Below are 55,922 nucleotides of genomic sequence, written 5' to 3' on the forward strand. Positions count from 1 at the left end.
CAGATGATACTGAAATAGGTATTTGGGTAGCATAAAACTGAGGGAGTACATGCCATCGAAGGGAGTATGGAGTAGAAGATGGTTTAGGCCATCGGGTATTCTCCCTCATAGGGGTCCACGACCCCCATAGAGGGAGAATAGAATAGGTGGCAAGCGCAGCGAGCCACTGAGCCCGCAAGGGGCTTTGTTGCGCTGGCCACGCTGTCTGAGTCCGGCCAGTCGGGATTCCGATGTTGGGCTAATGACTGTCGGGATCCCAACTGTCGGAACCGCATACCACACCCGCGGCTGATGTCCTGTGACGTCACTATTCTGCCCCAAGCAGGCTTCGGCCCACATGCATTCACATGGGGAGTCCCAGTGTTTTTCTGGGTGCACCCACCATTTTTGTGGGAACACCTAGGAAACGCTGGGCTCCCCATGCCCCAGTTCCCTGTCTGCCCCTTGTCCGCCCCTTGTCTGCATTGCTGGGTACGAATGGTTTGGCGAGTGTGATACTCACCAAATGCATTCGCACTGTGGTTCGGCACATTCGTACTTTCAGGACTGAATTCAGCTCTTTATGCCAATCTGAATCACCCCCTTAGTGAGCAAGCATGGAACAGAGGGTTAGGATGAGAGACAGTGGGGTGTGATGAAGACATGGGTCTTGTTTAAAGTGTTGTAGGGAGGCGGAGAGTCTGATAGGGAGAGGTAGAGAATTCAAGAGATAGGGAGCACCATGGCCAAAATCTTGGCGGTAGGATTGGGAAGAAGTGATAAACCTGTGATTTCTACTTTAATAATTCATGTATTTATTTAGAACTGTGACATTGTTGACCAGCGTAATTCAGGGAGCACGTTTTATCATTATGATTTCAGGTGACTAATCAGATTTAAAATTTTCAAAAGCTGCAATCTTTAATTTAAAAGCGGACTTCACGGCATCATTCTTTAAGCTGTATATAATGGGGTTTAGCACAGGGACAGCAACTGTGTTGAAAAGAGAGAAAATTTTATTGGATTCTAAACTGTCCGCTGAGGGTGGTCTCAGATACTGGCAGAAAAGTGTCCCGTAAAGAAGGACAACCACCGTGAGGTGCGAGGAACAGGTGTAGAAAGTCTTACGCCTCCCGGAGCTCGAATGAATCCTCATTATTGAGTTGATGATGAAAACATAGGACATGAAGGTGAGAAGAAATGGGGTGGCACTTAGAAGGAACAACCCTTCCGTAAAGATCAGCAGCTCAAGGGCAGAGGTGTCACTACAAGATAGTTTCATGACCGGCGCTATGTCACAGAAGAAGTGATTGATCACATTGGATCTATAACAGGATAATCGTAATAATAACACCATATAGGGCACAAGTTCTAGTAACCCAACTAGCCAACACAGCACGGCCAACAAAGAACAAGCTCTTCGGTTCATGACCATCTGATAATGCAACGGGTTACAAATGGCCACGTATCGATCGTAGCTCATGGCCGTCAATATTAATAGCTCGTTAGAAGTAAAACTAGAAAAAAAGTACAACTGCGTCATACATGCAGAATAAGAGATAAATGTATTCCCCGTTACAAACATAGCGAGGACTTTGTGCAAGGTAATAGTAGAACAAAACATGTCTAGGGTGGACAGGTTGCCCAGGAAGAAGTACATGGGAGTGTGGAGCTTACGGTCCAAGCAGATCAGGAGAAGAATGGTGAGGTTACCACTGAGAGTGAGAAGATAAATGAGAAGAACCAGGAGGAAGATTGGAAGCTGCAGGTTTGGCACATCCGAAATACCCATGATAATAAAATACCTCACAGAGGTCCCATTTATCTGATCCATCACTTTCCATACGGTCAGGGAACCCTATGATAAAGTAACCACATCAGATCGTTAGTTGATTTGGAACATATATAATTCTCATAAGTAAACATTATGCAAAATTTTCACATCAGGCTAAAGCAAAAAAAAGTTTATAAAAAGTTTTTTTTTTAATCCCCTTTATTGCGTAATTAGGAGGTGCTATCACTAACAATTTACATTAATAATCCAAAAAAAAGGAGGAAAGAGAAAAAGAATTGTTATGGACAATGTAAATGATTGTGTTTAAAATAAAATAAAAATGTTAATGTGCAAAATATAAAACACCATCAAGATACAATAATTAACCAGTAATTCACTGTAGTAGTAATCACAACAATACATAAATAATAAATGGTTATGTATATTTATGGTTATTTATGCAAACCAATTTTTTATGGGTTCTGGCATCTTTAGAAATAAATACAAATCTGCAGGGCAGTGGAGAGTCTGGCCGGACCAGGTACTTTTCCAGTGGGCGTGGCCTAATTGTGGGAGGCGTGCACCCTTACAATAAAATACAGAAAAAAATAGCACTTTAAGCTCCTCCCTGACCTCACTGCAGCCCAGCACACTGAGCTAAGAAGAGCCACTGCATCTGTTCCTGCCAGGTAACAGGGGTCCCACTGGGCCACACCATCAGACCTGGTTGCGGCCCCCTCTGAGTTTCACAGTTCCTCAACACCCTACCTGGAGCAGCCAACATAAAGGAGAAGCTGATGATCCTGACAGATAATACTGTATGCAGGGGAACGTACTGCTGAGTGGTTACTGGCGCTGTCCTCTCCCCTAATGTAAACATGCCCTGCCATGGGAAGGAAACTATGGTGCTCATCATGTTTTAGGCAGCGTGATCAATAATTTCACTATGCTACATGCATTTAAAAAATTATATATATATATATATAAACAAGGGGGGGGGTACCCCAATATGCGCCTTGATATCCTGGAGCAGCAACCCTGTTGGATCCCCTGTTAGACGGGACCCGAAATTTAGAGATGAACAAAGAGAGGGTACAGAGTGCGCTTATGATATACTAATATTTATATCATATAAAACATATTTATTTATAACAGGTTTTACCTTTATAATAATTTGTAAACAAAAGATAAAAACAAACAAATACAATTTAGTTCGTATCCTGTATGTGGTTCATTCACAGCATGTGATCAAAACATATGAATCTGGCCCAAGGCGTTTAGTCAACTAGGTGACTTCATCAGGGGCGAATAGTAGTTTCAAAATGAATGATACTAGTAAGATGTCAATATGGATATAACCATCAGGGAAGGTGGAAGCTTCTCCTTCTTAGGAGTTAGTTAAACAAGAATCTGATATGAAATTCAAAACAGATCGATGATCATCAAAACAGTGAATTCCTTTATACAATCAGGAACAGATTAAACAGCCCAGCAGTAGGTTCTTAAAGGTTCAGGCAACCACAAGGGAAAAATGAAGTCCAAAGCTGATTTCCAGATGGATTAAATGCACCATTCTTACTTTTACCCACTGAAAGTCTCTGAGTGCCATCTGTTATAATGGAGAGTGCATTGGCAGAACTTTTTGCCCGCAGGAGGGCACCGGAGCAGGACATCCCCACAGGGGGGGGGCAGGAGTGCCGGGAGGACATTGGAGAGTATATATATATATATATATATATATATATATATATATATATATATATGTTGGAAATAGAAAAACAGAGGGGCGCTCCATAGTGCATAAAACAGTTTATTTACATAAAAGCACACAGCATGGGTTAACAAGCCAATGGTTGCTCGTACCAAGTATTACATCAGTGTGGGCTGGATACCACAAGGTTCAATATTTTTTACCAAGCCAGGCAACTCCAACCTCAGTCCGGGGCACCGACAGGAACGCGCAGCCCACGCTGCTCTCCCTTCCAGGGGTTACACAGCGTGCCGGGAACCTAATACGGGAACAGACAGTCGCTGGACAGCGTGCAGCGAGTGTTTCCGTAGCCACGCCCCAATGCGTTTCGTGGAACACTTCGTCAGAGGGCGTGGCCTACGGACGCTCGCTGTCAGATTAAGACACTCAGAGTGTCCAATAGTTTTGGCTGTGTCTTTGTTTTGGCCCCGCTCTGATTGGTCGAAGCATCTGCTTGTTAAAGACACAGCCAAAACTATTGGACACTCTGAATTGCGCACTTGGGCACCATCTAGTGGCTGCTGGTGGGCAAAACACTTGAATAGAGTGAGGGGAGGTCCAGCGCCAGCCTTTAATTATATGGGTGAGAGAGGACTAGAACTGCATACTATTTTAAAAATAATCATTTCATATTGCGCATCATTTTTTTAAACCCTTTCTTTTGGTGTAAATGAAAGAGACACTTATTTAATATGATGTGAGATTCAGAAAGTGAGAGATTTGGTAAGAAATCTCCAGTTTTATCCAGCAATGGAGAGGACGGCTTTCCATAGCGTCTTGCTGTGAATACCCATCCACCCAGGGAAAATAGCTAAGTGTGTAATGAGCCTTTTTCAGCCCAGCAATTTCCCCATCATCGTTATCCATACACGCTGGGAAAAACGCTCAGTGTGTATGGACCTTTAGACCTTTAGACAGTCTGCACTGCTTAAGTGTTAAATATATCTTACAACCTTTAAAAAATCCATAGCTATCTACCTATATAATAAGTATTGAAAATGATTAAATTATTGCTATTTTTCTTGTTACGACTTAAACACAAAATATTTTTAAATGCAAAAGTAGATCTGTAAATGAACAATTGCTGGTATGGGGGAGGGGAGCAGGTTCTGGCAAGGAATTAATTACAATAATAAAAATGACGTCTATGTATCTTATCTAACATATACATATAAAATAGGAATAAATCAGTGGTATAATCAGGCTGGTTACAGGAACCATACAGCACCTTCCACTTAGACCCAATCCCTGCAGCCACTCACCGATACTAATGTCATTGCCGTTGATTAATACCTGCTGGCTGAGATGTTACTGCACCCTGGTTAGTGAATACGGAGGAGGATATAACTCACTGTCACGGTTCCTTACTCATCTTTCTGTGTCTCTCTCTCTCTCTCCTCGGGTGTAGAATAAATACTTTTTGGGTGAGACTGGGAACATGTCCCCAGTGGGAGATTACTACTCAGAAGACCTGCAGTTCATCAAGCCTGTTATTAATTGTGTTATTCTTAGAATAAAAAACATCAGTATTAATCATAACATAGTAAATTAGTAGTTGAGGATGAAAAAAATGGATGTCCATCTGGTTCAACCTTTGACCTACATTTATCATCCCCACTTGGAAATATATACTCAGTATTAACATTGACTAAATAGTGGTTATCGGTTGTACCCCTGGATGTTTTTTCCTAATGAATATTTTTCCATCCTTATTTTATATGTGCGCAATGTGTCTGCTGACACCACCTCTTCTTGAAGAGAGTTCCTTACCTTAACTGCCCTGACCTTGAAAAGCTATTCCTTGAAAGGTACCAAACCTTCTCTCCTCTAGTCTGAACACATGCCCATGTGTCCTAGTCTCCGACCTCAAAGCAAAGAATTTGCCCAATAGTTCAGAGTATTGTCCTCTGATATATTTGCACATGTTAAGCATGTCTCCTCTTAAACGTCACTTTTCCAGTGTAAAGATACCTAATTTGGCTAGTCATAATAAAGGGCTAATGGTCTAATAGCGAAGTTCTGCAGAACCTTTTTCTGTCTTGTAGTTGTGATGAGTAGGTTGAAACCCATCCACAAGCTCCTTGCGACCCTGGTGCTAGTCACTGAAAGGAAATTTTTGTATTTTTGAGATTTGTATGTCACTTCACATGTGATGTTTCTATGGGCAACTGATCAGACCCTGTCTACTATCTTCTAGAGGGTGCTAAATAAATAAGTAGATTCTGATTGGTGGCCCATAGCAACATCACATTTGAAGTAGAATACACATCTTAGTAATTTTCCCCCACTGTCTATAATCTCTAAAGGTTTTCCATTTTTGGCCTTTGATATAGTCTGCCGCCTCTAAGTCTATAACAATCTGTCCAGTTGCCACTAAATGATTCCAGACAGAATTCTAGATTCATGGGCTCATGGAGTCACCCGGCTGCCAGCTTAGATACCACCTACAGCTCCAAGATTAGTCATCGCCATTCATTCATCATAAATCTGGATAAACACTGGGCGGTCCCATGGGCGCATCCATCTGCCGCCTCCCCACACCAAGGACAATGGCGGCGCCAATCATGATGCCCTTCTACTTTTGGGCCATGTGGCTACTCACGTATTCAAGAGACACGCGGACTAAGGGTACAGTCCCCTTTAAGGCGTTTAATGATCGAATAGACTCAACATTCAACCTGTACCAACTGAATGAAGAACAAAAAAAAAAAATACTATTAGCGCAGTTAAAAGGCTCCGCCCTGAGAGAAGTGAAGGCATGGCCAGAAAGCAACAAGACAAAGGCAAACAAGATACTCAAGAAATTGGCACAGATCTTCAAGGCCAAGACAGTACCAGTCTTAAAGAGTAGGCTATACGCCAGAAAACAAAAACAAGGAGAATCACTGCATGATTTCACGCTAGGCTTACAAGAAACCATGAAAGCAGTACAAGCCACGGACCCCAGAGAAGTACAACAGGCAGATGAGATGCTGAGAAACCTCTTTGTTGAAGGGGCATGGGAAGAAACCACCCGCGCCCAACTCCAGATGCTGAAACGACAAGAAAAAGGCTGCACGTTTGCCGAACTTAAAGAATCAGCACTACAAATCGTGGGGCAAGACCCACATGATGATACTGAAGAAGGTGCAACAGAAGAGGATACGGAAGGCCGTTACGAGACCAGACACCATGGGGCGAGCGGGAAGAGTGGAGCGGTTCTCCAAAAGACACAAACTCCAATAGGCCCAGACCTATTGGCCGCCATTAACAGTAAACTCACAGAACTGGCCTTAGACCTCGCCCGAATGGGGCAAAGACTGGAACAGAGTGAAGCCAGATGCAACGAATGGCATCCATGAAGGGAGAGGGGAGGCCGATCTCGAAGGAGTACGCCCAGAGAATCGGGAAGACGCTCAACCGATGGGTTTGATGAAGACGGTAGGCCGATATGCCAAAAATGCAACCAAAGCGGACACATCAAAAGAAACTGCCCTCAGGGTGATTTAGACGAAGAGTCCCCGAGGAGGACTGACCCTCGGGAGGAGACCCGCTATTAGGTCCGCCAAAACAAGACTGGTGGCCTCGCTTCGTAGGGAAATGCCTGCACACAACTATTGAAATCAATGGGGTGGCGATAGAAGCGCTGATAGATACTGGTTCTCAAGTTTCCACCATCAAGCTGGAAGAATTTGACCGCCATTGGGCTAGAGAAAACATTGTCATGCCCCCACCACTTGGCTACACCTGTTAGCGAGTAATCGCCAACCCATTGATTACCAAGGTTACTGGGCAACAGATATCAAAATCACTAGAACCATCCTGAAGAGGCAAGGTTGCTTATTCACCACTGCACCATGTGGACAGCTTCCCCCAGTGATCCTGGGGATGGACATTCTCAAACATTGTCCCAAAGAAATGGTAGAGGCCCTTAGGAAGGGAATGAAGATAAAAAATTGGTAGTACTCATCTCTGCGGTAGGCCAAAAAGCCATTTTACAACAATGGATACAGACCTCCCTCCCCCATTAGACATGGCAACCTCACGCCTCCTTTTCTTGTTCACTATGGACTGGTTGGAGACTTCGCTCCATAAGGAACTCCTAACCCCTAAGCTTTTTACTTGCTGGAACAAATTTATTCAGACTCTTCCCTCCCGCACCAAACAAGCAATCCAAGGCTGTTTTCAAAACACATCGTGGTATTCCCTTCAACTTCTGCAGAATGCCCCACCTATTACCCTATGATCAAGCTCCTACATACTACCTTATCTACACTTCACTTTCTATTCTTTCCCCCCATTCCTCCCCTCATTCCTTACTTTTTGTCTTCCTTATCCTTAATATCCGCATACTGACTGGATCTCTCCGTGATGGGTCGGTGGCCCGGGCTAACTGTTGGGCAGGTACTTTGATTCATCACTTGGTCATCTACCATGTTGGCGTAGGACCAAGTTGTTTCTTTTTATTATTTTATCTATTTTGATCACTTTACAGTACTGATTAAATACTCAGGTCAAGTTAAATGTTTAGAGGTAATTTCTCATATTCATTTATCAAAACATAGATAGAGTTACTTAGATTTTCTTGACTGTATTAGGAGATAACTCTCCACTATACGTACATAGTGAGTTTTGTTAAGGAAAATATTGAAAATGTTTTTTGAACCTCATCACCACCACTTGTATGTACTGTTATCTTTTTTTTTGAGGCTCAATAAAAATATTTTGGAAGGAAGGGAATGAAGTCGGCAGACCCCCGAGAAAGAAGTACGATGCAGATGCTGCTGGTTCTGGAAGGACAGCTAAAATTTGCGGATGACCGAGGCAAAGTTGGCAAAGCTCGAGTCGCAGATCGGCGACCTGTCCTACTACTGCCTAATTCTGAACACATCATCTGGTGTCTTGAAACGCGTTGACGTCAGCAAAACCTAGTGTGAGGTCTCCTGTTTGCGTGACCTAGTTGGACCATGCTACACGCTATCTGCCGCGGCTTGCATCGGAAGTGCTGCCGGCTCACCAAGCCCTCCAGCACGAACACCGTGCATTGTCCGCCTACACCGTTACCTGCATTGGAAGTGCCGTCGGCTCACCAAGCCCTTCAGCACGGACACCGTGCATTACCCGCTCAACATCACGGGTAACTCCAGAACCGGCACAGCTTTAACAAACCACCGGCTTCCTTCCATCATAGCCGCCCTGGCTGCTTAATAACCGGCGCATCAACCCAACTGGATATCACATCTACTAGGTGAGCCAACTACCACCTTTATTGCTCCCTAACTTCACTTTATAAGGAAAATGATGTACAGCTAATGCGTACAGTGCCAACAGACTGCCTACGAAATTTATTTGCGTGTTATATTCACATGCTAAAAGGACTGGCTCTTTTCATTATAAGTGGTCCACTATTTCCTATTATCTATTAACCGTGCAAAGTACGAACTCTATCAAAAGGCATTGAATTGTCAGTACCAATAACATTATTTCCCCACCTAAATTACTGGAGACCTCATACTCAGAATACCACTATTTATCTTTATTTAATAATATATTTTTTATTATTATTATTATCATCATGTACTGTTTTTGATTATTTTTTATCTATTACTGTACTGTATTGATTATTATTATGTATGTGACTGTATAATTCATCTCTTTTTTACTTTTATAAAAATTGATACAATGTATGCAGTGTGTCCAATCTTATTCACTCAGCAGATACAATTTATCTAAACCAGCAGCACATAGTATCACTCTGTTGCAATCATCTGGTGTAAGGCCAGAATTGGCCCAGGAGGAGGAGCGTATGACGCCATCCTAGAACCTTACGAACACGATGGTCAGCCACCATTTGCAGTCGCCAGAATGCTGGCTCGAATCCAGAATGGTAGGGTGCTGGTCTGGATTGTCAATCCTCCCAATAATCCAATCAAGTTATTTCGACATTCCAGGATGTCGTTGGGCATAACGTGACCTCCGTGACGAATGACGAAGAGAGACCACTAAATACGGGCAATGAGAAGGCGTGGTGGGTGGAAATTCAAATAGGAGGCCTCGAGACCACCGAACAAGAGCGCCAAGGCATCCTCAGAATAGTTCGAAGAAATGCGGTGGCGTTAAGCCAAAGCCCGTTCGACTTCGGAAGAGCTAAGGACGTGTGCCACTACATCTTGACTGGGACCAACCCTCTCATCAAGGAGAGACATAGGCCTATCCCTCCTGCGATGTACCAACCATTGAGAAAAATGATTGACAAAATGAAGGAGGCAGGAGTTGTGCCTGAAAGCCATAGCCTGTGGACTTCTCCGATAGTCATGGTGAAAAAGAAAGACTGCAGTCTGCAGTTTTGCATTGATTATCGCAAGCTCAACGCAGTGACACACAAGGATACCTATCCTCTGCCCCGCATAGAGGAGTCTTTGACGGCACTGAAGACTGTGGCCTTCTTCTCCATGCTGGACCTCATGAGCGGGTATTGGCAGGTCCCAATGGCTCCCGAAGACATGCACAAGACTGCGTCCCAATGGGACTCTTTGAATTCGAAAGAATGCCTTTAGGGTTGTGCAACGCACCTGCAACATTCCAAAGGCTAATGGAGCATTATCTCTGTCACCTTAATTTCGAAATTATATTATTATACCTTGACGACGTCATCATTTTCTCAAGAACTTACGAAGAACATCTCCAACACCTGGAGGAGGTGTTCAGGCTACTAGCCAGATCAGGATTAAAGCTCAAGCTGGCATCTCCTCAAACCACCAGAGGTGGCATACCTGGGACATATCGTCTGTGCACAGGGTGTGAGCCCAGACCCCGATAAAATCCAGGTCATCCGAGACTGGCCGGTACCCCGTTCAGTGCGGGAGGTGAGAAGCTTCTTGGGCTTTGCCGGCTACAACCGCCGATTTGTGGAAGGATTCGCTGGCCTCTCCACCCCACTCCATGAACTGCTGAGAGGAAAATCCGGCCAAGAGAGAAAGGGGTCCGCCCCAGTTTAATGGGGGCCAGAACAACAACAGACATTTGACCAGTTGAAAGCCTCATTGACGAATACACCCTTATTGGCCTACCCGGATTATGAAAAGCCCTTCCAGGTATACACAGACATGAGCCACAAGGGGCTGGGGGCAGTCCTGTCTCAGATACAAGATGGAAAAGAGAGAGTGATTGCGTATGCCAGCAGGGGACTCCGCAAAACCGAGCTCAATTGCGAGAACTATAGCACCTTTAAACTTGAATTGCTTGCCCTGATCTGGGCCGTCACAGAAAAATTTAAAAATTACCTGGCCGCAACACCCTTCGTGATCAAGACAGACAACAACCCCTTAGCACATCTGACCAGGGCACAGTTAGGGGCCATGGAGCAATGCTGGGTATCCCGCCTCACGAACTTCCGATATACAGTGTCTTACAGAAGTGGCAAAGAAATGGGAACTCCGGTGCTCTATCCCGCCTCCCAGTAGGCGATGTGGCCAAAGAGAGCGTTGACGTGGCAGAAGAGCTGGAGACTCCGTTGTTCCAGGCCGAAGAGAAGACTATGGTATACTCAGAGCCTCTGTTGGTCACCGTGAACATGTCCAATGATACCCTGATATTTGGTATGCCCAAAATGGACTGGACCGAAATATAGCAGAAGAGCCCTGTAATCCAAGATCTCGCCCATCTCCTCTGACGACGCCGTGGGCTGACAAAGGAACGACGACCGATCAAGAAGTGGTGAAACTGTTGAGGCACCGAGGACGGTTACAGATACGACAAGGTTTTCTTGTGCTTGTTAGTCATCACCCAGGAACTCCCCAGACCACCACGCAAGTAACGGACCCACGACAACAGGCCACAAGGCTTCTACAAGCTTACCACAACAAATCAGGCCACTTCGGCACCCAGAAAACTGAAGCAGTATTGAGGACCAGATTCTTCTGGATCAGCATGAGGGAAGACATTGGGGTTTATTCTAGTTCATTCTTTCTGACAAAATCCTTCTTAGATGGACAAAACCATGTGCACTGCAGGGGGGCAGATGTAACATGTGCAGAGAGAATTAGATTTGGGTGAGTTATTTTGTTTCTGTGCAGGGAAAATACTGACTGCATGATTTTACACTTCAATATAGATCTCACTTTGAAGAAAAACCCCACCCAAATCTAATTCTCTCTGCACAAGTTACATCTGCCCCACCCGCAGTGCACATGGTTTTGTCCATCTAAGAAGGATTTTGTCAGAAAGAATGGACTAGAATAACCCCCATTGAGCGGTGGTGCCAAGAGTGCGTACTCTATAGCCTCAAGAAGCATCCAGAAGCTGGCAAAAAATATCCCCTGCATCTGATCAAGAGTACTTATCCCCTGGCACATAACCACATAAAACTGGAACCCAGCTCAAGAGGATACACCTATGCCTTAACCATTACCAACCATTACACCAAGTTTCTGGTAGTGGTACCAGACCACGATTTGACTGCCAAGATGACGGCTGAGCTGTTCTGGAAGAACTTCGTGAAGCCATATGGGTTCCCAGACAGGGTGTTGACCGATCAAGGGCCCGCTTTTAACTCCCAACTGTTCCACAAATTATGATCCACTTATGGCTGCAAAAAGGTCCAAACCACAGCATACGATCCCCAGGGGAACGGCCAGTGCGAGAGGGCCAACAGAACCATCTTAGGGATGCTCCAGGGCATATCCACCGAACAGCGCACCCACTGGCCGACTCTTCTACCCAAGCTCACATATATGTATAACAATGTCAAACTTTGCGCCATGGGGTTTACCCCTTACTACCTCCTGTTTGGCCGACATGGGAAGTTGCTGAAAGACATGGAGCTGTCGCCGGATGTAGTCAATCAACTTCGTTCACAGCAAGATTGGGTACGAGAACACCAGCGAATGAAGTCGGCACATACTAGGCAAGAGAACAACTACAACGCTAATGTGCGACCCACACCGCTCCAGATAGGTGACATGGTCTGGAAAAGGAAGCATCATTACTCAAGCAAATTGGATACGATGTGGGAAACTACCCCATATACAGTGCTTCGCATCCCTGCTGGTGACGTCTATACCTACCAGATTCAGAGTGACCTTGAAGAACCCGTTCTCACCGTATCCAGAAATCAGTTGAAGCTGTGTGTTGGAAGAGTCCCGACAGATAAAGGAAATGCTCCTGCCGAGGAACCCAGTGAACCTATTCCTCTTCATGTTCCATTTGAACTGTTGCTATTCATGGGTGGCACCATCTCAGGAAATCCAGTACAGACCGCACATCCTAAGAGTCCTGCAAGGCCAGTAAAAGATCAAGTGGATCCTGTCGACATTCCTGTTACCCACCATACTCCTGCCTGTGAAGTTAGGAGATCTGAACGATGCACGAAAGGGGTGTTACCAGTCCGATATAGAATGTAAATCAATACTATATATATATATATATAATATATATATAGTATAATATATGTAAATCATTTGCAAATTGTGTATATGTAAATTTGTGTACAGTATTAAGACTTGTAAATATGTGATGTTGCATATGGTCCATTTCTGAAAAGACATTCAGGGCCTTACGTTCATGTTCAGGACTTTATACAGGACTTTTGCTAAACCTTAAATTGATGCCCGGGGACTAGCATCATTCAAGCAGGGAGACATGTGACACCCCAAAGGTGAGCACAATTATTTTCTCTACCTAACCTGTACATTACACAGGGGATTTCTAGGCAACCACCGTGCAGCAGCACGGGACTTAATAGGAGACACTAGGACCCAGCACTTACCCATGGCGCTGGGAGACAGACAGGAAAGGGTGCCCGGTGATTGGAGGAGGAAGGGCATGATGAGGAGAAGGAGTAGTCCAGAGTGACGATGGAGAGACTGGGGGGGCGCCATAAGTGTAAGGAGTAAGCACAGGATGTGTGCGGAGAGCCGCTGAGAGAGGCTGAGTACGTAGTGGTGCATTGCACAGCACAGCCGTGACCGCCGATACAAGAGTCAGGCGGTGATTGACAGCGAGGGGCTGGGACACAAGCGGCTCTAAAGACAGGGGCAAACAGTGGCAGCAGAGGAGTGCGGTGGCTTGTGGAGAGATGGGCCTGACCTGGAGAGACCATGTGCAGCAGAAGGGAGCAGTGACGCCGGGAGAGGAAGCAGCAGGTGGCTGGAAGAGACCCGGTGCAGCAGACTGACGTCCCGGGTTGGAGAGAAGTACTAGGTAGCAGCGCTACAGGGAAGAGTGACGCAGCCCCCGCAGCATACCCCAGCTGGAGACAGGAGAAGCCAGGGTGACGGAGCAGAGCCACGGGCGACGCCATATTGAGTCCTGCGGTGAACCCCGAATGCCAGGCACCACACCAACCAGAGTAAGTGCCCCGCCACTATCCTGACCCCGCAACACCCTTGAATAGAGACCCTACCACCGCTTATCAGCCACCCACCAGTGGAGAGGGCCCCTGCTGACACCGTCAGGTCCCCGCTCTGAGCATCACCACTGCACAGGGTTCAGTGAAAGATCCCCTTTATAATACTGAAGAGTACCCTACCCCCTGAAGGGGATCAGTACAAGAGCCCAACTAGCTCACCCACTTGTGAAGGGGATCAGCCTGCCCTTCTCCCCACAGAACTGAACAGAGGCACCCCTATCTGCAGGCCCTGAGGAGTTCATTGAGGTACAACTGCCACCCAGATTGTACAGTGCTAGGCACTGATTGCCAGCCACAGAACCCCACGACCTGGCCCTCCTAGCTCCTTTAATAGGGACAAGAGAATGATTTCATCACCACTAAGGCCTGTTTGCTCTTTGGCCCACTACATCTCCGCCCCTGTGCTGCAGAGTAGAAGTACTTTTAAATCAGGAAAGTAAGCAGCAGCACCATCCTTATAGACCAGTAGGTCTATAGCACCATCTTGTAGCAAAAGTTAGAAAGTGCCATTATCTTACCAATGTTTAAAGGACATTACAGCATTCATCTCCTTTATTCGGGACATTGTCCAACCATGTTGTACCCTTTCCTACTTGGACTGTTATTCTAAGTTGCACAAGCACTGCGCAGTGACTACAAGAGGCCTCCAGCGAACTCTAAATTCCTGTGCACAGATCTGTCTTAGAGACAGTGGTTTATCATAGAAAGCTGGGTACCCAGTAGAATAGTTTTACAGTAATCGTTTACAGTAAAGTACTATTGTGTTGTGTTATTTTACACTACGTATTAGACAGTTTAATAATTCAGTATAGTTTAATGTGATTGCTAATTACTTTACATTGCTGCGGAGTGATGATTGAATTGCCATTAGAATTGATTAGGCCATAAAGAATTTATATTTTTCTTCTTTGATTATACGCACCTTGGGTGACATTGCTGGCTTCCCCACTAACGTGGAAATTACTGAATCTAACTTACCCGGTGACCACCCCTCGGTTGGACACCATGGATTGGGGTGAACCAGCTGTGCCAGTGAAAGGAGATAGTCAGTGCAGTTTTACTATTGAATTGTGCCACTGTTTATGATAGAGTGATCTGACTGTGTTATAGAATAAGTCGATACACACACTGTCAAACGTGCCTTATTTTATTGCTGTGGTATTACTGTATTACGGTGCACCCTTTTCAGTGTAATCTATGCAATAGGTAGCCTTGCCTGCTACCCGATCTCAAGTATCCCATTTAATCATGAATAAAATCCACTGCACCGTTTCTTTGGTCTGGTTCTTGTCCTGTTTCCAAGAGGACGAGACGAAGAAGGGAAGACGGCGATCCTCCCAGAGTGCAAGGCAAAGGGGTTACTGGCCTGTCCATTCCAGTTCACCACACATACATATTAAGCAGCGCTTTACAGAATATAGTTGAACATTCACATCAGTCCCTGCCCCAGTGAAGCTATATTCCCTGGTTAACCCCTCCCTCATGCACCTGGGAAATGCTACTGAACTAATTGAGCATCTACCACTATCTGTATAAATCTATATTCCCTACCACATGTATACGCACACACAGACATTCTAGGGTTAATTTTGTGGGAGACAGTTAACCTTCCTGTATATTTTTATATTGTGGGAGGAAAACGGAGTACCCGGAGGAAACACAGTTAGGGTCATGGTGGGGATCGGTCCCATCACCTCAGTGCTGTGAGGCAGTAACGCTAACCATTACACCATCCATGCTGCTCTACCACAGCCATTCTTAACTGGGCATGTCCACACCATCCCTATTTTTGGTGAAAAAGATCTCCACTCTGCTTAAAAACTAACATTTTAGCATTTACTTTTTGAGTAATGTCTGTGAAATATAAGAGGATTGGACTGATTACACATGTGTATTGCATTTAACAATGTTTTTTTTCCTTAAATGGATATATAATAAATACTGATTTTATTTTGGTTTCCCTTTATTGTCAGGACAGAAGCACACTGTACAGTATAATATCCAGGATGTCCGGGACAGGGCAGAATCTCTGTTTTCAGGGTTTGTTAATCTTCTCTCCCGATAGTTGCCGCAGTCACTGGGGGCTACAGCAATGATGTCATTTATCAAGATAAAAAAGCATTCTTCAGAACTACTGAGTGTTATGTGCACCCTTAGATGGGAGGGGTCTGGTTCCTCAGTGGTGGGATTGGAAAGGATGGGGAGGAAAAACAGTGACTGAGGTTCAGAGCAGGGGGTTATAGACAGTGGCAGCAGAGTCAGTGTCTATGTGTGTGTGTATTTGGGGGGGGGGGGGCAGACAGTGACTGCAGCTCTGAGTGGGGGGACTATCCCAGTTCCCAGACTTGCTCACTCTTCCCGGCTGTCCTGTGCAAAAGTATCACACTTCTATGTATTCTCTGTTGTCCTATAAATGTCTGCGTCTTATTCCAAGTCATCAGCAGCGATGCTTAATCCATTTACATCTGAATTACCCCTAATATAAAAGAACTCTGGAGCACTCATTAGCACTTGTGGGCAGTGGCAGATTTTACCTATGGGCTGCAGCCCCCCCCCCCCCCCAGGTAAAATCCGCCATCTCTCTGCCTAAGTGAAGCCAGATGCAGTCTGTGAAACTGCTCTGGCTTTAATGTGACCTGCCAGTCACTCAAGGCAGTCCCATTGGGAGGTGTGTCCCCCCCTCCGGCACGCCTCTCTATGCAAATGCGGAACAGCCCTAAAAATGGGTTCTGCACATAAGCAGTACCGCGGATGATACTGCGCATGCACCAGATCCGGCTGCCCATGGAGGCTTGGGCCAGTGCAGGGGACCAGCGGCTGGGACCGGCAGCAGCGGGGAGCACAGTGGTGTCAGCGGAAGGTAGGGGGGTGCATTTGCACAAGAAGCAGGAAATGTATCATGAGCCACTTAAACCATGAACTTGCTAGCAGGGAGCATTTTGCAATTTGCATCTCTTAAGATCGGTGTCAGTTGAAAACGAAAAATGTTGCTTACAACTTATATCGAGGATCTAGCATGGTTGTTATAATATACAAATCCAATTGCAAGCTGCTTCAGAGCCTTGGGTACTGGTAAAGCAAAAAAAGATCTTCAACTACAGGTCCAACATACTGAAGGTGCGTACACACTGACCAAAATATCGACTGATATATCGAAGCACCATCCACCAGTGTGTACGAGCAATATAGATGTGAACTTCGTCATTCACAGATATATCCCGTCAGCCGTGCAACACAGCCGATGCCCAATATATCTAAAGAATATATCCAACTACCTCCCGTACACCCGCTGCAGGAGCCGGCGGTGATTGACAGCTCAATAGGCTGTAGATATATCGGCAGATTGATTTATCTGCAGATACATCTACCAGTGTGTACCCAGCTTTAATGGAATCCTTTTGTTTAATCTCCTCCTCAGGTTCTCTAGCTGCTTTTCCAGTAGACAAATTAAGGGTATGACCTGACTCAGGCTGAACTGAGTTCATGGATTACAATTTCAGATGGTTTCAGTGGCTTGCATAAAACCAAGAGTATGCTCCACTGTGCTGTACTAAGGTAACATGCCCACCTCTCCATATCTCATGGCTTGTTGTGTAGGTTTGGGATGGCTTGCTGCTCTTCCTCCAGTTGCAGAAGCATATCAATTGGAATTTCACCAGGGTACTGGCTCTTGCTTCAGTTGGTGGGATGGCATATTGAACTTTTCTTGCAGCTGCTGCCAGAATTTTTTGGGTCACCAACACAGGTCATGCTGAGTCTCTCCCCATGATGTGATTGCACCCTCCCAGTGCTGCACCACCAACCACCAAACAAGGGCCCAAATTCCTTCTCAAATGGACAAAACCACGTGCACTGCAGGGAAGGGGGGGGGTGGCAGATGTAACATGTGCAGAGTGAATTAGATGTGGGTGTTATTTTGTTTCCGTGCAGGGAAAATACTGACGGCTTTATTTTTACACCGCAATTCAGAACTCGTTTTGAAGTAAATCCCCACCCAAATCTAATTCTCTCTGCACGTTACATCTGCTCAATTGCACATGGTTTTGTCCATTTGAGAAGGAATTTGCCTCTGCGAGTGAACCAGAATGAGGGCCAATGTGTCACCATTCTCCTCCCCGCTCTCAGACTGCACTCATATTTTTTGGAATACCACCGCCGTTAAAGGGCTTGCGCATGCTGCAGCACATAGATTTGCTGAAATCACCAATTAGCAAATCTGTAACCCATTCTGAATTCCCCCCACAGTTAGAACAGTAACGAACGCGGGATATCAAAACACAAATTTCTTGCAAATTGAAATTTAATTATAAAAGACTGCAGTATGTAGGCAACAGCACACATTTTTATTTATTATTTTCACAAATAATTTTGCAATCCTTCGCTGTCACTGCCGTCCTACACAAGAGACAAAGGCCCTGATTCTAATTGGCTCAGGAAGCTGCAAAGCTCGCAGCTTACGAGTCCTTATGATGGCAAATACAGGGCCCCCCTGCTGCCATATCCCCTCGCAACCATATGAGGGGATGTGTTTCGAAGGTCAAGGCCCACACTCCGCAATGGGCCTTGACCACGATGGAGGGAGCCTGATATGAATTCTGGGAATATGAAATTTTGCCATGTGTATAGATATGAAGTTGCTGGAAGAGTTGAGTTGCGACTTGGTTCTCCTTAGGAAACCCAAATATGGGCATGTTCCGAACGAACAGAACTCACTCATCTCTAGTGTCTGTGTAATCTTTTCTTTAGGAATATTGTATCCACATTAGAGACAGAGATAAGATGCTGAAGCTGTGAAGATAAAATTACAATAACACTTTTCAAAATACAATGGTCCCATAACAGTGTAGTAGAAGTAGCCATTGGGTATATGATGCACCCCAAGTACGTGTATGAGTATGCACATCTGTGTATCTGATATTCAGGTACCATTACAGGAGATCCCAGATACACCGGAACTATACCTGCACTGGTCATAATTGCGTCCGTCTGCTACACAGAGGATGACGACTATGTCGGAACTTCCAGAAGGATTTTTCAAAAACTTTCAAAACATTGGAAGACAGACTCGAAGCAGAGAGTTGATACTTGGTAGGGAAACTGACCTTATGCAAATAATTATTGGTTAATAGAATCTCCCGTGGAGGCTAATTACAGCTCTTGCATTTACCAAGGATCTTAAATTGACAGAATATTGGAATAACGGTCCGGATTATTTTTCCTAGTTGCTGAAGAAAACTCTGGTTGAATATAGAAGATATAAAGTAAACATCATATATCAGAGAAATTCATACTGAAAACAGTGCAACCCTGTAACTATTTCCATCTCCAAAAAAAGGAAAGAACGGGTTGCTAATAAGAGCCTGGAAGCATCTAAGGCAGGCATGGCCAAACTAGGCCCCTCTAGCTGTTGTGGAACTACAAGTCCCATCATGCCTTGCCACAGTTTTGCTATTAGGGAATGCTAAAACTTTGGCAAGGCATGCTGGGATTTGAAGTTTCACAACAGCTGGAGGGCCACAGTTGACCAGGTCTGATTTAGAACAGAGGACAATTCATGTTTTAGAATAGAGAAGAATAGGATCTGCGGATAACTACTTATCGGTTGCTCAACTGGACACGATGTGAAACCCAACCAAACAGCCGGACCTCTCAGTCTCAGCTAGTATGGAGAGAACAGAGGGAAGTTTTCAGGAAATCAGGACCCAAATAATAAAATGAGCTCACTCCTATAGTTCTCTATATGCAGACTACAAGTCCCAGCAAGTCAGCCCCGGCACTTACTAAAGTTTTAGCCTGTTGGCTCTTGTTGGGGCTGGTTACTGATAGTGGGTGGGGCTGGTTACTTATAATGGGTGGGGCTGGTTACTGATAATGGGTGGGGCTGGTTACTGATAATGGGTGGGGCTGGTTACTGATAGTGGCTGGGGCTGGATACTTATAGCGGGGATGAAAACAAGACCTGATAAGACCATAATGTCAAGGTTTATAATTCCTGTGTGTAATATACAAATAGCAAGTAAATTTAATTTTCAACAATCACACCCTGCTCAACTCACCCATAAACAAGTGAAAAGGATCATCTTAGGAAAGGTTTAAGAACTCAAATTCCTAAGAAATTAAGGGTGAAATGTTATGCTGCCCGAGATCGGTGGCAGTGCGGGAGGGAGGAAACACCTCTCAGACAGTAAGGGGCCGCCTTACTGTGGGTGATCGGCAGGTTGGACTTCCAATAGGACCACACTCATTTTCAGCAACAAAAGGAGTTGCATGGGACCTGGGACAGGTCCCATGCAAATCCTTTTTTTTGCTGAAAATGAGTGTGGTCCTATTGGAAGTCCAACCTGCGATCATAAGATCCAGCCCAGTCCCGCCAAACATTTCCTGCTGTGTGGCATACGTGGCTGGGTGTATTAAGACAATGATTGGCTGGTTGTTTAGAACTCTCCCCTTTATCACTTTTTGAAGGTTGATTCATCTGGCCCTAAGCAATTAGTAGTAACATTGACCCTAATATTCCTTTTTTAAGCTGGGTACACGAGATGACACTGCAAGCGATGCAATGCCATCAACGATTTCTCTTGAACTGGCTGGAACTCCCTGACAAACGATACAGTGCATTCACACTGAGCGATATCCAGGAGCATGCTGTCCATGGCTATATAGTTAGGACTTTACTGCATATAGAGGCAACAGTGGGTGTCGCCAACAACCAGCGGGAGCACAAATCATTAATGATATAGTGACAAGATGGTGGTAGAGCGCATCTTTGATAAAGTCATCTGTGGATGACGAAACGCGTCAGATTTAAACACCCCTGTTGGACCTCCTTTTGGATTACAAATATTGCTTTATCACTTGGACCAACTCTGCTTTATCCTAACTGTTTTTTTCCATCAAATGGACTCCATATGGGACACCACCACCTGCTGATTATTGGAGCCTTCCATTCCGTGAGAACATAACCATCCATTCCTCACGATGGGAACGAGATATCAGGCTGCCAGTCAGGTATATGGATACCTGCCATTCCAGTTAAACAAATGAACTAAAGTGGGAAACTACAATCGTTCAATTAGGAGAGTAACACTGGGAACAAGTGAGATATCATACTAGCATCTAATTTATCCAAAGACCACACCCAAATTAATTACAGGGTGCTGTATTCTTATTTTATAATTAGCTTAACATTGCATGCAATTGTGTTTTTTACTGTGTTTTTTATTGTGTATATGATAGATTAAACATAATTTATTCATGTGATACCCAATTGGTCAAAATCGCAATTTATTTATTTTTCTAAATCTAAGCGCTCTAACACCATCTTGTCTCTTTTTCCAAATTCTTTTTAGGGGTCGGACCACCCCCAGGTATGAGCAGCTAAGCAAACGTAATTAATCTCTTAAGCGCCTGTATATATTTTCTTTCACCGAGGTGGAAGATTATATATATTTTTTTTCATTAATGATATAGTGCCTATCGTTAAAGATATCGTTATTGTGCATATTGTTGAAAGATCTCGACTAATGTGTACCCAGGATTAGACTTCCAAAATGAGTGACATCACCAAAATAAAATATTAAATTTTATCTTTTTAGAATGGAAATTAAAAAAAAAGTGTTACTTGAATATTAGGGCACTTGCTAATTCAAAAAGTTGCTCAATGATTTTTTGTTATGTAACAAATGCCTTACCTTGAAAGCAGACTTCACGGCTTCGTTCTTTAAGCTGTATATAATGGGGTTTAGAACAGGGACAGCAATTGTGTTAAAAAGGGAAAATATTTTATTGGAATTTAAAGTGTCCACCGAGGTAGGTCTCAGATACTGGCAGAGAAGGATCCCATAGAGAAGGACAACCACCGTGAGGTGCGAGGAACAGGTATAGAATGTTTTTCGCCTCCCGGAGCTGGTGCGGATCCTCATTATTGAGTCTATGATGAAAACATAGGAGACAAAGGTGAGAAGAAATGGGGTGGCACTTAGAAGGACTAACCCTTCTGTGAAGATCAAGATCTTCATAGCAGTAGGTTCACTGCAAGACAGTTTCATAATGGGCATCATATCACAGAAGAAGTGATTGATTATATTGGAACTATAGCATGATATTCTTAGTAAAAACACAATATAGGGGATAATTTCAATAAACCCAAGTAGCCAACACAGCGCGGCCAACGTAAAACAAGCTCTTCCATTCATGACCATCGGATAATGCAAAGGGTTACATATGGCCACGTATCGGTCGTAACTCATGGCCGTCAATAGTAATAGCTCATGAGAAGTAAAACATGAGAAAAAATACACCTGAGTCATACATGAGGAATAGGAGATTGTTTTATTCCCCGTTACAAACATGGCAAGGACTTTGTGCAAGGTAATTGTAGAACAAAACATGTCTAGGGTGGACAGGTTGCCCAGAAAGAAGTACATGGGAGTGTGGAGCTTATGGTCCAAGCAGATCAGGAGAAGAATGAGGATGTTACCAGTGAGAGTGGTGAGATAAATGAGAAGAACCAGGAGGAAGATGGGAAGCTGCAGGTTTGGCACATCCGAAATACCCTCAATAATAAAATAGCTGACAGAGGTCCTATTTATCTGATCCATCACTTTGTTCCCATTTAGGGATCCATGCAAAAAAATAAAAAACGACAGTCAGCATGTTGGTTATATATATAATTTGTTAAGGAGAAAAATATGACTATAAATCCAGGTTAATGTTATGGCTGATATATACCAATCATCCATAACAATACCAATCAGCCATAACATTTAAATCATCTACAGAATATTGTGTAGTTCCTAAGTTTGCCAACAAAACAGCTCCCAATGAGGCATGGACTCCACAAGACATCTGAGGGTTTCCAGCCCTGACCCAACAGGGCATGGACTCCACAAGACATCTGAGGGTTTCCAGCCCTGACCCAACAGGGCATGGACTCCACAAGAAGTGTCCTGTGGTATCCGGCACTAAGACTAAATGTCTTGGTGCTGGATACCACAGGATTCTGTAAGTCATGAAAGTTGTGCACAGCTCACTGATTACATTTGATTGTTACCCCTGATGAAGTCTGGAAGGAACGAAACGCGTTGACTGTTTTGGATGTTTGGAGCCATAAGTTATCTAAAAGGCTCCTGCCTGTAAGCTCACACCGGTAAGGGTGAAGGTGGGGTAAACATGTCATCGACTTACCTGGCAATAGTTAGGCATACACTTTATGGAAGCTATTTTATTGTGAATGTTTATCATTATATCAATGTAAAAATATTGACTCCTACCATATAAAAACAGCGGTATTGGATTTTGTGAAGGCTGACTATGTGATTAATTGGTGGATTGGAAGAACTTGGCAGGAGCACAGGAGAGGTTGGAAAATGAAGTGCAATACTAAGAGCAGCAGACTTTTTTATGAAAAGGGTTAGGGAAAGCATCAGGAAAAATAACCCAATAGTAGCTACTAAGGTGAAAGCAAAAAAATGGCCTTTAGGTAATATAAGCAGGCTCAAAATAATAACGTCAATGAGGTATATTTTGCCAGAAGGAAGGCAAAAAAAGGTACTCAGGCATGCAAAGGTAAAGGCTAAGGAGACAATTGCCCAGTCAGTAGATAAAGGGGCAAACATTTTTTAGGTATATGAGTAAAAGGAGAAAATCTAATAAAGGAATAATAAGTCTTGAGAGAGAGAGAGAGAGAGAGAGAGAGAGAGAGATAGAGAGATTGAAACAAGTCAATAACAGATCATTTAAATACTTAATTTTGCTCAGTCTTTTCTACAGAAGTAGAAGGGATTGGGACAAAGTTAAGTTGCAAGGACATTCATAAAAATAATGTGGATGAAAATACATCTTCTAAAACTGAAAGTGAGCAAATCAATGGGACCAGATGGGATACACCCAATGATACAAAAAGAGCTTAAAGATGTTCTGGTAGCACCATTAACTGAATTATTCACCCAGCCACTATATACAAGTGCAATTCTAGAAGACTGGAAAAGGGGCAAATGTTGTGCCATTGCACAAAACTGGAAGCAAGGAAGGGGCAAGTGACTACTGGTCTGTGGTCTGTAAGCCTTACATCAGTAGTAGTGAAAGTAATGGAAACACTATTAGACGAAAGAGTTGTTGAATATCTTAAATCCAATTCACAGGATTCCAAGCAGCATGGATTAACTGGGAGATACTGTATCATGCCAAACAAATCTTATTGACTTTTTTTGACTCCATCACTGAAATTTTAGATCAAAAGGGGGTGGGGTGTTAAGATGTAGAATAACTAGAATTTAGCAAGGCATTTGGCACAGCCCCACATGACAAACTGATAAATAAACTCAAAAGGATGGGACTGGATTACAAAACGGTTGATACCATAGTATCAAGAGAACTATAACTTTTGAGGACGAACGGGGTCTAGGAGTCACTATTTCAAGTGAATTAAAGACTGGGAAGCAATGTAACAAAGAAATGAGGAAGGCAAGTCAAATGCTTGGTGGCATAGGGAGAGGAATCAGCAGCAGAAAGAAAGAATTAATAAGGGGGAACTTTAAGGAAAAACTTCTCACATAAAGGGTAGTGGATGAGTGGAATAGAATCCCACCAGAGCTAGTTATGGATAAGACAGAACAATTAAAACATGTATGCAATAAGCTAATGAATATCCTTAGAAAGAACTAACGAACAAATAGATTTGAGATTACCTAAATGTTAAAAAAAGAGGCAGACGCCATAAGCCAAGTGATTCTTATCTGCCATCATATTCTATATTCTAAATACCAGCAGAAGACCAGTTAGGGAGCTCTATATAATGTCGGGAGCGGTAACAGCCCTGAAAATTGGTGTTTTTATACACTGGATACAATATGGAATATAGTATTAATATTTAACAGTACAGATGGTCTACTGTATAGGCTGTTTAAAATATTTAGATAAGTGATCCGGAAAAGGTTAAATATGTTATAATAAATAAATACACAAACCAGTGCTGCACTTTATAAGCTCACAATCTCCCACTCCATGGTAAGGCCCCTGTCCCTTCCTCCTGGCAGCTACTCTCTGGTCCATTGCTAAGACTCAGATCCACACATACAGTAAGTGTGTTAGAAGCAGCTGGTACGCTGGGCATGTGCAGCAGCTCTTCTCTGTCCCTTACACTGCATGGTGTGGTGGCAGCTCTATTGATCATATTAAATATCATCAGTGCTAATGTCATAATTTAAGGCACTTGCCAAGAAAAGAGGAGGGGGGGGTTGCCTATGAGGCTGGCTGCAGGAAACACACAGGGCTTCTCTATCTATCCTGATCCGTGCAGCCACTCACCCAGAGTAATGTCACTGCTTCTGATAAATCCCTGCTGATATATTATGATCGCTGTATTAGTAGACACAGAAGAAGATGTAACCCACTGTCAGGGTTCCTTTACACTCACCTTCCTCTGTATCTCTCTCTCCACCACTGTATATTAAATACTGCTTGGATGAGATAGGGACCATGTCCCCAGTGGGACATTACTGCTCAGAAGACCGGCACGTCATTAAGCCTGTTATTAATTGTGTTATTTATAGAGAAAAAAACAACATATCGGCAATCCTCATCAGCGGGGCTGATAATGCAGAAGTTACTAACATCTTCTAGTTTGGGACTAGATTAAAGAGTATACCCTTTTTAACTACCTACTTAATATAGGGACCGATTCTGGATCTCTCGTAGTGATCCGAACTTGCCCCCTGCCCCCTTTACTGCACATGTACAAACCCCAACAGCGGATGGCCGCTGCGAGTTACACACTCACTGGGCCTTTCTCTGAAAGGGGAAGGACAGGGCGGATGGCGGTGGGAATGTCCAGAATTTTATGGGCGTCCCCAAAAATATGTTGGGGGTTCCCATGGATACGCGGGAGGGGTGATGCCTGCCGGGGGTGGATGCAAATAATAGTCAGCTCAGACTGACTTTTATTTGCGAAGGCGGTAGAATCAAAAGGGGTGGGGAGGAGGCGTAGCCACACGGGCGGCTTCTTGTTGGGGGCGTGGCCAGAGCGATAGGACTATTTTAGCCACGCCCCCCATGTGCAATGCTGTTTTTTTATGGCATTGCATTCCGGTGGGCGGGGCTAAAATGGCTCTATTCACCTCATTTGACCCGCGGACCCCCCCTCTTTCCGGGGGGCCGGAAGGGGGACCCGATTATTTAAAGAAAATGGGGGAAAAGATTGTTCGGTATGTAAAGAATTGCTGGGAGTATGTGCTTTGATTACAAGAAGGTTAATATATATTTTTTATATCTTTAGATTTGTGTTCGTCATGTATAACATTGTCACTCTTCCGTGTGTCACAGCAAGAAAAGTCTGAGAACAACTAATATATGAAGTTGTCAGTAGAATGCTGCTGCCTACTGATTGGCCTCAGATTCCGTAATGTACAGAAATCTGATCATACTGGACCAGGCCAATGTGCGCAACACACACAAGAGAAAACGACAGTACCTACATTTATAAACACACAGTTGGGTTTTGTTTAGAGACATTATTGCCTGGATGGTAAACCTGAGAACCCACCAACTAGATGGCGCCTGAGAACACATCCAATCTGGTTATTATTAATAAAACAATAGTGGATCTTGGTTACAATAGATATGATTAGGACTGCAGCCATAAACTGGCCATAGGAAGCATAGGCGAATCTAGGGGGTGGTCCAGGGGTGCACAGGACCACCCATTAGCCCATTTTGTAGCTGAGGGATGGGGCTTTCCAACGAGCCCAGCCCCGTGTCTCTAGCCCCCTGGGAACCGGAGATACTGCCAGGCAAAGCTGGAACGTTTTCCTTATAGGATAACATGGGACCCACTAATTCTGACCCCCACCCAGTTCAACGGCTGCCAGTTACCCCTTCGGCATCACTGAAGCTCGAGGTTGATCTCAGTCAAACCCAAATCACTGGGCCTTCAATCTGATACCAAGCTGGATCCATATGGTTCCAGGGATATTGAGGTTAAACCGTTTTTTTTTTTTTTTTTTTATTTCGTAAATGTAATTTCATGACTGTTTATGTTCTTTGAGGGCAGATTTCTCTGGAACCAAACAGCCCAGTTTCACGGGACCAAAATCATTCAAAGGCAACTCAAAAGTTCTTCAATATGATACTGGAGATACTTCTCATGTAAATGGGTCAGTTGGTTCCGAAGATATAGCTGGTTAGTTAAAGGGGGGTAGGGAGAGGGGAGTGGTTGTCTCTCCCCCTCACACCGGAAAATGCAGGGACTAGGCTGGAGTATAAGGGGTCAGCCTGGGAATGTCCCTGCATGATCCTGGGACCATATTCCCGGGTAAATACCTGCATTTTCTGTTGTGAAAGGGGTATTATTTCAAACAGCCATGACCTGCAGTGCTCTGAATACAGCTGGGCAGCCCCCTGCTCTCTGCCCAGCTGTCAATGACTGTCACCCCTGCAGCTTCCACTCCAATTCTTCTCCCCGCTTTCACCCCAGCCCGCCCCCCCCCTTTAATCGTGTGGTGCTGGCGCCCGGCGTGCTCCCCCTACGTCACGCACAACAACAGCGCGCACAATATTTCAAATGTCCACTCGGCTAGAGGTGACACCAGGAGGGGAGTGGGAGCATGCTCTGCGCTGCGCTCTGCTCCTCTCCCCACAGAAGCAGCTGCACCGCTCTCCATCTCTCCCTGCAGCAGCAGCGAAGGCTCATATAAAAATTTACATTAAGTGGCACATTTGGTGGCATTGCTTAAGGGACGCTACAAGTGGCGGTATGTGGAGGGCATTACGCATAATGTGTGGCTTAATGTGTAAGGGGCATTACGGTGTGCAGCATCATGTGTAAGGGGCATTATGTGTGCAGCATCATGTGTAAGGGGCATTATGTGTGCAGCATCATGTGTAAGGGACATTCTGTGTGCAGCATCATGGGTACTTCTTTACTTTCACGGCGCCAGCATGGCGCCGCGCTACTTCCGGGTTACGCTCGCAACAAACTAAGTAAAATAAACGAAGTTAACACCATGCCAACATGGATAGTTCATACCTCCACTATCCATGTTGGCATGGAGTTGTTTTTAATTAGCGTGACGAGCGTAGCGAGCCACCGAGCCCGCAAGGGGACTCTGACGCGCGGCGCCATGCTGGCGCCGTGAAAATAAAGAAGTACCGCATCATGTGTAATGGGTACTATGGTGCGTGGCATCATGTGTAATGGGTACTATGGTGGGCGGGAACATCATGTGTAATGGGTACTATGGTGGGCGGCATCATGTGTAATGGGTACTACGGTGTGCGGCATCATGTGTAATGGGTACTATGGTGCCATCAAGCAAGAACCCCCTAGCAATGAGCACATAGGTAAGCAGCACTTATGTGGCAAATATGTATTGGGCATTATGGTTTGTTATATAGTATGTAATGGGCATCATGATGTGTGGCACAATGTGTAATGGGCATTATGGTGTGTGGCCTTATGTGCAATTGGCATTACGGCGTGTGGCTTTATGTGTAATGGGTATTACGGAGTTTGATAAAATGTGTAATGCATACCTCCCAACACTCACGATTTCAGCGGGACAGTCCCGATTACCGGGTCCTGTCCCGCTGTCCCACCCGCGGCCGGAGGTGTCCCGCTGTTGGGAGCCCCCCAATTTAACAGAATAGTCTATTCCCGCCCGAAAACGGGGGATGCGGCTCATTTGCATAAGCCGCACCCCTCATTTACATAAGTCACGCCCCCTTTTTGGGCGCTCGCGCTGATTTCTGCAGCTACAAAGTTGGGAGGTATGGTAATGGGCATGGTCTATGTTCTAAAATGTAATACCACACCCTTTTTTATGATGCCACGCCTCTTTTCCCATGAGACCACGCCCCCTTTTTGACGCGCGGCATAGCCACGCCAAGGTCCCCCTGCTGTTATGCCTGGATCTGGGACCACCCATTACCATAATTCTAGATTTGCCTATGATAGGAAGCGAGATTTAGCAATGAGCGTTGGACCACATTTTAAAAGGGTAGGGGTGAGTCTAGGATTGCTGTATAGTTGTAGACACATTGGGGCAGATGTATTAAGCTTTAACAAGAGATAAATGCAAGGGTGATAAGGAGAGATAAACGTCCAGCCAATCACCTGCTAACTGCCATGTTACAGGCTGTGTTTGAAAAAAGTCAGTAAGGAGCTGATTGGCTGGACGCTTATCTCTCCTTATCACCCTTGCATTTATCTCTTGTTATGGCTTAATACATCTGCTTCATAATTATCCCTGTGTTGAAGGTCAGTACATGCCCCACATTTGGGTTGCCTGTATCATCACTTTGATTGAGGGAACCGGGAGGTCGTCAGACAATCCATCAATGGCACCAAAGAAACCCTTATATGTACATAGGGCCTTGAATAGAGGTCAGTATACAGTAAGGTGCTTTGGCACCCAGGAGACATTTGCTGTTGTACCCCCAGGAAGGTCTTGAAGAGAGGAAGTAGACTGACCCCTGTCTAAAAGAAACCCCTATGTGCATATACATACCCTCCAACATTTGAAGGGTGGAAATCGGTACAACCTCAGGAGGAGGCGTGGTCACGGGTAAAGGGGTGTGGCCACCCCCCCCTTTCCTATCCTTTTGATGGACAGTTTAGCTGATTTCTAATTATGTGTATATAAAATGTAAACCAATGGTGTATATTAAATTAAAAGCAACGGTTTAATAATAATTGTAAAAGTAATTGATTGAGGAATGCTGATCCTCCATCCAGTACCTGCCTGCTGCTGCTCCCCTCTCCTGTTTTTGCATGCTACACTACGGGAAGCGCCAGTCCCTGGCTAGGGCTCTGTTTCAAGGGGACCAAACTATCTGGCTGTTGCAGTTGCTGCTAACACACGCAGCCTCCTGGACACTGCAGGGAGCGACGGAAAGCGCAGCCTAAGCCAACTCTATGTCGACCTAGACCCATGTCGATTTTTCAGCATGTCGACCAACTTATGGTCAACCATATGATCCACACCCAGCTCAACACTGAATTCAGCTCATTCTAACAATTGTTAAGGAAAAACAAACAAGATAGAAGCCAAAATGGACTAATGTAGTCTGATGTAGTCTGATGTAGTCCGATACCCACCCGATCACCTGTAAATAGTGCTGATAATTGTACTTCCAGGATGTATTTTACATAGGAAAGGTTTAGCGTGATGTCAAAAGGGGGTATGGGCCACTCCCAGGGGTCACTCTCCAGGGGGTCACAATAAAAATGCTGTTTCCCCCATGAGGAATGTCTGCAGGGCTCACCCCCCTTTACGCAAAGCCAAACCCCTTTTTGGATAAAGCGGGTATCTTAGCTGCCCTGGGTTTCACCAACCCCGGTGCCACCACTGCCTGACATTACAATTTAACATCAGATAGCTATGCTGCCATTTTAATCAACCATGAGCAATCAAAAAATGTAGGCCATTACACATTATGCCACGTAAACGGTAATGCCCATTACACAATATGCCACACAATCCATAATGCGCATTATACATAATGCCACAAACTGTAATGCCCGTTACACATTATGATTATGACCCACATTGAAATGCCCATTATACCTTATGCTGCACACTGTAATGCCCATTGCACATGCCACAGACCATAATCCTTAATTCAATTTTATGCCCCACCGTTATGCCCATTGAGATGTTGCCCATAGCAACCAATCAAATTCCGTCTATCATTTCTCTATTGCATCCTGCATTGCTGTGATAATAGTTACATTGTAAAGTGCAATATACCATGCTATATACATAAATATTAATAATAATGATGATTGTAGCAGTGTGTGTATATTATACATTATCCAGGCCATGGTCACTGGCTCATGCAGCTCTATATACTCTGTATATACTGCACACCCCTCCGATTGGCTGGAGGAGGATGATAATATTGATAAATATTGGATTATTCTGAGCAGTTGATTTGTGCTGCCATCTTGTGGACATAGGCGGTACTGCAGCACTCACAGTCAGTGCCCTCACCTCGTACTACTCCCCACACCTCTATGCGGCTGCCGCATCCCTGATGCTGCCACAGTCGCCCGTCTGCACAAGGCCCTTCGCATCCTTCATGCTGCAGTGCCGACTACACATCAGCCCTCCGGCTCTTCCCATTGGTTGCAGCTGCTGAACTGCGTCGCGCTGTATGCTGGGAGATGTAGTCCCTCCGGCGCAGGCTTCCCCTAGGAGACACTTGGAGTTCTGTCACGCGAGGACTCGCCTTCCCAGACGTCCCTCGTCTGACAGTCCGGCGTCCCAGCCAATCAGTGCCCGCCGCTGCCAACCACGCCCCCGTGCATCTGCCGCAGGTGAGCCGCTGCTCCGCGGTGCTACCTGAGAGACGGGCGCCGCTCCCCGGAGCCCAGGCGGGGGCCAGAGCCGAAGCTGCCCAGGTCAGACGTCATGTGTCATCCGGGGAGGGTGAAGGGGAGTATGGTTGTCGGGTCGCTGACACACCTCTCTCTGGGCATCACCATCACCCTGCAGTGACCCGCCCCCCTGCTATTGTAGCCATCATCTCCCCAACCTGCATGGCTCCTGGCTGCTGTGCCAGACGCCCATATTCATACTGTCATGTGTATAGGGAGGCATGGGTCAGCCCCCTCCCAATACTGTCATGTGTATAGGGAGGCATAGGTCACCCCTTCTAATAGTGTCATATATATAGGCATGCACAGGTCATCTCCCTTCCAATACTGACATGTGTATAGGGAGGCACGGGTCACCTGCAGCGCAGCATAGTTTTGTCCATTAGAGGATAAATGTGCTTTGCGGTCTGGTCTGAAGGTGCGTACACACGTACAGATTTGTCTGTCTGGTCTATCTGGTGGGAACAAAAACCTGGAAATGCATGGGAGCAAATGACAATCAAAAATTTCAAACGAAATGCAGGAAAACAGAAAAAAATATCTGCTTTGATAAATTTGTTATATCAGAATGATTTAAACAATTTGTCTGACTGATCACTGTCTGTTTTCAAGTGTTTAGGAACAATTTTTTGATTGTCATATGCTCCCATACATTTCCAGGTTTTTGTTCCCACCAGATAGATCAGACAGAAAAATCTGTACATGTGTACGCACCTTTAGGGGTCCAGATAAAAATATTGTGATAATCTCAGTGCCAGATTGAGGTCCAAACGGGCCTATTGTGTGCCACATGGGGTGTGACTAGGGTTGCCGACTCGGGCATCTTCGAATCCTGGAGATTCCCCCCACCCTCCCACTTTCATGTGCGCATGTGCTCCCGGAAAAGTGGGTGTAGCTTTATAAAACCGGCATGACCGCTTCAGAAAAGTGGGCGTTGCCTCTAATACAGACATGTATTGTAGTCCCTATTGTTACAATTAATAACACATTTCCCGTACTGACAACTCCTTCACAGAGATACCTCCCCTCATACATCTAGGGGAGAAGGAAAGACTAGGCTTGTCGTTATTGTGGTGCACCGTTTACGGTGCACCACAATAACGACAAGCCTAGTCTTTCCTTCTCCCCTTGATGTATTCAAATTTCTTGTCAAAAGGTAGCACACCCCGCCAATATCACTGATTTAAGTGTAATAAATACTGGGGGCCTCTTCCGATATTTACATTATCAGTACCTAGTGCGACGAGCCCAACTTTGTCTTTTTGTGATACCTCCCCTCACCCTGACACCAGTGACAACAACTTCACAGCAACCTCCCCCACTCCCTCACTTTTCTAACATGCATATCTGCCCCAAACACTGACCGTCCACACACACAAATCCCCCCTCCACACTGGCCTCACCATTTCCTCAGCTGACAGCACAGACGCCTCTGCCCTGGGACTGATACACAGTAGCAGCCGGCTTATTTCTCCTCAGGGGCTCAGTTTGGGAGGAAGCGCTGCTGCAGCATCCTAAGCTGTTGGCTGCACAGTGCTCCACCGTCCTCTCCTCTCCCGCGGCCCAGTTTAAATATTTCTGGAGGTAGAGGGAGCTGTGGGGCGGGCAGCAACTCGCAAGTGCTGAAGACACACTGTGCATGCCCTGTGGCCTTTCTGGCACCTGGAGCTCACGCTCCACTGGAACCACCCTCCCTAACCCACTGACAGTGTGCATACTCTGTGGAGGCTTTCATCCCAGAATCCGGGAGGCTGTAAAAACATCCTGGAGGGTTGCCACCAATTCAGGGAGAATCCAGGAAGTCCTGGAGAGGTGGCAACCCTAGGTGTGACCAAGACATGCAGGGATATAACTAATGGTCTGTGACATGCTGTGGGGGATGTACTGTCTACCTACACACACCTAAGCCCGCCCCTCTCTATAACCTCTTGTTTTATTGATAGGGCCGGTGTTTCTCGGCACCCTAGGCAAAAGAAATTCCACAGCCACCACCTGCATTGAGTACAACAAGGACGTCTTCCTCATAGCCCTAATTTCTTGATAGGCAGACTCAGTGGGGTGTGGCTTAGGGGTCAGACAGTTGGGATCCCGACAGTCACTAGCCCAATGTCGGGATCCCGACTGGCCGGACTCAGACAGCATGGTGAGCGCAACAAAGCCCCTTGTGGGCCCGCTGCACACGCCACGCTGCGGGCACGGTGGCTCGAGCCACCTATTCTATTCTCCCTCTATGGGGGTCGTGGACCCCCATGAGGAAAATGGCAGGTGGATGTCGGAACCCGGCTGTCGGTGTTTTGACAGTCGGGATACTGATGTTGGGTAAATGCCTGTCGGGACCCCGTCCGACACCCGACTCAGTGGCACCTCCCAGATGGCACTCAATGGAGCAACTCAAGTGTTCCCCTTTTTGTGCCTCTGATCCCCCTTTCACATCGCAATTAATTACTGGGTACAAGCTGTTTTGACCCGGTAATCATTGCGATGTGAAAGAGGTTACCATGTCCCTAAAACGGGTAGCAACGCGGCAATTAGAACCGGTAAGAAAACAGAGCTCTTACCTGTTCGTTGCCATGTTGCTGGCGGTGTGAACGGGTTAAACGGGTTGAGCGACCTGTTTCCCGTTCACTCTATGAAGGAGGCAGTGATTGGAGCAGCACCAGCTCTAAGCGCTGCCTCCTCCACGATGACGCGCCGACTCCCCGCTTCGCCCCGATGACGTCAATGAACTGGCATTATTGCCGGTTCGCTGTGGGGATGTGAACATCCCAATATTAAGGTTTGTGCCGGGACTGACCCGTTTCAATGTCCCGGTGCGATCCTTCATTTTGCGATGTGAAAGCAGCATTATGCTCTTCTAGGTGGGGTCAGTGCAGGGTTCTAAGCTCCAGGGAAAGGGGGGGGGGTCGTTATCTTGTGAGTGTAATCTGTGTAATGGGGATTTCTGTTGGGGTTTTTTAGGACTAAAGTGAGTTTGATGAAGGATTTGCAGTCTGGCCCCTCCCCAAGTAAAGTCTGCCTGCTCACAGGAGGAAGGGAGCGCTCACGGGAGGAAGAGAGCGCTCGTGGGAGGAAGAGAGCGCACACGGGAGGAAGAGAGCGCTCGAGGGAGGGATGATGAACCATTATCATTCCTTAAAGTCTCTAGGTATGGGCCCATTGTTCTGTTCCTAGCACCAGTAGGGATGGGCATGTGTGGGGGAGAATGTAGGGTAACTGGGGGGGGGGGCATGGAATGTGACGTAGGAGAGGTATAATGTATACGTATAGTAACTGTGTGGGGGAGAATGTAGGGTAACGGGGGGGGTATGGAATGTGACGTAGGAGAGGTATAATGTATACGTATAGTAACTGTGTGGGGGAGAATGTAGGGTAAGGGGGGGCATGGAATGTGACGTGGGAGAGGTATAATGTATACGTATAGTAACTGTGTGGGGGAGAATGTAGGGTCAGGTGGGGGACATGGAATGTGACGTGGGAGAGGTATAATGTATACGTATAGTAACTGTGTGGGGGAGAATGTAGGGTAACGGGGGGGGGGGATGGAATGTGGCGTGGGAGAGGTATAATGTATACATATAGTAACTGTGTGGGGGAGAATGTAGGGTAACGGGGGGGGAGGGGCGGGCTGGAATGTGATGTAGGAGAGGTATAATGTATACTTATAGTAACTGTGTGGGGGAGAATGTAGGGTAAGGGGGGGGGCATGGAATGTGACGTGGGAGAGGTATAATGTATACGTATAGTAACTGTGTGGGGGAGAATGTAGGGGGGGGCATGGAATGTGATGTAGGAGAGGTATAATGTATACGTATAGTAACTGTGTGGGGGAGAATTTAGGGTAAGGGGGGGGCCATGGAATGTGACGTGGGAGAGGTATAATGTATACGTATAGTAACTGTGTGGGGGAGAATGTAGGGTAAGGGGGGGGCATGGAATGTGTTGTAGGAGAGGTATAATGTATACGTATAGTAACTGTGTGGGGGAGAATGTAGGGGGGGCATGGGGCATGGAATGTGACGTAGATGAGGTATAATGTATATGTATAGTAACTGTGTGGGGGAGAATGTAGGGGGGGCATGGAATGTGATGTAGATGAGGTATAATGTATATGTATAGTAACTGTGTGGGGGAGAATGTAGGGGGGGGCATGGAATGTGACGTAGGAGAGGTATAATGTATACATATAGTAACTGTGTGGGGGAGAATGTAGGGTAACGGGGGGGGGCATGGAATGTGACGTGGGAGAGGTATAATGTATACGTATAGTAACTGTGTGGGGGAGAATGTAGGGTAACGGGGGGGGCTGGAATGTGACGTAGGAGAGGTATAATGTATACGTATAGTAACTCTGTGGGGAGAATGTAGGGGGGGGGGCATGGAATGTGACGTAGGAGAGGTATAATGTATACGTATAGTAACTCTGTGGGGGAGAATGTAGGGGGGCCATGGAATGTGATGTAGGAGAGGTATAATGTATACATATAGTAACTGTGTGGGGGAGAATGTAGGGGCGGGCTGGAATGTGATGTAGGAGAGGTATAATGTATAGTAACTGGTTATTATACAGACAGCGTCACTTACACTTTCCTGTATTCCTGTTGGCAGAATGTACGATGGTGAAGCCGGGAGTACTGGTGAAGATTGAGGAGGAAGAGCTGTACGATCAGAGTGACGGCAGCCCAGACAGTAACGCAGGTGGCACATTGCTGTATGCTGCTGGGATACCTACATCATATTATTCCTCAATCTGTGATTATTATACTGTGGTGGCCTCTGGAGCAAATCCATGTGATCCCCCATCTGCCTGTAATACAGACCAGTCGCTGCTACATACTGACCAGTGCCCTTAGGAGGTTGTTATGTTGGTGTCCTGTAACGCGCCTGGTCAGACTGAGGGGGTCTAGCGGATACATTATTAGTAATGGGGGAATGTGCAACACTCTAGGGACCAAATATAATTGGATCCACTGTGGGACAGGTCACTTTAATGCACATTTGCATATAAATATACTGTAATGTAAGTACTTTCGTAAAGGATGACGCCTAACCTCCCATAAATGTTATTACCTGTGGCCCCTCAGACACCCACTGCCAAGGACAGCCCCGCACATTGCCTTAGCCTTATCTTTTGCTCCACTCTCTGGGATCGGTCACAAAGTCTCTGTGATTTTCTGGGCCAGAACAATAAGGGTGATTCAGGTTGGCACACGAAGTACATTTGGTTTGATAAAGGACAAAACCGTGCAGCACTGCAGGTGGGGAAGATGTAACAGGTGCAGAGAGAGTTAGATTTGGGTGGTTTATTGTTTCTGTGCAGGGTAAATACTGGATGCTTTATTTTTACACTGCAATATAGATATAATTTTGAAGTACACACCCCACCCATATCTAACTCTCTCTGCACGTGTTACATCTGTCCCACCTGCAGTGCACACGGTTTTGTCCAAACCAAGGGTCAAATGTAAGAGGGTGTGAGAATTATTTTTTTAAAGCAACAATCAATTACATTGTAAAATCAACCTGTATTTTCAGTGTAAATGATTGCCGCTTTAAAAAAAATGGGAAAACAAATGTGCTTTGCGAGCCAACCTGAATGAACCCTAAAGTGTGTGCGACATGTTGTTACACAGATGAGAAAACCCTGCACCCCTATATACACTACTGGTGACGGCTCCTTCACCCATATACACAGGGTATCTGTAGACACATCTGACAGTCACGGATTCTGGGGACCCGTTGTTCTGTCGCAGTCACACAAGGCCGCCTGGCCCTTACAGATCCTCTCCAAATGATTGATATGGTTTTACATCTTAGTGTCAGAAACAGTATAACGATGACACATTACACAACGATGACACATTACACAACTACACAAACATGACACATTACACAACTACACATTAATAAGTTGGGTTCTTAATTCCCTTGTCCGCATAGGATATGCCGGTATGAAGTCTGAGGCTAAACGGGAACATGAAGAAGAGATGTTTATGGCGGGTGACCTGCAGTCAGAGGATAGTGAGAGTCTCCCTGAAAGCAGCACAGGTAATGTGTATGTGTGTGTGTATGTGTATGTGTGTGTGTGTGTGTATGTTATACAGGGTGACGGTGATCGGGGATTGGTGGATATCTGATCCGTACGTTACTCTTCTACACTCTCTTGTGCCGCAGGATAAATCCCCTTATGTGTATCATTTGCAGGTTACGCAATGGTGACTCCTGATGTAGTGATAAAGACTGAGGAAGACGAGGAAGAGTCACATATGAGGAATGACGAGATGTATGAGGAGGAGGAAAGTCCTGAGACCATTACAGGTGACTACTGGAAATCATCCGCAGGTAAACGCAGAGGAATAGTATATGGAAATTCGCTCTTGAATCCTTCAAAAACAGCCTCAAGACTTTCCTGTTTACTCAAGCATTTCCTTCATTCCCTTACGTATTGTTTATGGAATGATTTTCTGTACTTCATTGTTCCTGTACTGTATTACATTCATTCTATCTGTTAAGCACCTTGAGTCCTATTGGAGAAAGAGAGCTATATAAATATTATTATTATTATATCCATGTACACCATGCAGGCTTCCCATTCATCTGATCTCGGTCACACGCATTCTGATCTGTACTCTCTCATTAGATATGTGCAGCAATACAGATCATGGGGAAGGAAAGGAATACCCCTTTCACACTGAGATGAGAACCCACTTTATTGCAGGCACCCAGGTCCTGGATCAGTGTGAAAGGTTGCACATCCCAAGTCTAGTCCGGTTCCACTACCAGGGTTATTTCTGGGTCAGACCCGGGTAATGCCTAAAAGGCTGCTGATTGGCAGGCTCAGTAGATGACGTAATCGCTAAGCGTACTGTATGAACAGCGATGACCAGGAATAACCCAGGTCCCAGTGGCAGTATCCTGGGTCAGAGCCGGGGCTTCTGTCTGAAAGGGGTATAACAAATTAATTTCAATATCTGATAGATAATATTTCTTACTGATGGAACATGCCGTTTGATGTTTCATTTGTAAATAAAAGTACTCCCGCGAGTATGACCATGATTTTAAAGCAGCAGTTATTTACACGTTAATTATTTCCGCTTTAAAAAATACGGCACTCTCGCCAAAATTCCCATAAGCCCCTCAACTGACTAATACCATTCTATACTATCCAGAAGTCATCTAATGCCTTAATATACCATCCAGATGTCACTAATTGGTGTATTTCTATAATTACGTGTCAGCTAATTAGAACCTTTCTCTGTCCTCCAGATGTAAGCTGATTAGTACTGTGCCTTTATATCTGTATGGTGACGTCTTACATAATACCTATATTGATTACAATGTGTTAAACCGATCCGTGTAAAATTGAATGTTAATACGTGTTGTCCAATGGCAGTGTGTATGTAAATGTACTTTGTATATTTATTTATTAACAGTTTCTTATATAGCGCATGCAAATTCCGCAGCGCTTTACAGAGAATATTTGTACACTCACATCAGCCCCTGCCCCATTGGAGCTTACAATCTATATTCCCTACCACATGTACACGCGCACACAGACAAACTAGGGTTAATTTTTTTTGGAAGCCAATTAACCTACCTGTATATTTTTGGATTGTGGGAGGAAACCGGAGTACCTGGAGTAAACCCATGCAAGCACCGGGAGAATATACAAACTCCGCACAGTTAGGGCCATGGTGGGGATAGAACCCATGACCTCAGTGCTGTGAGGCAGTAATGCTATAACCATTACACCATCCGTACTGCCCCGTATAGATAACACTTGGTGGGGATAGAACCTATGACCTCAGTGCTGTGAGGCAGTAATGCTAACCATTACACCATCCGTACTGCCCGTATATATAACACATGATGGGGATAGAACCCATGACATCAGCGCTGTGAGGCAGTAATGTAACCATTACACCATCCGTACTGCCCCGTATAGATAACACTTGGTGGGGATAGAACCTATGACCTCAGTGCTGTGAGGCAGTAATGCTAACCATTACACCATCCGTACTGCCCGTATATATAACACATGGTGGGGATAGAACCCATGACCTCAGCGCTGTGAGGCAGTAATGCTAACCATTACACCATCCGTACTGCCCCGTATATATGACACATGGTGGGGATAGAACCCATGACCTCAGCGCTGTGAGGCAGTAATGCTAACCATTACACCATCCGTACTGCCCCGTATATATAACACATGGTGGGGATAGAACCCATGACCTCAGTGCTGTGACGCAGTAATGCTAACCATTACACCATCAGTACTGCCCCGTATATATAACACATGGTGGAGATAGAACCCACGACCTCAGCGCTGTGAGGCAGTAATGTAACCATTACACCATCCGTACTGCCCCGTATATATAACACATGGTGGGAATAGAACCCATGACTTCAGCGCTGTGAGGCAGTAATGCTAACCATTACACCATCCGTACTGCCCCGTATATATAACACATGGTGGGAATAGAACCCATGACCTCAGTGCTGTGAGGCAGTAATGTAACCATTACACCGTCCGTACTGCCCCATATATATAACACCTGGTGGGGATAGAACCCATGACCTCAGCGCTGTGACGTAGTAATGTAACCATTACACCGTCCGTACTGCCCTGTATATATAACACAAGGTGGGAATAGAACCAATGACCTCAGTGCTGTGAGGCAGTAATGGGTATTCATAGAATTATCCATTACACCATCCGTACTGCCCCGTATATATAACACATGGTGGGAATAGAACCCATGACCTCAGTGCTGTGAGGCAGTAATGGGTATTCATAGAATTATCCATTACACCATCCGTACTGCCCCGTATATATAACACATGGTGGGAATAGAACCCATGACCTCAGTGCTGTGACGCAGTAATGCACCATCCGTACTGCCCGTATATATAACACATGGTGGTGATAGAACCCATGACCTCAGCTCTGTGAGGCAGTAATGTAACCATTACACCGTCCGTACTGCCCCGTATATATAACACATGGTGGGGAAAGAACCCATGACCTCAGTGCTGTGAGGCAGTAATGCTAACCATTACACCATTCGTACTGTCCCCTTTATATAACACATGGTGGGGATAGAACCCATGACCTCAGCGCTGTGAGGCAGTAATGCTAACCATTACACCGTCCGTACTGCCCGTATATATAACACATGGTGGGAATAGAACCCATGACCTCAGTACTGTGAGGCAGTAATGTAACCATTACACCATCCGTACTGCCCCGTATATATAACACATGGTGGGGATAGAACCCATGACCTCAGCGCTGTGAGGCAGTAATGTAACCATTACACCATCCATACTGCCCCGTATATATAACACATGGTGGGGATAGAACCCATGACCTCAGTGCTGTGAGGCAGTAATGTAACCATTACACCATCCGTACTGCCCCGTATATATAACACGTGGTGGGAATAGAACCCATGACCTCAGTGCTGTGAGGCAGTAATGTAACCATTACACCATCTGTACTGCCCCGTATATATAACACATGGTGGGGATAGAACCCATGACCTCAGTGCTGTGAGGCAGTAATGTAACCATTACACCATCTGTACTGCCCCGTATATATAACACATGGTGGGGATAGAACCCATGACCTCAGCGCTGCGAGGCAGTAATACTATAACCATTACACCATCCGTACTGCCCCGTATATTGGGGTATACCGATCACACAGCTGTCGCCGTTCTGTTTATTGCTTGCTGTGCTTGGAGAAAGCACTTTCTAGCAACATTATTATGTCTATACGCCTAAAGTATATAATGTCATTTCTGCTTTACGTAGGGCATAGTATAAATCCAGAGATCATGGTGAAGATTGAAGAAGACGGCCGAACGTATGTAATGGGCGATCATCACTTTGAGGAGAGGTACAGCTCGCCGGATGCTAGCCCAGGTAACACGACGAATGGTTACGGACATGCTAATGGGTATTCATAAAATGACCCATCTCTGCCCACAGTCACTGCATTGTGTATGTAATGTATGAATGTCCAATTCTGCGGTTCTCTGCACTTCTCTCTGTGAGTAGGAGCTGCCTTGCTTCATGTTTGCCCATCACAAATCCCATATATAGAACAGTATGCCATAGACTACAGTGGAACAGTGCCCCTAGTGGCTGCATTATTATCTTTAAAGTGCTATACTACTTGACTATTAAACAATAACTTCCCAAACAATCACATCCCAGGCATTGACTCTTCTTATTTATATCAACTGTTTTCTTAACTCTTAAACAGCAACCTGTAACTTCACAGGTAGGAGCTGATTGGACGGTGATAAAAACCAGACACTTTATCACTTCACCGAGCTTAATAAATCTACCCCTGAGTGAGTTAAGTTCCCCAGAGATACGCACTATCCTCCATGTAAGTTTTTGCACTTTGGACTTCACGACCATGCATATGGCAGCCTGTGAAGTGTGAAATGTGGTTCTGCTGATTTCAGAACCACGGACAGAGCCTGCTACATACAATATATTCCTGCTGTGGCTAGAGACTCATGTCTGCCCCATGTGGTTAGTATTAGAAAGGACCTGGATCTCTCCTCTCGCAGTGTTTGCCTTTCTTGTCTTGGTTGGGTTCTGAATGTGTTACAGCCGGCTGAAGACTTGGAAACCTCCGCGTTAACGCACCCGTATCCTCCTGTACATAACCCATGTGGCTGGACACTGCCACTAGGAGGATCAGTCAGTCATGCGCTCAGAATGCTATCTAGTGGACGGTTTGATGGGATTGGTCATACCTGTCTCCACTGAAGGACTATGGGAAGGTGAATGAGAGGTCCGGTACAATAAGCCTCATTGTACATTGCGGCTACACTATGTTCATATAAGTGTATGTATATTTCCTTCATGCCATTGGTGGCCACTGGGACAGTGGGAAGGGGGCGGAGCCATGGCGACAGGCACCAAGTAGCTAACACTTTAGTGGTGCAGCCCAGGCCCCTCCTTCCCCACACTCCATCCTAGGTCAGTTTTTTCTTGGTGCCTAGGAGCACAGGCACGTTTTTAGTAGCTGCTGCAGTTTTCTGCAGCGTTTTTTAAAAAAAGTTTTTTTTTTTTTTTTTTCTACACTTGCGGTGAGCAAGCCGGGTGGACCACCCAGGCTGCTCACCTGCTCCGGAGCCAGCTCGTCGTGAACTGCCACGGACCTGCAGGCTGGGTCCCAGCACAGAGGGACCGTGCGCCACGGAGCAGGTAAGCCGCACTTCCCCCCTCCCTCCCCACAGCACGCAGCGGTATCGCGGCTGGGGGAGACGCGAGACAGAGACGCTTCCCGATGGAAGCTTGACTCTGTCCCGCAACGGTGACCGCGAGACGCTCTGTCTCGCAGCGGCGTCCGGATAGTAGATGCCGGAGGGAGGGAACCCAGCGCACGTAGCCGCCGGGGGTGGGTGCGCTCCCGGCGGTTTCCTGGCGGTGACACTCGGTCCCCACAGGGGAAACCGAGGCCACTAGACCACCAGGGCTATTGTTGTAGCGGTGGGGGCCGCCATATTTTTCTCAGCCCTGGCAAGGTTCCAGGAGGGGGGGGAGGTCCCTCACCTCCTCCCCGCCCAATCCCCGGCAGGGAGCCTCTATATGAGTTCCCGCCGGGGACTGCCAGCGTCCTGTTCTAATGGAGGCTTGACTCTGTCACGCATCGGTGCAGAGGAGCAACAGGAAAGCAGCTTTTGTGTGGACACTGTGGCACCCTTCCTTCCCCGGTCTCCAGACGGGTCAGGTTGTACTACATTGACACTGCACCCTTGAGGTGTTCAGTGCTGTGTTTTCACACCCCTCTCTATATAGGGGTTTTTCTGTGCAAATCTCTCTATTCACTCTGTCTTGTATTGAAGTGCGATAGAGCATAGCCATGACTTCTAAGTCAGGCTCAAAGTCCACAGGACCCTCGCGGTCAGGGGACGCTCCTGCCCTGAGGGCCTTTAAGTGTGTTAGGTGCAAGGAGAATTTTTCTTCCACCTCGACAGACCATGGGGGTGTGTGTGTACACGCTGTAATGGTGGGGACTCTGTGGATTCGGCCCCGTCACAGGCATCCCATTCCGGGGAACCGGGTTGGGCGCAGGCCCTGACGGCAGGCATGAGGGACCTTGCTGAACAGCTAGCCGCTTCCCGTTCACACCCTCAGCCCCCACCAGTGCTGAGTCAGCCTTCACAGGCGACTCTTCCACCAGCTCAACCGGCTCCGCTCACGCAGTCCCAGCCTCAGTTGCTGACGCTGGCGCCTGAGCCTGTTTGGGTACAGGGCCTTTCTTCCTCAGTGCAGGGACTGGTTCAGGTTTCTTCCTCTCTACAGAACCTGCTAGGTGCCGCTAGCAAGCGCAAGAACCCCAGAGCCCGCACCCAGAGAGCTGACTCTACGGGGACGGATACTTCAGGGGACGACCAGGCGGACACAGATGACCCTGTTGACCTGGATGACCCGGACGACCCTGACGAGGAGGCTACATCCCAGGACGAGGTTATGACTCAGTCCAGGGTAGATGCGCTGGTGAAGGCGGTCCGCTCTTGCTTAAACATACAGGAGCCAGAATTCCCACATAGCCCGGCTGGTAAAGGCTACTACATTGCCTATTCCCACTGTGGCGGCTCTAAAGGACCCCACGGATAGAAAGATGGAACATGTCTTTAAATCTATCTTTACTCATGCGGGTACGCTTAATAGGCCAGCTTTGGCCTCGGCCTGGGTGGCTAGGGCGGTAGGCAAATGGGCAGATATGTTGACGGAGAACATTACGTCAGGCATACGCAGGTCGGAGCTGCTTTCTCTGGTGGAACATATCAGAGAAGCCTCCATGTACTTGGGCGAGGCGGCCCTGGACACGGCTACGTTAGCCTCTAGGATCTCGGCGTCTTCGGTTGCAGCCAGAAGAGCCTTGTGGCTCCGCACTTGGAATGCGGATGCAGAGTCCAAAAAGGCCCTGGAGGCCCTTCCTTTTGTGGGCGATATGCTTTTCGGTCCGGAGCTGGACAAGATTGTGACTACGGTAGCCACTTCCAAGACAGCCTTCCTCCCGTCGGCACCCTCTAAGCCGAAGCAGTCCTTTCGTTCCTTTCGGCCGCAGGGAAAGCCGAGGGGACAATCTTCAACAAGAAGCCGTCCTCCCAGGAGGGAGTCGTTTGGTAAGAGCAGACAGTCCCAGTCTGGCAAACGTCAGCCTCCTAAGGCCCCGGAGAAGGCCTCCCAATGACTCAGGGACCCCTCAGGTCGACTCCCTGCCGGTAGGGGCTCGCCTCCTCCATTTTGCCAACAGATGGAGGGAGACGACATCGGACGATTGGATTTTGAGTATAGTGTCGGAAGGATACTATCTCTCCTTCAACAGGCGTCCGCCGACCCGATTCTTTATCACGGGGCGCCCGGCCTGTCCTCTGAAGGCGGAGGCTCTCAACGCCTCCGTTCAGACTCTTCTCCAGTCTCAGGTGATAGAAATGGTTCCTCCTCAGCAGAGGGGCCACGGCTATTACTCCAATTTATTCCTGATCGGGAAGCCGGATGGTTCATTCCGACCAATCCTGAATCTCAAGGATCTCAATTGTTACTTAAACATTCCGCGGTTTCGCATGGAGTCCCTCCGGTCCATTATACAGGCAATGGAGCCGGGGGATTTCATGGTATCTCTGGACATCAGAGATGCATACCTGCATGTTCCGATACATCCGGATCACCGCAAGTACCTCAGGTTTGCAACCAAGGATCTTCATGTCCAATTTCGGGCTCTACCCTTCGGAATATCTACAGCACCAAGAGTCTTTACGAAGGTGATGGGAGTTATGGCAGCCTTCTTTCACCTCCAGGGAGTGCAGATTCTGCCTTATCTGGACGACCTTCTGATTCTGGGACGGTCCAGAGAACTACTCCTGCAACATCTAGGCATTACGCTGGACCTGCTCCAGGCTCACGGTTGGCTAGTGAACTGGCGCAAGTCCAGCCTGGAACCCTCCCAGGAGATGATACATCTGGGAGCGCGTCTGGATTCCCAGGCCCAGAGGGTCTATCTTCCAGACAAGAAGCGGCTGGCTTTGCAGGCCCTCTTACGAGGGTTTCTCAAGCACAGGAGAGTCTCTCTTCATCTATGCATGAAGATTTTGGGCAAGATGGTCTCGTGCTTCGAGATGGTGGAATTTGCCCAATTTCACTCTCGTCCGTTGCAACACCAGATCCTCAAGTATTGGAACCGTTCACCACAGGCTCTGAAGAGGCAGGAGGTAGTACTCTCTCAGGAGGTTCGACTATCGTTGCTCTGGTGGCTCAAGCCACGTCACCTGTCCATGGGACGGCCCTTCCTAGTCTCCGACTGGGTACTCTTGACGACAGATGCCAGCCTCAGGGGCTGGGGAGCGGTGGTGGAGGACCGATCCTACCAGGGAGTTTGGTCCCACCAGGAGTCGGGGTTGCCGATCAATATTCTAGAGCTCAGGGCGATCTACTTAGCCCTTCTCCAGGCGGCCCCCCTGATTTGCTCTCGGGCAGTCAAGGTACAGACAGACAACGCCACGGCGGTGGCGTACATCAATCACCAGGGGGGAACTCGGAGCAGAGCAGCTTTTCTGGAGGTACAGCCAATTCTTCGTTGGGCAGAACGTCACCTCTTGGCATTGTCGGCAGTGTACATTCCCGGCGTCGAAAACTGGGAAGCAGACTTTCTGAGCCGCCAAGAGATCCACTCCGGAGAATGGTCTCTTCATCCAGAGGTGTTTCACTCTCTAACCCTTCGTTGGGGAAGGCCTCAGATAGACCTCCTGGCATCCCGGTGGAATCACAAGTTGCCTTGCTACGGGTCCAGGACTCGGGATCCAGGCGCATTTCTGGTCGACGCTCTGTCGGCACCTTGGCCGTTCGATCTGGTGTACGCCTTCCCGTCGGTGGCTCTTCTTCCTCGGTTCCTAAGAAGACTCAAGCGGGAACGGGTAAGGGTAATCCTGGTGGCCCCAAACTGGCCACGCAGGGCCTGGTATGCCGATCTCCGGCTCATGGCGGAGGAACCTCAGTGGCGGTTACCTCTCCGGCCAGACCTTCTGTCTCAGGGACCCTGTCAACATCCCAACCTAGCTCGTCTCGGTTTGACGGCTTGGCTCTTGAGAGGGAGATCTTAAGAGACAGGGGGTTCTCAGATTCTGTGATAAGAACCATGATAGCGGCCAGGAAGCCATCTTCAGCAAGAGTCTACTACAGGATCTGGAGTTCTTTCTTTCGCTGGTGTGAAGAGCACGAGAAGAATCCAAGGAGGTTCTTGTTGCCCAAGGTTTTGGCCTTCTTGCAGTCGGGAGTGGATTTGGGCCTTCAACATTCCACTTTGAAGGTTCAGGTCTCGGCGCTCTCGGTTCTGTTTCAGAGGCGCATTGCGACAAGACCGGAGGTTCGCACTTTCCTCCAGGGGGTCATGCACGTGACTCCTCCCTTTCGGAGTCCCGTAGTCCCGTGGGATCTGCCTTTGGTTCTGAGAGCTCTTCAGGTGGCTCCGTTTGAGCCTCTGGAGTCAGTGGAGTTGCGTTGGCTTTCATGGAAGGTGTGTTTCCTTCTGGCAATTGCGTCAGCTAGGCGGGTCTCGGATTTGACCGCCTTTATCTTGTAAGCCACCGTTTTTGGTTTTCCACCAAGATCGGGCAGTCCTCCGTACCAGGTTGGGTTACCTGCCAAAAGTGGTATCCAGGTTTCACGTAAACCAGGAAATCGTGGTTCCTGCTTTCCAGGATTCAAGAAGTGGAGGGGCTCTTGATGTGGTTCGGGCCCTTCGCATCTATGTGGATAGGACCAGGGAGATTAGACGAACAGAAGCTTTGTTTGTTCTTTATGATCATCAGAAGCGGGGTTGGCCCGCATCTAAACAGTCCATTGCCAGGTGGTTGCGGCTTACGGTTCAGCAGGCATACCTCCTGGCGAATAGGCCGGCGCCAGCAGGGCTCACGGCCCATTCCACTCGCTCGGTAGGATCATCGTGGGCTGCGGCTTCAGGAGTCTCCGCAGAGCAGCTGTGCCGCGCAGCCACATGGTCTTCCATGCACACTTTTATACGCCACTACAGGTTTGATACTTTCACCGAGGTCGACTCTGCGTTCGGCCGTGGCGTTCTTTCTGCAGCTCAGGAGCGTTCCCTCCCGTGAGGGGACAGCGGTGGGACGTCCCACTGTCCCAGTGGCCACCAATGGCATGAAGGAAATAAGGGGATTTTTGTCCTTACCTGGAAAATCCTTATTTCTGAATCCTTTGGTGGACACTGGGCGCCCGCCCAGACGCCCCTGATCGGCTGATGGGTTGGTTTTAGGGAATGCTCTTGTTCATGGTAATACAAGATCTCTCTTTTTCTTTCTTTCATTCTCTCCTTTCCTGTGCTCCTAAGTCCGGTGGTAGTCTAAACTGACCTAGGATGGAGTGTGGGGAAGGAGGGGCCTGGGCTGCACCACTAAAGTGTTAGCTACTTGGTGCCTGTCGCCATGGCTCCGCCCCCTTCCCACTGTCCCAGTGTCCACCAAAGGATTCAGAAATAAGGATTTTCCAGGTAAGGACAAAAATCCCCTTTTCTGGCCTGACGCTGTTGCATGTAAGAGGTTCTAAAGCTGATGTGCAAACATGTTTCTTCTAGATTATGTTCTAGTGAAGGTTAAAGAGGAGGAAGAGGAGGGGGAGGAAGGCTGTTATGGGATGGATTTCCAGCCTCATGCAATGAAAATGATTCGTCCCCACACCAGTTCCGGTGAGTAAGTCTTCATTAGGGTGCAGTAGCGCATGCAGGGGGGGGGGGTTCTGAGTACCCATAACCCCCCCAGGAATCTAAGGGACCTAGACTGAAAGCTGAGGGTCCCCTCTTTCCATGGGTACAAGAATTTAAAAAATCGGCCCTGGGGAACCGGAGATATCTGACTTCAAACCAGTGGTCCCCATCCAAGCCTGTTAATTGCTGTTCCAAGTCAGATATTTCAGGTTCTGTCTGACTTAGAGTTTTTCTGAGCATATATTCCAGAAGCTGGGACTCTCCCCCTTTGATGGACACTAGTATCTACTATGCCCAGAACCAGAGATATCAGCCTTCTAGCAGCTGGTTACTGCTCCAGCTCCACACACCTGGTATGTAGTTTTATATACTCGTTGGCAGATTGCTCTGCCTCCTGAACTCTGATCCCCTAGTCCCTAATACCATTTGGTTGGTGTGGTTCTCTAGTTTTTAATTCCATTAAAAGCTAAGAAATCTACTTCCGGGAACTGGAGATATCTGCAGTCAAGCAAGCTGTCCTCCCACCAGATAATTATGAATAATAAGCCCACTCCACTATACACCCCTCCTCTGCGTATTAAACATCCTCTACCACCCTGGAAGTTATGTATTGGGACGCCTTCATTCAGCCCAATGCCCCCTTCTCCCACCCCATCTCCCACCATCTGTGCAGTAAAGGGGTAATTAGTGGAAATTACTGATCCAGGCCCTACATGCTGAGCGGATGATATAATACCCCCTACCACCTGCGGGACATCAAAGCTTCCGCTCATAGCACCCCCCATCCCTACCGCTGGAGGATCAGTAGGGGCCCCGATACATTGCTATGCCCAGGGGTCTACACTGCTGTTATGTGTGTAATATATATATCACAACAAAACAATATCACTAAGAATTTGCGCTAGATATAGGTGGTCGCTAGTAACACTAGATCCCCTACTAGAGAGATAAATACAATCAAATTATGTATATTATTATTATTATTATTATTATTATAATTTATATACATTTGGTCTATCTATAATACTTTAGCTGTCCCGGCATATACTGGGTCACCTAAGTGCCCATCTCTGTGCTTTGCTCTGTCCCTCTCTGGAAACCCCCTTCTGAAAATCCTGCGTTTGCCCCTGGGGTGGTGATGTTGTAGGATCAATGTAAATGGATAACACAGGTGCATCCTGGGTTATATTCTCATCTATTCTGTCAATCCAATCTGTTACACAATCGTGACAAGTTAGGCCTGAAGCCACTGGATATTATAGCAAGTGACAGGTAGGACCGTGACAATTATGCCAGCAACTTTTCAATGTAATTTCAGTGGCAGGTGCCGTATAAGCCATTTACCGCACAACCTGCATTCTGCTGAGCTCATTGAAACCGGCCACAGAAACAAAATTGCATTGATAACGTAGGAATGCCGCTGTATGCGATTCACGTTTAATTGAATCCCGATCTGATGATGCCGCTTCCCTTTCCTGCTGCAACGGAAAAGGAAAATACGGGAGGGTTCACCGGATGTCTTCCAAAATGGTTATCGACATCGATCAGTTGATTCACATGGTGCGCGAACGGCCGGAGCTGTATGACCCCAAAGTGCCTTCCTACGCCGATCGCTACAAGAAGAGGAAAGCCTGGGAGGAGATCTGTTCGGTGGTGGTCCCAGAGTGGGAGCTGTGCGGCGAAAAGGAGAAGAATATCAAAGGTAAGGCGTCATCATTTGTATACAAGACCTAGATTTCCATTCCTATGATACATATTCACATCTATAATGGTGTAGGCCGGGGATGGGGAACCTTCGGCCCTCCAGCTGTTGTTGAACTACACATCCCAGCATGCCCTGCAACAGTTTTAGCATGGTCAAATAGCAAAACTGTACCAGGGCATGCTGGGATATGTAGTTCAACAACAGCTGGAGGGCCGAAGGCTCCCCATCCCTGGTATAGGGTGTGGATGAGCTCACAGACAACGTCTAGGCAATCAATAGGTCCACAACAAAAGGTCAACACTTGAAAAGGGTTACATGGGTTTTCCCCGGGGGGGGGTTGTGTCCGTGTCGACACCTGTGCATTTAGACACCCAGTTGGTTCGTCCAGGTGCTTCGTTCTGCTGCCGCCGGCACCGTTTACCATGGGAGTCTATGTGGATGGTAACTGGAGAAAAGTCCCACACCGCACCTCCTGATTGGCCGGGCTTCGCAGCAAATGAGAAGACATTGGGAGAATGGGCACTGCAGGTGGGGCAGATGTAACATGTGCAGAAAGAATTAGATTTGGCTGGGGTTTTACTTCAAAGTGAGATCTATATTGCAGTGTACAAATAAAGCAGCCAGTATTTACCCTGCACAGAAACAATATAACTCACCCAAACCTAACTCTCTCTGCACATGTTACATCTGCCCCACCTGCAGTGCACATGGTTTTGTCCATTTGAAAAGGAATTTGCCTTTGCGAGTGAACCAGAATAAGGTCCAGTGTGTACAGATAATCTCAAAGGGTCGGGGACAAAGGGAATCTGTCCCGGCCATTGCTTTTATGTGTACCCGGCCTAATAATGAAGCCGTTCAGTATTTTTGGGCTACAGGCAAAAGCAGCCCGTATTTACTCTGCATGCAGGAATCATTTTCTAATTATTGACTGAAATGTATTTGTCCACATTATACTGCAACATGGATTGTTCCAGATACAAAATTCCTTTTTTATTTTGCTTTGCTGCCAAAGCAGGATCAGTCTTAATCTGTATGAGAAAGGGTTTAATTGTAAAGTTTATTGACATTATTTAGAGTTAGTTGACCACTAACTGTCGCCTACAGGTTGTGCTGTGTATAAGCTACTTGTTATTTACAAATATATATGATCAACTACTAGGCGTGCATACCGATATGACAGAACCCCTTGATCGGAGGTTTATGCGCATCATTTTATCTAACAATACATGCAGCAACTATAAACGGTGATAGCAGAGGATAATTGTATACCATAGATAATAAGGTTACATTGTATGCCCAACCCCTGTACTCTGATCTACCTGGTACTAGATCTGTCAACACGGTTGATTTGCAAGTATTACTGTAGTATTCTCTTGTGACCCTTTTATTATACGCTTTGCATGTTTTTCCCCATCTCTCCTTGTTTCCAGGTGGTTATTTTGCTTACTGTAAATGGACTCTGTCCATCGCTGGCGTGTGATTGGGTGTAGCGGGTGTGTTTATATTTACTACTATATTAATTTCTTATATGTGAAATCTACAGCCAAAGAAATCCAGACACGTTGGCGCTCGCTGAAAGACTGCTTCCGTAGGGAACTCACGTTACAGAAGAAACTGGAGAGAAGTGGCATTCCGACCAATCGGAGGAGGAAATACGTCCACTATGACGGTCTTCTGTTCTTGGAACCCACCATGAAGCTGCGAGAGTGAGTGACGCACATTTTTATGTAACTGTTAAATTATATGGTTTGGTTCAGTTACTGGCAGGTTCAGTTAACGAGGCTCGCTGCAAAAATAACATGGTTTTTAATAAGTGAAAAGTAATTTGTCCACATAGTCTTTAGTGTTGGGCCACTAACTCATTCCCGGTTTTCTTACAGCTTTAAGGAGCCGGTAGAAATTTTACAGCCAATCGATGTAGAACAAGTAGCCAACCCCACCCAACCAACACCGCTGGCGCCACCTCCTCTGCCTCCACCACCTCCGCCACCGCCTCTTCCTGCATCCGCACCAGCTCCAACTCCGGCGGCGCCAAAAAGGAATAAGAAGAAAACTGCAAATACATCCGAATCCGAGTGGGAAAAACACCTGTTAAACGTCATGAACACTCTTAGAAAGAAGACGGAGGAAAAGTCAGATCCGGACGAGATCTTCCTGAGGAGCCTGCTGCCTTTTGTCAAAAAAGTTCCCGAACACAGGAAAATAGACATGCAGCTGAGCATGATGCATGTGGTGAAAAAGTTCATGGGAGCGGCACAGCCGGCGTCAAAAACATCCGCATGGAAAAGTGTCAACTCCGCCCACATTCCACGACAACAGCCGTCATTAGAACAGACTCCATTCACACCCTCCCAGGGGCACGAACCAGAGTTTGTGCATGGTCAGCAGCCTTACTCATCCCCGTCCTCCTCCTCATCCTCCATAGCCCCCTCCCCACAAAGTCACAGAGACTCATCGTACTACTTTGATTTGTAGGAAATGAATTGTTGTGTTGGAAATGTATATTTTATATCGATATATCATATTTTTTTATGATGTTATTTATATTGTCCTCACATAACTGGTTGGTCACTCCGCAGGGATGTTATGGTCCAGCCGATACTGTGTAACACCCACAAATGTGCCCACATCTCTCTGTACGGCGGAGGATGGGGTTAAAGTAAAAAGAAAACAAATGCCGAATCTTTATTTGTGTGACAATAACGTGAGATCACTCCGCTGGACATACAGCCCTGTACACACTATGCTATCTTGACTACTGATATGCATGATAAGGATATATTTGGCATGCATATTGTTTAGTTTGTACCACTATATCGTTAACGATGCGCGCCCCCAGGGGTCATTAACGATACACCTGTCGTCTGAACGTGCAGTCAATATGACTATGTCGTCAGCAACTGCATGTTCGGCGGTAGTCCCAGTGAGGTCACGCAACGATATCAGCAGGAAGGAAAGAAGGAAGGGTTAGGCACCCAGAAAGGAGCAGGCCATACACACACACACACACACACAGATTTATCTGTCCAATCTGGTGGGTACAAAATCCTGGAAATATATGGCAGAAAATAGCATTGAAAATTTGCTATCAAACGCTGTAAACCACTGTCTGTTTTCCAGTGTTTGGGAGCAATTTTTTGATTGTCATTTTCTCCCATATATTTCCGGGTCTTCGTTCACACCAGATAGATTGAACAGATAAATCTGTGTTTGTATGGCCAGCTCCCGTGTTAGGGGTGATTTGGTTTAGGAGGTGGGTATGGGTGTAAGTATTCTTACCTGACCCCTGTTGGAATTCCCTTCTTTGGGATGCCAGCGTCTGTATTCTGATGCATCCTGACCTCCGATCATCTGTATGTATCCCTTCTAGGGCAGTGCTTTGCTTCTAGTGCCCCTGTCATCATAGAGCACTGCGCCAGCCCTGGTTGCCCCTAGCTAAGCCGCTTTCTCTCCCCAACTGCGAGACACCCATGGGTAATCCAGGAGTGGTCATACAGGTAATAATCCGCACTGCTGCTCACATTGGGCCTTATTCTGGTTGAGTCGGATGGCTCCGAATGCGTACGGATGGCCGATGGTTGGTATTAGCGCATGTGCAGAGACGTATCTGTGCATGTGCGAACGCCTCACACATCCGAACACGGAGTGAGGTCCGGGCAGAAAATGATCATATGGAGCCATCCGAGCAGGGGGTGGAGAGGGGCGTGAAGTGCTGTTTGGGCTCATTACCATATGCGTACGCCCCGCGTTTCATGGGCGTTCCCATGAAAACGCTGGGCATACGTATGATAATCTAGCCATGACGCACGTGTGGGGGCAGACAGCTGACATAGCCGGATGCCAGCTGCCCGCCTATATCCCTGCGTTTGCACGGAGAAATGCCAGAGTGGTCTGGAGCACTCGGAGCTGTCTGACCACTCGGTCCAGCATTCGATGGGGGAGATTCCCACAGATGGAGGAGGTGTTCACATGGAAAATCCACTTGCGGTCTGTTCGGTTGGCATCTCACCGCATTCGGACGGTGTGAGCGATCCGTACGGAAGGCGGGGCTAAGAACACTCGGTTTCAGTCCGCAAATATGCATCCGGCCGAACCAACCAGAATAGGGCCCATTGTGGAAAATCTCCCCCGCTGGAAGTCATCATTGTGGTGCCTCTGGGAACTCACATGCCGTAGAGTGTGGCACCAGCTGTAATGTGAAATCACCAGAGAGCTTGTGCAGACAAGAAGCGGTTTGTACATACAACAGACCTCCCATCCGCACACAATTACAGGATTTATACTGAACGCCTTATTGCTTTACACAAAGGCCCTTATTCAGATCTGATCGCAGTACAAATTTGTTCTCAACATGGGCAAAACCACGTGCACTGCAGGGGGGCAGATGTAACATGTGCAGAGAGAGTTAGATTTGGGGGAGTTATATTGTTTCTGTGCAGGGTAAATACTGGCTGTGTTATTTTTACACTACAATTTAGATTTCGGTTTGAACACACCCCACCCAAATTTAACTCTCTCTTCACATGTTACATCTGCCCCACCTGCAGTGCACATGGTTTTGCCCATTTTGAGAACAAATTTTTACTGCGATCAGATCTGAATAAGGGCCAAAGTACCAGCAATTGAAGCTTTAAAATTACCTTTTTTCTTCAAAGTTTCAACTAAGCGCTTGGCAGTAAGTGACAACAGTCTTTGCAAACCACAAGACTACATGCTTAGTCTGCCTCCTACTTTTGTATTCCATAGAATGTCACTGGCATTATGGGCCGTGCTAGGTTTATATCCATCACTTCCTTAGGCCTCATGGGGTCAGTTCAGTTGGTGGTGATGGGTGCGGTGAGCCATTTCATTGGTCATCCAATTGCAAGTTTTCCGTCTCAGGCTAAAGAGGAAAACTTATGCCACAATGCTCATCGACACGTCACTGATAACCAAATTTATTTTTTGATATTTTTGGGGTGGTGAGTTTTTCAGGTCCTGGGGGTCTTGCGCTCTGGATTTGAACCTTTAAGACTGTTAGATTTCCACCTGATGATTTTGCATGGTCGTGGCAGGCGGCCCGTATTTATTTACCAAAAATGATGCTAAGAGCGTCAGTTTCACTCCATGTTAAATTGCAGAGTTTCATGTAAATGTGCGCATTGTTATTTGTACAAATTTAACTATATTCAAGATAATATCGTTATCCTGCATATCGTCTCCCTCTGTCGTATAGGGCCTTGGTGGCTAACCTTGACACTCCAGCTGTTGACCTACACATCCCAGCATGCTCTGCATCAGACTTAGCATGGCCAAATAGCAAAACCTCAAGCAGAGCATGCTGGGATGTGTAGTGCAACAACAGCTGGAGTGTCAAGGTTAACCACCAACGGGATAGGAAGTGGTTCTGATTAATTTGGTCCCTGGCATTTTCGCACTGTGCATATTTGCAAATACGCGTGTGCAGGGACGCTCTGCGGGTGTTTTCGGCAACTTGGATAGTCGCTGTGGAGCTTGCACGGGTGGGGGGGGGGGGGGGGCAGGATGGTGGCAGGTCGGGGGCGTTTCACATGCATTTCCTGGGCGTACCCACAAAAGCGGTGTGACTGTGAACATAGGCGGGCACCCGACTTTCGGGGCAGCTGATGTCACGATACGTCAGTCGCCTGTTTCGTTCTCGGACCTGGACGCCAGGCTGACTTAGATTTGCAAACGGGGAAAAAAATAATTTGATGGGGGCATTCACACATGTGGCGGGCAGTGTTAGAAGGCTCGCTAAGCAGTGAATTTTGACTGCCTAGCGAGCCAACCAGAATAATCCCCAGAGTGTGTACAGGGCTAATTAAGCTACTACTTATCTATGTTAGGCTGGGTACATAGTAGAAGATATATCTGCAGATATATCTCTGGACGTATCGTCGGGCAGCGTATTCTCCATACACACGGCCCGGTCTGTCATTTACTTGCGCCCGCCCAGTTGAGCTGTCAGCCACCACCGACTCCTGGAGTTGGTGTACAGGTGGATGTCGTATTGCCCGTACACACAACACGATGCGCTAATCTATATCGCCCGTTGGCTGTGCCGCACAGCTGGCGCGTTATGACTGTGAACAATGCCGTATCACCAAATATTACATTAGCCAATATTGCTGCCATTGTGTACCCGGCCTAACACGTCTTGCGCTTAGCTGATGCATCTTATTCATTTTACACTTTTTTAACACTTG

At 46.7% G+C, this 55,922-nt stretch overlaps 2 protein-coding genes across 6 annotated transcripts; one reads left to right on the forward strand and one right to left on the reverse strand.

The window, feature by feature from the left end:
* Window positions 1-443: 443 nt before the first annotated feature.
* On the reverse strand, window positions 444-22,490 carry LOC146036333 (olfactory receptor 5AR1-like). 3 transcript variants are annotated; one of them, XM_083160284.1, is made up of 3 exons: window positions 21,582-22,490; window positions 18,993-19,127; window positions 18,272-18,678 (listed from the first exon to the last, which is right to left on the reverse strand). In XM_083160284.1, exons 1-2 carry the CDS (start codon window positions 22,488-22,490, stop codon window positions 19,035-19,037), a joined length of 1,002 nt encoding a protein of 333 aa, XP_083016410.1. In that variant the 3' UTR covers window positions 18,272-18,678; window positions 18,993-19,034. The 3 variants fall into 3 exon arrangements, with proteins under 3 accessions (XP_083016408.1, XP_083016410.1, XP_083016409.1); XM_083160282.1 differs by lacking the exons at window positions 18,272-18,678; window positions 18,993-19,127 and adding an exon at window positions 444-1,837; XM_083160283.1 differs by having other exon boundaries at window positions 18,272-19,127.
* An 8,451-nt stretch (window positions 22,491-30,941) lies between these two features.
* On the forward strand, window positions 30,942-52,715 carry LOC146036334 (uncharacterized). 3 transcript variants are annotated; one of them, XM_083160286.1, is made up of 10 exons: window positions 30,942-31,288; window positions 34,223-34,409; window positions 35,870-35,959; window positions 37,202-37,309; window positions 37,466-37,579; window positions 41,081-41,191; window positions 47,883-47,993; window positions 49,504-49,713; window positions 51,260-51,422; window positions 51,597-52,715. In XM_083160286.1, the coding sequence occupies exons 2-10, from the start codon at window positions 34,376-34,378 to the stop codon at window positions 52,189-52,191; spliced, it is 1,536 nt and encodes a 511-aa protein (XP_083016412.1). In that variant the 5' UTR covers window positions 30,942-31,288; window positions 34,223-34,375; the 3' UTR covers window positions 52,192-52,715. The 3 variants fall into 3 exon arrangements, with proteins under 3 accessions (XP_083016412.1, XP_083016411.1, XP_083016413.1); XM_083160285.1 differs by having other exon boundaries at window positions 30,944-31,288; window positions 37,466-37,603; XM_083160287.1 differs by lacking the exon at window positions 34,223-34,409 and having other exon boundaries at window positions 30,944-31,288; window positions 37,466-37,603.
* The last annotated feature ends 3,207 nt before the right edge of the window (window positions 52,716-55,922 follow it).

The sequence above is a fragment of the Crinia signifera genome, chromosome 9 (genome assembly GCF_055691185.1).
Source record: "Crinia signifera chromosome 9, ASM5569118v1, whole genome shotgun sequence".
In the NCBI taxonomy this organism is placed as follows: Eukaryota; Metazoa; Chordata; class Amphibia; order Anura; family Myobatrachidae; genus Crinia; species Crinia signifera.

Coding starts and splice junctions, on each gene's coding strand:
- LOC146036333 (XM_083160282.1), bottom strand. CDS start 22,490: ATGGATCAGATAAATAGGACCTCTGTCAGCTATTTTATTATTGAGGGT. Junction 1,838..21,581: donor CCGTGAAGTCTGCTTTCAAG/GTAAGGCATTTG, acceptor ACTTTATCATAG/GGTTCCCTGACCGTATGGAA.
- LOC146036334 (XM_083160285.1), top strand. CDS start 34,376: ATGATGAACCATTATCATTCCTTAAAGTCTCTAG. Junction 35,960..37,201: donor CAGCCCAGACAGTAACGCAG/GTGGCACATTGC, acceptor TTGTCCGCATAG/GATATGCCGGTATGAAGTCT. Junction 49,714..51,259: donor AAAGGAGAAGAATATCAAAG/GTAAGGCGTCAT, acceptor TGAAATCTACAG/CCAAAGAAATCCAGACACGT.